General features: G+C 28.2%; 5 protein-coding genes across 7 annotated transcripts; 1 reads left to right on the top strand and 4 right to left on the bottom strand.

Moving 5' to 3' along the window:
- Window positions 1-3,958: 3,958 nt before the first annotated feature.
- On the bottom strand, window positions 3,959-5,251 carry LOC136086875 (uncharacterized). Its single transcript, XM_065809371.1, has 3 exons — window positions 5,133-5,251; window positions 4,333-4,995; window positions 3,959-4,271 (listed from the first exon to the last, which is right to left on the bottom strand). Exons 1-3 carry the CDS (start codon window positions 5,249-5,251, stop codon window positions 3,959-3,961), a joined length of 1,095 nt encoding a protein of 364 aa, XP_065665443.1.
- Window positions 5,252-5,993: 742 nt separating this feature from the next.
- On the bottom strand, window positions 5,994-6,791 carry LOC136086874 (uncharacterized). Its single transcript, XM_065809370.1, has one exon. The coding sequence runs from the start codon at window positions 6,789-6,791 to the stop codon at window positions 5,994-5,996; it is 798 nt and encodes a 265-aa protein (XP_065665442.1).
- Window positions 6,792-22,203: 15,412 nt separating this feature from the next.
- Window positions 22,204-25,967, top strand: LOC136087458 (uncharacterized). Of its 2 annotated transcripts, XM_065810252.1 has the most exons (4): window positions 22,204-22,421; window positions 22,513-22,715; window positions 22,792-23,297; window positions 23,380-25,967. In XM_065810252.1, the coding sequence occupies exons 1-3, from the start codon at window positions 22,240-22,242 to the stop codon at window positions 22,803-22,805; spliced, it is 399 nt and encodes a 132-aa protein (XP_065666324.1). In that variant the 5' UTR covers window positions 22,204-22,239; the 3' UTR covers window positions 22,806-23,297; window positions 23,380-25,967. The 2 variants fall into 2 exon arrangements, with proteins under 2 accessions (XP_065666324.1, XP_065666323.1); XM_065810251.1 differs by lacking the exons at window positions 22,204-22,421; window positions 22,513-22,715 and having other exon boundaries at window positions 23,024-23,297.
- Window positions 25,968-32,594: 6,627 nt separating this feature from the next.
- Window positions 32,595-34,790, bottom strand: LOC136087199 (uncharacterized). The gene is made up of 2 exons (XM_065809690.1): window positions 34,204-34,790; window positions 32,595-33,940 (listed from the first exon to the last, which is right to left on the bottom strand). The coding sequence occupies exons 1-2, from the start codon at window positions 34,405-34,407 to the stop codon at window positions 33,401-33,403; spliced, it is 744 nt and encodes a 247-aa protein (XP_065665762.1). The 5' UTR covers window positions 34,408-34,790; the 3' UTR covers window positions 32,595-33,400.
- A 4,440-nt stretch (window positions 34,791-39,230) lies between these two features.
- LOC100207598 (ZP domain-containing protein) lies at window positions 39,231-69,117 on the bottom strand. Of its 2 annotated transcripts, none has more exons than XM_065810250.1 (6): window positions 68,985-69,117; window positions 62,539-62,938; window positions 62,182-62,426; window positions 55,354-55,636; window positions 49,348-49,641; window positions 39,231-39,429 (listed from the first exon to the last, which is right to left on the bottom strand). In XM_065810250.1, exons 1-6 carry the CDS (start codon window positions 69,010-69,012, stop codon window positions 39,252-39,254), a joined length of 1,428 nt encoding a protein of 475 aa, XP_065666322.1. In that variant the 5' UTR covers window positions 69,013-69,117; the 3' UTR covers window positions 39,231-39,251. The 2 variants fall into 2 exon arrangements, with proteins under 2 accessions (XP_065666322.1, XP_065666321.1); XM_065810249.1 differs by lacking the exon at window positions 68,985-69,117 and adding an exon at window positions 66,937-67,012.
- Window positions 69,118-72,089: the final 2,972 nt, after the last annotated feature.

The raw sequence follows: 72,089 nt of genomic DNA, 5'->3' as shown, positions 1-72,089 counted from the left end.
AATAGTTTTTAAACATTGAAGTATAAATCAAGAAATATAAAGAAAGTTAAAACGTTAAAAGATAAAATTAAATCTTATCAAAGATAAAAACTCTTATATTACCTATTTTTATCGATTAATTTTTTGACATCTTCAAAAGTAATTGGAATTTATCTAGATTAGCAACCATAGAACTAAACTTAAAACAGGTGGTTTCTATTTTTAAAATACAGTAATGGTATTAATAAAGCTCCTTATGAAATATCGGCATTTATGTATCCAGACGATACAAATTTAATCTAAAACCACTCCGATGTAAAAGTATTGTTCGAAACAATGAACACTGAATTAAAAAGCTTTAATCAATGGTTTATAACTAATAAATTATCATTAAATTGTAAAAAAACAAGTTTTTTCTCTTCTATAAAATAAGAAAATTGATTAATCTTCCGTTAAAGTAGCTAAAAATGTCAATCAATACAAATGAAATAAACCAAGTAAGTTATATAAAGTTTTTGGAGGTAATATTTGATGAGAACTTTATTGAAAACCTCATAAGTCTTATAAGTCACCTCATTAGTCACCTCATAAGTCTTATAAGATATAGTCCTCATAAGTCTTATAAGTCACCTTCTGTGTCTTATCTAGGTTGCAAATCATCTCCATTCTATTAGTCTCATTGAAACAAAAATATTTTCTGTTCTAACTGTATAATACAAATTTTAGGCTTTTCTTGATTACAAATCGCGCAAAATGCTTTACTTCAGTCTTGTTCATTGTCATCATTCCTACGCTTATATTATTTAGGCAAACACAAATAAAAATTAAATTAATAAGATTACAGAGCTTACAAATAAAAACTAAATTAGTAAGATTACTGAGCTTACAAAACCTTTGTAAATTAATAAACTGTTTGAAGAGATCAAAAAAAGCCACCCTTGTAATGAAATACACGAATGCCCTAGATATATCAAAACTTAATTCGCATCAAATAATTATATTTATGTATAAGTACAAGAATAACTTGTTGTCAAAGGTATTTTCTGATATTTTTACATCGGCTTCTTTTCAAAAACACAATCTTCAATCAAATAACAACCATAACTATCACTAGAGTCACAAAGGTCAAAATTTTCAATTATGAGCCAAGGCCCGTTATTATGGAATCAATAGAAAAATTAATTCCATAATGACAAGACTTATTTCATAATTGAAAATTTAATCCTTGTAAATCTAGTGATAGTTATGGTTGGTATTTGATGGTAGTTGTTATTTTAAATTGAAAAACATCATAAAAAAATTTGATTTTCATGAAAAGATTATAGCCATACCTCCGTATCTTCTTTGAGCCCCTGTCTTTTTATATATATATTCTTTGTGTAACGTAAAAGTTTCATTGTAGTTTTATTATTTATTTTATATAAATGGTATTTAAGTTTCTTTTTAAAAGTTCAAAATATTCACTAATTTGTAATTTTCTTATTATTACCAGGTCACACCCTAAAAATTTGGTAGCTAATGCTGAAAAATTCATCAAAATTCTTTTAACCAATAGTTATGTATGTTGTAAGGTTCTCATAACACCAAAAGTTGAAATTATAGTTTGAAATCCAACAGAGAATTTTTAATTTTAGATATATTGCGCAGAAAGTTAAACTTGACTGTTATTTAATGATAAATGTTACCTCTTAAAAATGAAGCATTTTACAAGTTTTTAATTATCAAAGTGATAGTTAATCACACTAAATTTTGTATTGGTACTTACGAAGAGTCTATCTAGAATTTCAATCGGTTTTTTAGAGTTAAGAGAATTTACTCATCGACTCCCTATCAATTACTTATTATTTACATATGTGCAAAATTTTTTCATTTTGCATCATGCCTACGTTTGCCAAAAACCATGAAGGCTGTAGAAAATCTGTTTGTTTAATCTGTATGAAAAAAGCAGACAGTAATTGAAAGAATCCAACCAAAATAAAATTCGCAAGATTATCTCAAAAACTGTGAAATTCAATAATGATCGTGTGCCTAAGGAATTTGCACGACTTGTTGATTCAAGATCAATTAGCTAAGTGATAAAAATTTTCCAGGCCTGTTCAATTTTAACACCATTGTTGTAAAAACCATCATAAGGCAAACAGCACAGTGTGATTTTTTGATATTGATTGCAAAATTTCCAAAAACAAATGGAAAAGAGAATTCAATAAAAGCCAAGCTAGTCCACAAGCTCATGCAGTTGATTAACCCAGTAAAGCTAGTTGAAATTAACTCTCATCAAAAACTTGCTGACTGTGGCATGGCATTTAAAGACTACTTTACCATAAGCTCCGTAAAGTATGCTGTTAGCTTAGAAGATTGCCAAGTGGTTTATTGCTAGGATTTGCATCAGCTCAAGAAAATAATCGTATTATCAAAAGAACTTGGAAGCTAGGCTATTCTAAAGCTTGGAATAGACGATGGTGGCTCTTTCTTGAAAGTGAGTTTAATCTTAATTGACTCAAAGCTCAATGAATCTGAGCCACATAATCCTCTTCAAAATACAGTCAAACTTTGGTCACAGGGGGGCAACAAAAGCCCAGGGGTTAAGAAGCAACTGATTGTGGCGTTTGCAGAAAATACACCAGATGACTTATTGATGCGGAAAAAAATTGCTCTCTCAGCTCCTTGGTTATCTTGTGTGACACGAAGTTTACAAAGATAATTTGTGGACTTCAATCTCATAGTAGCAAACACCCATGTTGTTAGTGTGAAATTGAGTCTTCAAAACTCACTGCATATGGAAAACTTCTCACCTTTGGAAGCATTAGACAGCAATATTTGAGTTTTGCCTAATATGAAGGTAATTCAAATAATGCCGATGCTTTCTTCAATGCTATTCATTCTCATTTGCTTTCTTTTTCGTAAAAGTACTTCCTCCCATGGTACTTCGTTTACTTCTTGGTATGGTCAATCACATTGTGAAAAGCCCAGTACAAAAATGGCTGAAGATCGTAGATTGGCTTCAAGCCATTCACATCCCTCTTCAACCTTACCATGGTGGTCGTATAATGGCAATGATTGCATGAAGTTGCTCAAAAAAGTGAATGAGCCGAAATTCCTTGCTAAAGCTGAAGGTCGCTCAGAAACCCAAGATTTCTGCAGTGTTTTGAATTCATTCAAGGAAGTTGTTTCAGCTTGTTTTTGCTGTTCCCTTTCACCTGATTATGTTTAAAATTAAAGATTTTAAATCCTGTTTCTTGAAGCTCAAGATTTCTGTCACTCCAAAGGTTCATGCTGTTTTTTATCATGTTCAACAGTTTATGAAGGTGAAAAAAATTAGCCTGGGGCAGTACACGGAGCAAGCCACCGAAGCTTTAATAATCATTGCGAAAATACAAATAAGATGCTTCTCATTCCAAATTTGTATTTATGATCATCAGCTCCTAAACTGCGTTGTTAATTACAACAGCGAAAAAGTGTGAACCAACTGTGCGGAGCTGGACCGAGATGCCGAAAATTCGGCTAAGAAGAATCTGAGAAATATTGTGTTGCTTTTAAGCAGGAGATCCAGGCTCAAAGAGCTTCGGATATATTTTTGCGTCACGGTAATGAAGGAGGCGTGAACTTCCTGGTTCACTATTTAAGATTCATATTTTTATGGTTGTTTTATTAACGTATGAGTGCGAATACATTATTTACAAATATCATCCTTTTTACATAAAATTCAAAACCACAAAATATTATATTAATAACCTTAAATACATACAATTACGTTGGCGTAATTTTCCAATAATTCACGAAGATCGCATCATTACAAATACATTATGGTTTATTATATTAAGATAGAACCGCTAATTGTTTGCAAGTATCTTGGAAGACGTAATTCACAACACTTTACCCCGATTAAAGCTGAGACTTTGGCTTTAATCAGCCATCTCATCTTCCATGATGCAACTGATTTTTTGTCTTGCATCTAATGTCGCCGGGCTGGGTACTTTTTTTAGGTTTCCGCTTTTTCTCCAATTTCCACGTTCTTTTTAGATTTATTTATTCTCTCTGCCTCATAATTAATTTTCAGGTTACACACCAATTGAATTGGTCGTTCAATCACATAACCGTTTCCCAATCGTATTTTTAAACCACACGTAACTCCATCTTTTTCTTTGATTTTGCTTTCAACTTGTCCAATTTTGAGAAGTGCTTTGTTTTTCATATCTTTAACAAGCACTACGCCTTCAACAACTGGCAGTTTTACGTTACTTTCCTTATTTGTTGTCGTTCTTCCATTGCATGTTACATATTCGCTCATCCACCTTTTTCTCAGATGGGTCTTATAGTTTTTCATAAACTTGGCTCTCCGTATTGCACATTTACCTTTTAGTTATTAAATCAATATCTTCTTCGAGCAATATTACAGGTTTTCCCCTCATTAATACGTTTGGTGTCAATACTTGATTGTCAAACTGGTCACCTTGGTAACAAAGTGGCCTATTGTTCATAGAGCATTCAAAATCCAACAATACTTTCTCCAATTCATTGAAACTAAGCATCCCTTTACCAATAGTTTTAGATAAGCTTTTCTTCATTATTCCAATCAATTTTTCAAATAAACCTCCCCACCAAGGAGCTATAGCAAGATAATTTGCAAGATTCTCATCGTTCTTAAGTGTAAGTAACCACTTCCCTATTGCCAAAAATGTTTTCGCATTGTCACTGATTATCATCAGAGGTGGTCCTTTCCTAGCAACAAACTTTTTTAAAATCCTCTGAAGTTCTACTGATGATAGGTCATGACAAAGTTTAAGATGGATGGCTCTTGTGCTTGCGCATGTAAACAGTGCAACGTAACATTTTCTTATCGAATTTTTTGGTACTTTATACTTTAACGGTTCGGCAAAGTTAACAACGCTAACCGCAAATGGTTCAACATTGTCAGTTCTAAAGTGCGGTAATATTGCTTTTGTTGGTGGTAACAGAGGCTTCACTCTGTATCTCTTACACAAATTGTAACCACAAATAACTTTTTTTACGCCCACTCTTAATTTTGTATCCACAATCTTTATCTTATGCTACCCATGGTATCTCCTACTCCTCCATGTAAGGTTTTGGTGTGATGATGCTCAATAATTCGTAGAGTTAATAAGAATCCTTTTGGTATAAATATTGGGTTATACCCAGTGACACTTTCATAACACCTCCAAAGATGATTTTCATCCTGCTTAAGTTCCACATCGGCTTTTAGCGCAACAGATCCTTGCAGATGTTTAATATTGACCGTTTCCACTTCTATCATCTCTTCTGTTTTTATTGGTCCAACTATTTTTTCTTTATTGCGATAATTGTAAATGAATCTTTTTATAAACGACCTTATTCTTAAAATCTTCCAATAATTATATTTATTCCACAATTCTTCAAAAGTGCGACTTTCCTTTATTTCTTCTGTTACTATACAGACTCTCTCTCTTACAGCAATACTTTCACATAATGTGCTATATAAATTATCAAATATTCCCAATTGGTTTGGCAAATTTTTTTTTGACTCAATTATATTGGACAATTGAACCACAAGCTTGACAACTTCTCCGGACTCACTCCTCTTGTTCGACGATCGCTAGGGTTTTTTTTTGTCGGGAAATAAAACCATTTTACTTATTCATTTAATAAGATCTGCTGAACTCGGTTTCTTACAAACTGTGACCAGTTGCCTCTTTCCTTTAATCAGTAAAGTACAGCAGCGTTGTCAAACCAATTAAAAACTTTATTAATATTTTTCTGACATGGTTCTGACAGGTATGTGCTGCTACTTGCTCAAGTTTTGGAATACTTAGATCCTTTAGTGCAATCTGTGCTTTTGCTACAAGTAAGTTGCTTGTTTTTGAATTTTGGTGGCTCGTTACAACATAGATGCATGCACATACTGCCAATTTACTTGCATCTGAAAATCCGTGGAGCTCTAGTTCAATAACTCTTCCGGACACAACACTCCGAGGAATCAAAAGAGTTCTTTTGTTGCTTATTGCCTTGATCCAAGATTGCTATCCTTCCAAAAGTTCCTTCGGTATTTGGTAATCCCATTCAATTTTTAATAAGCATAGTTGACTATACAACATTTTTCCAGTGATTAACACAGGTGCACTAAATCCCAATTCGTCAAAAACACTGTTGATTGCGGATAGAATTTTTCTTTTCGTTAAAATTTCTTTATTTCCAATATTGATGCAAGTAGTGAATTCAATTGACAATTGATCAGTTTCCTTGTTCCAGAAATGTCCAAGCATTTTTGTTGATTTGTCTTCAACATTATTCTCCAATTTTCTTACGTTACTATGCCATTTGTGCAATTGAAAACCAGGTTCATTGAAGATTTGTGTTGATTCATATTTAAACCTGGTAAGCTCTTTTTCCGTTTCTCTATCCGCTTTCAGATCATCAACAAAAGTATCTTCTTCCAAGGCAACCACTGTTTTTGGATAAATATCTTTGTATTTTGATATATGTTTTTTAATGGTAGCGCCGAGAATGTAAGGACTTGAACTGGAACCAAAAATTGCTCTTGTAAATCGTAGTTCCATTAACTTCATTTTCTTTAAGTCTTCATACCAAATTAATCGTTGTGTGTCTCTATCCACGTGTTGAATTCGAATTTGTAGAAATGCTTTTTTAATGCCAGCTAAAACTGCGCAAAGTCTGTTCTTCCGATTTTGTGTTAGAATGTCAAATATTAGGGGTTGTAGCAATGGTCCAACTTCCAGACAATCATCCAATGAAGGTGATTGAGCATCTTTTCTTGCTAAACAATCATAAATAACTCGCATTTTTGGTTTACTCAGCATTATCCTTGATTACAGCTTGATGAGGAATGTAGTGAACAATTTCTCCCGTAGGTTTTTCTGGCACTGTTTCCAGTATTCCCTCGCTGATCTGTTTTTTCATTATACTGTTACGCCATCATTATTTCATTATACTTCTCTAGTTTGTTAAGTTTTTCCAATTGATTTCAGTTTAACAACATCTTTTTTCCAAGACATTCTAGTTTCATAACACCCTTCATTTGTTCGGTCTAACTTTTCGCTAAAGCCTTGGTGTAACATTGATTCATTGTTTAAGTCTGACAATCCAAGTACTTCAAGACTACACATTTGCTCGAACTCATCACAACCAGTGATGAGTTCATCACCATCTCCATCATTGCTAAGTTTCATTCTCCTTAGTCTCGCAAATTGTTTTTTTACTGCTTTGATCATCGGATTTGGTAAGAAGGTCAGAATTTCCTTTTCTGCATTGATGCATTCAATCTTGATGCAAAATTCCGGTATTGTTATTGATTCTAGCATAACATTATATATTTCCAAACGCTTGTTTACCGTTTCATAGAGTTGTTTGATGGTTTTATGTTCCCTTCGTGTAGGTTTCAACTTCAGTTTTGTAATCGATTTTGCACATCAAGGGGCGAATTAAGTGATTGCGGATTGAAAATTCCGTAAAAGTTTCTGGTCTTTAAGTTTTGTTTTTCTTGAAAACCATTTTTGCGCGTTTTTTTAGGAACTATTCATAAAAGTTTTACAAATTTAAAGACCAGAATTTTTTCATAATTACCATTATTGTGTTGTTTGAATGCAATGATTCGGTTTTCATATGTAAACTTATGAAAACCTAATCACTTTACGCTTTGACTGTACGCTTTGACTGTACTTTTTATCGTATTTTATTTGTTCAGTGTTGAAACCAGAGTTCAATGGATTACTTTCTATGTGTCTTTGTAACTTTTCGACGAGTTGCTCTAGTCCCCATTCTCCTATCCATCATTGTTTTGTGTGAGTATTTCACGAATCGGTCCAAGTTTATCCATCAATGAATACACAAATGATCGAGCAGCTTGTAGTTTGTTCATCGTTCTTATGTTCACACTGTTCTTACAAGTTCATTATAAACACCGTGAATTTCTTTGATTTTGTGCGTTTTGTGTAAAGCTGTCATTCTTTCAAGATCTTTAATCAACGCTTTGTGAATCCAAATATCTTTTCCATAAGTGTCTTGTAATATACGCTTTGCTTCTTAGTATCCTTCCAACGAGTGTGGTAAACTAAGTATGTCCTCTCTAGGTTTTCCTTCGACGAGATACAACTTAGCTAGCAATGTTTGTTGCGATATAGATAGCGATTAGGCCACGAGAATCGCTAGCTATAAAAGCTAAAAATAGCTAGCAAAAATTTGCAAACTATTTTTAAATACTAAAGTAGAACCCCGTTAACTTGGACCCTGAATAAGATGACGTATCTGCTTTTTGCCGAGTAAAGCCTAGATTAAGTCGTACCCTAATTTAGTTGGACCATTTGCTAATTCGTTCTTTTTTTTGAGATCCCTTCGGCAAAAAAACTTCGTTTAACTAAGACTTTTGTATTATATTGCATAATAGTGCATATAACAACATAACTTCCAATACTTTAATAAAAAATCAAAACTTTGGACGCTCGATAATAAAATGCTTTTACTTTAAATATAATTAAACATAATTAAACGTTTTTACTGACAGCTTCAATTTCGTTAAGCTTTATATTAATGACTATTATATTAAAAATTCAAAATCATCAAATAAAATTCAAAACTTAGAACGTTCGAAAACTAAATACCTTTGAGTCAAATGTAATTTAACAAACTAAATATTTTCACTAATATCATCCATTTGGTTAATGATTAAAAACTGTAGTAAAAACCAGGCAAAACTACAGTTTTTCAAATTTCATTTTTATGAAAATTTTGGTTTAAAGAGTATAAAAGATAATAATAATAAATATTTAAAAAATAGATGTGATTATTTATACATACTGAATGAATATTTAGTTTAGTCAATGAAATCAAACCTTGTATGTTGCTCAACAACCAACAATCAAAAAGTTTGATAAAATTACTCAACAGGAGGCATTAATTTAAAACCAAAACTAGGGATATACTAGAATTTCGTTCCGGCCGGAATTTGTGATTTTTAAGTCATTCCAGTTCCGGCCGGAATTACGATATTTCATGCCGGAGTGCCGGAATTTATTTTTTACTTTTTTTTAAAGACGTGCCACAGACTGTTTAAATGAAATCAAAAATTCATTGTCCAACAGGCAATAAAGAACTATTGGTAAACCGAGGTAAAAAATACAAAATTCTTAACAAACACAATTTAATTTTATTTGCAATTATGTAATCAATTGTGCAAAAATGTCTAGAAGTTTAGGAATAATGTGGTGCAAAATAAGTTGCTAATCAGTGGACAACAAGTTAGCTTTCAGTTGGGCAACAAATTAGCCTTTTTTTCATTAAAATTGTTACCTTCCTCTGCGAATAGCTTCATTTTATGTAATTAATTGTGCAAAGATTTCTTGAAGTTTAGGAATAATTTGGTGCAAAAAGAATTGCTATTCAATGGGCAACAAAATAGCAATTCAGTTGGACAACAAATTAGCTTTTTTTTCATTAAAATTGTTACTTCCTCTGCGAATAGCTTCATTTTAAATGTTACTTAAATTTTAAATAATTAAAAAGTATAGGATGCCTAAAACAGCAAACATTTCAATTTTAACCTAAATGGAAAAATAGAAAACAAAGAAATAATTTTAAATATGAATATTATGCAGGTTAAAATTTGATAAATAAAATTATAAGAAACAAATAAAAAACAACATATTAGATTTAAATGAAACAAGAATCAAATTAATGAAATAGGTTATATATATATATATATATATATATATATATATATATATATATATATATATATATATATATATATATATATATCAATCTTGAAGGAGAAAAATTGCGCAAATATAATTCTCGTTTTGGCCGCAATTACGGCAGAAATTTTATTCAAAATTCCGGCAAATCCGGTTCCTGTCGGATCCGGTACACCCATGATCAAAACATTTTTGCAATAAGATAAAACTTTACGTTAATAAAACGGAAATACAAAACGAATTGCTCAATAAAAAGTTAGTATTCCTGTTTGAGGGTAATAAAAACCAGGTTAAAAAATACTTTTATTTTTTACCATCAAGTTAGAGAACTTTCCTTTGATTTTCATGCCCATGTTTTTATCTTTATTAGCATAAAATTCTTTATTATAATCATATGTAAAAATAGGAGGGTAGAAAAGTAAACTAGCTCCACCATTCCTGTGTTCTATTTCAAACCATTTTCAAACCATTCAAACCATTTTCAAAATCAAAGCTTTACATTTTGCAAAAGAACTTGGTTGTGACATCTTTTATGGACAAAAACTTCCAAGGTTTGTTATTGGGAAATCAAACAAACCCCATTGCTTTCAAAGAGTTAGAAGTATTTCATTACCGTGCGCAAAAAAAGAGCTGAATGAACTATTTGCAGAGTGGGTCAGAAAAAACGACAAAAAGTTTGCATTAGAAGACCGTAAGGTAGCATTGGTTATTGATATTTGCACCACCCATTCGAAAATTGAAAGTCATAAATCAGTCACACTCTACTTTTTTTCCCCCAAACACAACTTCATTTTTGTAACCGATGGATTAAGGAATCATTCGATCGTTGAAGTGCAAGTACTGAACTAATTTAATTTACAAAATCATCAATGCTATTGATAACAGAAAAACTTCTCCATACTCCATACTTGATACTATGAAAATGCTTATTCATTCTTGGAATAAAGGATCAGGATCCACTACTGTTAACTGTTTCCGCAAAGCATGCTTTAAGGAAGGAGTAGAAGTACCAGACAAAGATGAAAAATACTTCCCTGCATTAAAAAGTTCAATTGATCAGTTACGTCAGCGTGATGAGGATCTTGTTGCAGAAGATTTTACTTACGAAGATTTGTCAACAATTAATGATGACGTTTTGGTTATGGGAGGAGTGATGATAGATGAAGAAATTGTTCATTGAGGTAGTTTAAAAAGAAATGCAAGAAAAAGAAGGAAATGGAAAATGTCTCACGAAATGGTGACAAAGCTAATGGCTGGAGAAGTTCATAAAGCAACTTGTTAATTTTTTGATGTTGACTCAGAGTGATGAAATTGGAAGAGTAGCTTTGAATGATTCAAACCTGTTTGAAAAACAATTGTGCGAGCCAATGAAACAAACATCAATTTCGGACTTTTTTTTGTTTATAGTATATATTACATAAACAAAAATATATATTAAACATAAAATTATAATATTCTATTTACATGTACCTAATATTTATGTATCAAAAAACATTCGATAAGACTCAAAATCTCGATAAGTTTGACATTTTCAAAAAGTCCCACTTAACGACTTTGCCTAGTTCGGACATTTGTCGGATCAAGTCGGACAATATATACATACCCATTCAGGGAGAGGAATTAAACTGTTTATTTTATCATTACTTATATTATAATTATATATACTTGCTACGGTTGCAGACGGCTTTGTTAATCAACTATACACCACAGGCCTTGATATTTCGTAATAATAGATTTTTATCTACACCACCCGAACTATTTTCATTTTTTTATTGTGGTTATACCTTTTTTTAATTTTTGCAATTTAAGTAGTTTTATTTATAACAACCGTGTCGTAGTTATCAAACAGACTTTTCGTTATGTTATAGCTGGCTAAAATAGTATAACAATAATAATAACGCTGCTAAAAAGCTGTGATGTTTATTATTTGTGGTGTATGTTGTTTATTGTCACATAATAGCTATCTCGTTGTCACATAGTAGCTATTGTCGTTATGTAATAGCTAGCATCAAAGCTACAATATGTACCTATCGATATATCACAACTATCGATAGCTATCGGTATATCGTAAAAACATTGCTATCTAAAATTCTATGATACATAGGCATCGATTAGTTTTAGACTAGTTGTCATGTTGTTATTGGCTACATATCTACGATCTGTAACTATTGGTATATCGTATCGCTGCAAAATGAATCTTTAGCTATTGGTACCATACCGCTGCAATGTGAAACCATCGATTAGCTACAGATTTGTCTTTATTTTGTAGCTAGCTACAGTGCTACGATATGTACCTAACAATATATCTGCAGTTGCAAAGCTGAAATTTTTAGATAACGATATGTCGTAGTAAAACTGCAATGTTACAAGTTTAAATAATATCCAAAATATATTCGATCCAATACTAAAAGTCAAGTTTTTAAGACATAAAAGACAAAATGTAGCAATAGTGAGAAAAATAAAAATCCCTCAAAAATCGCATTAATTTAGCTATTCGCTAGCTCATATTGCAACAGGTAACTTGTAACATTTGTGTGTTAATTTATTAATTATTTCATTATTAATAGAATTGTTGATTGAGCTTGTTCAGTAATGTTTCAAATTAATAATCATTTGATGTTTAATTGACAGCAAACATCCACTTTCTAATTACTTAAACGATCTTTATTTATTGCAGTATCTAGTAATTAACATTTTAACAGCAGACTTCTTTTTGAAGGAAGTTTTTAACGGCTAAATTATTCAGTGAATTTTTAAGAAACTTTTAATTTTTAAAATGTTTTAATACTTCTTTGCAAATGCTTTCGCTAATTACTTAATTACTAAATCTGAACTAGTAAAGCTGAACAATTAAACATTGAATAAAAGCAGTTGCTTTTTTTTTATTTACCCGGCCTATAACCAAAGATACGAAGTCCTTTATATTTTTACAGACTTTAGACTCCTGTAATATCAAGTTAAATGTTACAGTGCTCCGTGACGTCAAGTAGTTTGTAATTTAAGTGCGTTTATATTTGATAATTGTTGTCAATATGTTTGTAGAGTTTTGTATGTAATTGCTAATGTTAAGGTGAATTGTTGATATGTTTATGTGGGTTGTAATTGTAATATTTGAGGTATACGATTTTGTATAAATTGTGATTATAATTATGTAAGAGACGAGTAAAGAAAAGAAAACATCTTGAATTAATTTTATATTTCTGAGACAAAACTACAACTTCGGGATCAAAAAATAGGGACTTCGAACTTTTTAGATATATATTTTTTTGATTCATTTAACTAGAGCTTTTAGGTATGTCTCGGAAATGTAGACTATATAAAGTTTCAGGTATACTGTAAAAAACTATAGCTTATATTTGATTTTATTTCTTTTTTCATAAAATAACTTTTAGGCTCAAGGTATTTCTTTTAATATACTTTATATAACATACTTATTAACTTAAAGCTTACATGCCGTTGTGTTGAAGTGGTTGAGCGCTTGCCTGGTATGCAAAAAGTTCCAAGTTGGTATTGTGGTTTATCCTCCTCCGGCTAATTGCCATATAGAGGCCACATACCCGGGCCAGCGACAAATTCAGCTCATTAAAGAGTATCATCACCCGCTTCGCTGACCAAGAGTAAGTGAGTTTTGGAAGAACAAAGAAAGTTAAGGTGAAAGTCAGAAAAAGTCAAGTTAGAAAGATAGCATAGAGAAAGCGGACAGATATTGCACGATATGTTAGAATATGCAATTAAAAGTTCTAAGTTCGTTTACGACGCTCAACTTGTTTCTTTGCGTACCCGCCTTCTTTTATTTTATACCCTTCCCAAAATAACATAACTAGTTAAATAACCCACAAAAAATAATTATTAAAATTGCTATTATAATAAATCAACCAAAATGTTGTAATGCGTTTTATTTAATTTAAATGATAAGTTTTAGTGACTCTAAAAATATTACGAATTTTATTCTGACTACGTGCTCAGACACATTTTGACGTGCTCAGACACAGCACAGACTTTAATTGCTACAATTGTAAAATTATATTTTCTAACTGTGTTTAAAAAGAATTTTAAAACTATTTTATCAGTAAAACTGTACCTGTTCGTGTTAACAATATCATTAGGAAAACATGTTAGAAAAATGCTTTTATTTACTTTACCATTATTGCAGACATCAAACCATGTAAATATTTGTGCTTAAGCTAACGTTGTTCCGGTTTTTTACCTGCTAAAGCGAAGCGTTATGATACGAAATTCTTCTAAGGAATAACCTGGACAATGACAACCTTAATCTTAGCATAATTCGACATCTGGCTATCAAAGTACACCAAAGGTTTTGTGAACCGCATATGCAGTGATTTGCCTCATATTATTTAAAAGCAATGTCTGCTTTAGGAGATATATGGCACAAACACGATGCACACTTTTGAATAATTTATATACCAAAAAAGTTACCATAGACAGCGTTATTTAATGCGTTCGTGCTTTTACTGGTTTAAAGTTACGCACCTGTTAAACAAATATAATGTAATAAACTTTTAAAAGCTACTTAGGGTTAGTTAGAAAACGTTCAAATACTGATATAAAACTTGAAAAATCCGGTCTCCCAACAACTTTTACGACAATTAGGGCTCCGGACGGGTAAAAACAGGAACTCCTGGACTCCGAACTCCGACTTCGCAACCTACACCTAACGTTTTCTTAAACAAAAAGAGTTGGTAGACCTGTTTTATATTGATAAACGATTCAAACAAACGCTCGACATTGGAAAAAAGACTGCCAGAAATTATGTAAAGTCTTTCAAACCTTGAGAGGTTGGCGAATGGAATTTAAAGGTGATCAAAAAAGCGCTGAAATGTTTTATTTTATCTAATATATGATACTTTTAGTAAAATTTTTTTATCTAGGATTGATGATAAGATTATCAAAGTATTTTTTTAAAGTTTTAAATCATTTGATGCCGGTCAATTGGTCTTGATCCTACCATTTTGTATACACGTATTGTAACTGTTGCCGTATTTTGCAATAAAACTCAGATCTTCTGGAAACTCAGATCTTTTTATCATCATCCAGCTGATTGTCATGAAAAGACCACATATCGAAAATCTGGTTCAATGAAAATGCAGAAAAACAGGTTTAACATAAATGCATTTTAACATGCTTTAGCGGACAATAAGTTAACAAATTTTGAAACACAGAAGGTTCTAGTGTCCAAGAAAGATTTTTTTTTATTTAACATTGGTTCTAAGAAATATTTTTTGATAGGCTAAAGTTACAATCCAAATCATTTAACTAAAGCTGATCAAGTTTAATGCAAATCGAGTAAACTGTAAATAATTATTATAGCTGTTGCGGTATTTTATATTTTCTGTATTGTTTTGTGCCCAAAACTAAGAAAGCGATTCCTTTTTTAGGATTCAAAGACTAAGTTTGAACTTTTTCCTGTAAAAACACAAATACTAAAAAATGTCCAGTTTTGATCATCTCTCTAAGAAATTTCAACTGAACGAGACATTGATCTTTTAGCTGACGAAAGAATATTTCTGACGGCTGTTCATAAAAATAACAACAATTGTTATAAATACAAATTACAATAATAATACTTTTATTGTAAAACATTATTATGTCTGACAGGATGTTAATTAACTTTAATTTTCCTTCTTAATTTTTGTGAACGAATAAAATAATTTATTTGATGTACAATTATAATTTATTCTAGTTCTGACTACAAGTAATCCTAAATAATGAAAATCAAGCGAGCATATTCAAATACGGAAGAACTGAAAATTGCAACTCTGTTTGTAAGTATATTTATTGTATTATGTAGCAATATGTCATCAAAACATCATGTTTCACATTAGCTCCTAACTTAAGAAATACGTTTTAAAACAGTAAGACTAAACAACTATGTCATTTTGTTTTTAATTCAATGCATTTTTTTTTTTAACAATTTGGTACCGAATAAAGCTGATAGCTTTATGTCCAAGAAATAAATAATTAATTTACATTTATTATAATTTTTAGTGTCACATTCAAACAGCAGCCTCGATATGCGTCGTTAGACCTACGAATGATATGTTTTCTAGCAATGGCACTTTGGAATATATACGTGAACGTTCTTTAAATCATGCGCACAAAAAAGATATAAGTGAACATACAGCCTCGATTAAAAGTTTTACACAGAAGTTTAAACAAACCATGACCATTTAGAAATGTTTGCATAATAGTTCGGAGGCAAAAGATACTTTTAACAAATAGTTTTTTGATAAATTGGAGGTAACCACCAAGATATTTTTAAGCAGATATGATGTTTTTCAAATATGTTACTGCGTTGTTAAATTAGTCACCATAACTCTTGTCGCTCAATTTTATGTATAAAAGAGTTTGCTTATTATTCATCTCCAGAACACTTGCCCTACAAACAAGATTGAACATTATTATTTATTAATTATTACATAACATGCCAATTTCCTTTTAATTACTTTTTCTCTTTTTGTATTTTTGTTTTTTTAATCAAAGTTCAATAGACTGCAAATGTAAAATATATAATTAAAAGTGAATGTATAAAATGCAAATATTTTATCTGAAACGTGAAAAATATTTGTTCAGAATGTTTAAAAAAAGAAGCTAAAACTAGATTAATTTTTTTTTTTAAATAAAGTTTAAAAAAGTATGAATTGTTTTCCGCTTAAATCGCAAAGTTATTTTTTAAAGTAGTAACCACAAAAAAAAAATTAGTAATAAGGAAATACGATACTACAACGATCCTTTTCAACTATGGTTAAATTAGTTTTATCAAATTCGTTTTAAAATTACCAACTTTTATATAGTTTGTAGGCTAGTATAAAGCATCATTAGCAACAACCCTAGGTAACACGATTAATGTTTTTGTTTTTTTGTAATATATGGCCTACTATTGCATTTTTTATACACAAACCCACATTTTTGAATACTTGCATAATGCCAGTTACTACCTTGTCATCGGAATTTCGTCAAAAAGATATGAAACGTTTAAAAAACATACTTAAAACAGTATCAAAATTAAAAATAGAAACGAATAGTTAAAAACCTTAAATTTGGATGGATTAATGATGTTTTTTTAACTTCATTACAAAAATTTATTAAGTTGAATAAAATCTTTATGTTTTTACTTTTTTTGTTTTCTCAAAATTGATTTTAACGACGCCTTAGCTTGATTTAAAACATGGTATCTTAAGATTGGTTTAATTATTTTTTCCTCAAATTTTCAGGAGTTATTCAAAATAGATGAAGGGATTGCATGTTTGCATTTTTCCGATTTCCATTGATTTTTTTGTTATTTTAATGTTTTGCCATAGTTTTATGACGTAAAAAACTAAAACTCTCAAATAAAAAGGCAAAACGCAGTAGATTTTCTTAAATTTTAATTCATTACCTCAATTTCATAAGTTAGTATTTAATATCCATATTTCATAGCTTCAACATTAATACAACTCGAAAAATTGTGTTTTAAGTGTAAATGAAAATTGCGTGTATTTGTAAAAGTTTATTAGTGGTCAAGTAAAACTTCAGAAAATATTTACTTTAATAAATTTGATATATTTTTTGTGAAAAAAAATATATCAAATTTATTAAAGTAAATATTTTTCATCTCACTAATAAGCATAATGGGGCATCAATCAACAATTTCTTTTTTGAAATTTTTTTAAAAAAGTTTTTTTTTTATCAAAACTAAAAAATAATGATAAAAATAATAATTTAAAACTATTTATATTTAAAAAAAATGTTTTTAATATTTCTTCACATATGTTTTTAATATTTCTTCCACAAATAGTTGTAAATAGGTTTCAGACAAAGCTCCGTTAATCTTAACGGAGAGACGAAAATACTTAATTAATAAAATTAATAAAAGCTGTTTAGCTATCTTCAAAATAATGTCAATATAAACTCACGAGAATATGCAAACTTGCTTTACTATAACCTAGCAACTAACTTTAAACATCATAATTTTATTGACTATCTATTCAACAAATATTAAATATTATTGTAAATAGTATTGGTCTTCATAAATCATGAATATTGAAAAAAAGATGGCAGCAAGTTCATTAAAGAACGTTGTATCGCAAGACTTTTACATATTTTGGTAAATATTTTATTTATTTTGATAGATATCGTAACTATTGGCTAGTCAAGTAGAGAAAGTACATTTCAGTGAACTTCTTAAATTATTAGTAGCTAAAAACATCTTAAGTTGCGTTAATAAAAATGGTAAAAAATCTTTTGAAGTCTACGTAGCTCCAGTAGAATTTACTAGACTTGACTAAAATAATAATTTTCATAAAAACATACTACAATATGCAGAAATCAAAGTTTTGAGTAAAAAAATTATTAATCTTGAAAGAATGAAAGCTTGAAAGATAAGTTAGTTTTTTGATTTAAATCGAGGATTTAAAAGAGTTGAGCTGTCAAATAAAAGATAAACTATTGAAATTATACTTCAATACAATGATAAGTCAACTGTGACAAAGTTATTACTTTTTTAGTAAGTTTATCTGTTAATGTCTTCCTTCAAAAGGATGTTATCAATAAAAAAAAGTTTAAAAAAAAAGTGCATTTGACAATAGCTGTCAAAAATCTGAAATACAAATCATTAAAGACTGTTTATCTGATGAGTTATCTATAGTTAGAAACCAATTTAAACAAAATCATTACATTTTCATGAATATTATTAAAACCAATGTTTTAACTTGTATTTTACCCAGTAAGCACAGGACGATTTTAAAACGTTTAAAAAACTTATTAAAACGAATATTAACGTTTTAAAAACAATCTATGCTTACTGGGTCAGCAGCAAATCATACAGTTTTAAAATCCAACTAGTTTCCATAAGAAAAGGAAAACATTCTGAGTTTATAAAAAACAAAAATTAAGGGAACATATGTAAACACCCGGTTATAAACTTCTCTATAAATTCAACATTTAAAAAAAAATTAGAAACGAAAAAAAATGTAATGACTGCAGTAATCTCAATGTGGATTTTTGTAGTTAATCTGATTTGGGTAAATTAGGAGCAAAATACCCAAATAATCCCATTTTTACCTTCCTAGATATACACTTAATCTGTAATAGGTTTACGAATATTACAACATTCAGAAATAAACTCTTTGATGTACTTGCTATTGATAAAACTAGATTCGGCAACTCATTCAAATTAAACCAATTTTCATATAGTGAATATAGAACTCCTTATCGTCTTGATATCTCAAAAAAAAATTGTAGGTATACTTATATATATAAATGTAAATATTTTATCAAGAAAGTTAAATAAAATAACACATAAAATTATTGTATTTGAAATTCAATTAAACTGAATAAAAAAAAGGTTTTTACGACTTATAAACCTCTATATCAGAGTTGTGACTGTTTCTTTTATCACTATAGAGAGACGGTTGATCTCTATTTGCAGACCGATGCTGACTTCAGTGACGGATCCTGGAATTTTTGGTGTTTGAGCTAACTTCCAGACACGGAGAAACTCCAAACATTTGTGTGTTTATACTTATGTTGAATAATAAGGCTTTGCAAATAGTGACGACGATTGGAGGCTGGGAACAAAAAAGCCCTTTAACTTCATAGCCCCCCACCCTAACCCAAACTTAAGAGGGCAACAAGTTGATAAAATATAATTTGTACTATTCTCAACTAGACTTATATTTATTAATAAATTTTAAATTTTTATAAATTTCATTTTTCTCCCAAACTTCTATATTAGTTATAAGAAAACTTAAAAATTGAGACTAAGATGAGTGAAATCGGACAAGAATTACCCCCTGCAACAATTTTTAACCAAGCTAGGTATTTTTTCAGAATTTTCCATATTTTAAATTTTGTTATTTCAAATATTGATTTGTAGTATTCTTTTCGAAATTATTATTTCTAGTTTATTAATATGTTAATTTAAACGAGTTGAATAGGTAAATTTATTACATAATATTAACATACATAAAGCAAAAATACTACTAAATAATGTTATAATGTGCCCAGGTGTTAAATATTGGCATACTTTTTCTTGATTGAAGGCGGACACGTATCATACCATCTCTTTTTATTTCACCGCAAACCGAGGCAGATGTTTCTGCCTCGGTTTGCGATGAAATAAAAAGAGAGTATGATACTCTTTACACAACGTTCTACACCTTGCATGGAACTCGGTAACTTTTCCAAAAGATTACTTAGTTGAATGCAATTCTCTTTTGCTTCTTTCAGTTCCTCATCAGTTAGCTGCATTTTTAGTGGTTGCTCTGTCCGCTGTGTATTACATCAATCAATCAACTCCCATGTATTTTTTAACATAAATTTGAGAATAAGAACTTTATTTAGTATTCATACTTTTTCTCGGATTCGTGGCATCTCATCTGATATGATTACCAGAAAAATATTTTCTTAATGACCAAAGAATACATTTGTTTCAATAAGTTTGTCTACTACCTTCGTAATGCATCTGGCCGAAACCGTGATTTGACTATTATACTACATAGATGCCTGCTGCCAAGAAAAATGGAAGACCTCTTCTGGATGATGAACCACATAGGGGCATAAACGGGCGTAATGTATGTTGCTGTAGTTACTAAATTTGATGAAGGACTGGTAGTAGAAATATATAATCTGAGAATCCTGTTGGCAGTAGTGAGCCATCTAGAAAAAGCCAATTTTTCAGGGCTGGGCTTTTCCAGATTGACAGAACAAGTGCAACTTAGTGCAGCTTGGCAGATGCCAAATAAGGTAAAGTAAAATAGTTAACATATATATATATATATATATATATATATATATATATATATATATATATATATATATATATATATATATATATATATATATATATATATATATATATATGTGTGTGTGTGTGTGTGTGTGTGCGTGTGTGTGTGTGTGTGTGTGTGTGTGTGTGTGTGTGTGTGTGTGTATGTGTGTGTGTGTGTGTGTGTGTGTGTGTGTGTGTGTGTGTGTGTGCCAAGGCATAAAGTTGTAAAGTTTGCTTCAAACTAAAAACTGAGTGTTTTTATCATAGCACCATCACTAGGAAGATTTAAATCAAGATTCAGGATCTTTTACCCATGCCACATTAAAGTTGGAATTTTATATCTTCTCCTCAATGATATGTTTTCACTTCTACTAACAAGCCTCATTAACTCCAAAAACCAGTTTAACGTTGTGTCCTGGACATATATGTTAGGCTCGTATTAAGCAATAATTTGAATCAAATCAAAAAAGTGATTCAAAACTCAATTTAAAAAACCGCCATTTATTTGAATCAAATCAAGCTAATTTCATTATAAAATATTTATTGATAGCTTATAATGAAACATGACAATTAATTAACAAAATGTTTAGATTCGTTATCTTATACTAAATATATCTACAATTTTTCAGTTTCATCTAATTATATTTTAGTGTTTGAAAGTTATGAGCTTATCAGAGCTGATCAAACTTGCTCATAAGAATACTAAAAAAAATATTAAAAAATATTACAAGGTATTTTATTAATTATTATAAATAGTTATAAAAGGAAAAAAACTTTTATAAGTTCGAATTTCAATTCAGGAATATATAAGTGAGTATATTTAAAATTCAATTTGATGTTTAAATTGCCAATTTGCATGTGCCTAGCATACATACATACATATTGAAATATATATATATATATATATATATATATATATATATATATATATATATATATATATATATATATATATATATATATATATATATATATATATATATATATATATATAATAAAGTCATATACTATTACTCTAACAAAATAATTTCTCAATTATCTTACATTTTATTTCCTATTTTGTTTATTAATAATTACATCACACCTTTTGTATAATCTTTTGTGAAATTTTATGATAATTGTTTATTTTATAAAATCTAACTATGGCAGTTATTGTAAAAACTATTATATTTTTAATGGAGCTGAAAAAATTGTTTATATACAGAAATTGTAACTAATTTTTTATAACTGATGATGTCAATTGATATTGATGAAACATGTTGTTAAAAAGTTTTAAAAAAACTGTTGTTCATTTGAAAATATATATATATATATATATATATATATATATATATATATATATATATATATATATATATATATATATATTAGGGTGTCCCAAAAAAAAACTTTTTTTGTGCGCTTTTAAAAACTTGCCTCATATGTAAAAAGACGAAATATATAAAAAATGTTGATCTGAGACAAGTGTAAGAGCTTGGTGTAAAAATTGAAATTTTTAAAAAATGTCAATTTTTGTCATGTTTTTTAAGTTTTTATTATTTTAATTGTACATGATGTGATATAAAAAAGAAATTTATTCAAAAGTAGGATTTTTTAAATATAATTTTTTAAAGTAGTCATCTTTTACTTTTATTCAATTGTTTATTTAACTTTTTTTCTTGATTATTGGTATTACTGGTATTTTATTATTCATTGCTATTTTTTACTCATAAAATTTTGATTACTTTAATATACATGTGATTTAAAACTGTTTCAAAGTTTTTAGTTTCATAATTAAATATATTGTTAAAAATGGGTCAGAAAGTAAAAAAATCCAGCAAAAAAGGACCAGGGGAAAAAGAAAGGTACACTGTTCAAAGCAGTTTAAGACGATCTCTATATCTGTTAAAATATCCCATAAATGAGCTTCCAGTCAACCAGCTGCCCAGTGTCAGAAATATCCTGCAATACTTTCATTTTTTACAATCTTCTAGGTAATTTTAATATCTAGTTTTTTTCTAATTTATTTACTTAACCTACCGTTCATAAATATAATTACATATCAGTTAATTCTCTTTTATATAGGAGCACCAGATTTCAGTCCAGCAAAGAAACTATTGCTTGTCCAACAAAAACAGGAACCAGAAGTCTAGTTTTCCAGTATAGAGCATGCGAAAGATTAATCAATAGATGCGTAACTTCAACTGTCACTGACATCTGGATAAAAGCTGGTTTTACGTCCAACAGTGGAAGAGAAAATAATAAGAGCATTATTAGTGATCTGTTAGGTAAATTTTACACACACAAAAATTATTATAGGCTTATCTTGTCTTTTATTAACTTCAGCTATGTAATATTTTTCAGTGAAAGGATCCTAAAACTCACAGAGAAATATAACAAAATGAAAGGATGGAGTAAACTAAACTGGAGTTCAAGTAAAGGGATCTGGACTCAAAAGCAAGTAGATTTCCAGGTGGAGGTTAATACCTTGTTTGATATATCTGTTCCTACAATAATTGACATTATAATAAAAGATCAGCGAAGAACCGAAGATGCAAAGAAAGAAGATATAGCCTTCTACGAAGACCAGAGATCTAAAAGGAATATGACCATGACTGCACAGCATGATGAAGAATTTGAAAATAAGTCTCTGCGAAGAAAGCAGAGATACGAATGAGTTAGGCAATTGAATGATCAGAATAACACAAAGGCTCAAAAAGAAAAAAGGACTTTGCAAACATTTGACAGATAGCAGAAATCAACAGACGAGAAAAGTACTGACAAAGCTTTTGATGGACAAATTGAATTTGAAGATGATGTTAGCCCATTTACTATACACAGAAAAAGATACAGAACTATTGAAAATCTTGGTAAATATTATTCACCTAAGTGATTAAGTTTATTTTTTTTTATTATCTCTATTATTTTAAATGTACAATTTAATTGATTAAGGAGAAACACTACGACAGGATCTTGTTGATGTTTTAAAAGGGAAAAAACTCATAGTCCATTTTGTTGGGAAACTTGTTAGACAGCTGGAAGAAGAGAATGATCTGACAGCTGACTGTGAGAGAATTGCAGTTATTGTAACTAGCCCATATTTAGAATGTAGAGATGATTTTTTGCTTGGCATAGTGCAGTCAAAAATTCAACTGGGTCAGAGCAGGCAATTTTAATCCTAAATCTCTTGGAATACTATGATATTGTCGACAATATCATTGGTGTTTGCTGCGACACAATCCAACACTGGAAGATTTGCGGGAGCAGTTACAATCCTATCAACTATCCTGAATACAAGTCTTGTCTGGTGCATGTGTTGTCACCATATTATTGAAGTACATATTAAACATTTTATGACTGCTCTGACTGGCGACGAGATCAAGTCTCCGAGAAGAGAAATTTATGTACGCTTACAGAAGGCTTGGTCAACAATTGTTGACAAGATAGACACATCATCAGACAATCTGGTTAAGTTTAACTGGACTTCTTTATAGATTGGATCACCTGTCTATAATATGGCCAAGGCAGCATTAAAGTCTGGGGAAACTGCAATTCAAGAAAATATTTTCAAAAGAGGAGACTACAAAAATCTTTGTCAGTTATGTGTTTATTACCTTGTTGGTCATGTTCCTGCAATAAAATTTCATCAGCCAGGAGCTTGCCATGCGGCAAGGTTTATGGCAGATGCAATTTATTTGCTTACATTAAAAATGACAAAGAACATCTCAAACATCATGAATGATAAGGAGAAGAAGATAGTTAAAACAACTTCTTTATTTATATCTTTAACATACTGTCCTTGGTTTTTCAAAAGCTCTCTTAGTATGACAGCACCAGTTAATGATTTAGCAGCATTCAAAGATGTGCTTGATTTAAGTAAAGAATATTCCGAGTTTTCTCAATCAATACTGAAAAGCATGCAAAATCATACCTGGTATTTAAGTCAGCAACTTGTTGTAATGGCTTTAGCTGATGATGATGTTGAAAAAGATGAGAAGAAGAATATACTCCAAAAACTGTTACAGTTTCCTGTTTCTGAAAATTCATGAAGGGTAAACCTAAAATGCCTGTAATCACATTGTCTACAATACTATCAAATTTAGTTGGTGGTCAGAGCTGGATTTTGTTTTGCCTAGCCAAGGTTACCCATGACCAGGTTAAGTTAGCTGCACAACTGTTTTAGGCAACTTTAAGTTTTTTGTTAAAAATATGGTAGTCACCAATGATTGTGCAGAAAGAAATATAAAACTGATCCAAGACTTTATTATGTCATACCGAAATGAAGATATGAAGCAGAATGTTTTGTTGGTTGCAAAAAACCACAGAAAAACGTTGAATAAAAATCTGACTAAAACCCAGCTAAATCAGATTTGAAGTGCTTGTGATATTTGTTCAACATTTCTTTCCACAATTCTTCAACTCATGCAACATATATTTCACATAATTTTTAATATGATAAATGCTTAACATAATTTTTTTTCTAATATTTACAAGTTTTATCGTAAAAATAGCAACAAAAAAATCAAAAATCAAAAATTTGAAGTTTTACACCAAGCACTTATAACTGCGTACTTCTATATATTATATATTTCTTCTTCTTTGTGAATTTACAAAGAAGAAAGGAAATGAATGAAATTTTATAATAATATAAGAACGATCAATTGTTTTTGTAAAGCATATATTGTATAACATGTTTCTAACATGTTATACATATTAGAAACATGTTTTTTCTGTCTTTTTTTTATCGCTAATAAAACAAAACTTTTTACTATCTCTGGAATGAAGAACAAAAAAAAAGTTATATCAAAAATTATCATCAAAACATAAAAACTTATATTGCTCGAAAAAGGACGTGCAAGACCATGGAGGCGATTGACCTGCGTAGCTTGCCAAGCCCATTTTAAACTGGCTATTCACAGCTCCTTTATTCATTAGCCCCAGCGGAAACCTGCATAGTTATCAGCTCTGGATTTGATTATTGGTAGAACACCAATTAATTATAAAAGTCATATTGGACCATTTATTTTTTTACGTTAATGATTATTTTCTGCTTTCTTTAATGAATGGCGCAGTTGTCAAACTCAAAAATGTTGCAATGTTAAACTCAATGTCTGACAGACTATCAGTTAACTACTTTATCATTACCAAAATATGATACCTGGTGAAGCATATGAACAAGCTAAACTGCCATTTGCACCCTTTATACACAAATGCTATTTTATGGTTTGAAACTTTGAAATTTTCGGAATTTAACAGTGTGTTTAATTATTTGGAAATGATTGTATGGCAGTAAAAATTTGTTAGCTATAAACAAGATGAGGATCAATTGAATCCCCAAGGTCTGAAAGAATTTGTCTTCATATTAAAGAGAATGGTTAAAAAAAATGTTTAGGCTGAGTTTTTTTGATTAAAAGAAAATAATAGACGTGTATCAAGAAAAATTAACTTGTCAAGTGTATGACGTCGTTGTAGAACTTTGATAGGAAATCAAGAAATATTTATAATTTTTTTATTCTTTATAAATTAATAAACAATTTGTTTAGTTATTTTTATTTATAGTGTTTGTGTAGATTTTTTGCAATAAATTGATTATAAATGGGGAGCGGCGATGTATCGTTTAACATCGTTAAATACGTCAATGCATCGTATTCAACACATCGTGTTCGATGCATCGAAACACGTATTGTTAAACATGCAGCAAATGACCATCATCGTTAAACAATCTATCGATAGACTGAATCGTTAAACAATGCATCGAAAGAATATAAATAAAATATAAAACAGCTAAGTTCAAAACTTAAATTTTATTTGGTTATTGTTATTTGCGCTACAATAATGGCAAAAAAAATTTCCAAGGAAAAAAAAATCAATTTTTTTTCGGAAAATCGAATCAAACTATAAAATTGTTCACATCATTAATTTTCTTTATCTGTCTTAAGTTTTTTTTATATAAACAAGTTTTCCAACTTTAGATGCTGACAGATTTGTTCTCCTGTCACCACAGATGTTTCCAGCTGTGGAAAATACTCGTTCAGAGCTGGAGGAAGCTGCTGGAATTGCTAATGTTCTACTGGCAAAGCGGGCAAGTTCGTAGTACTTATGTGATTTTTTTATCTAATAACAAAGTATATACCCATTATCGTCAATCGGTGTTGTTGTTAAATAGCTTTATATCTCCGCCTTGATCTCCGTTATCAAAGAGGCCTTCCTTCCTTCCGTGTTATCAACCATTTTTCTAAAAGTTTGAACCTTCAAACTTTTGCAAGACCTTTTTACGTATTCAGTTGTTATGTTTTCTTAAGGCTGTGTTTGTGTCTGTACCATTGTGTCTTGTATGTCATCAATGAGGGATTGTAATGTGTTGAATGAGGGTGTGTTCCATAGCTTCTTTCAAGGATATTATGGTCATGTTGTACCTTTGGCCAATTCCATGTAATGTTGATCCTTTGTAACGTGGATTCGTTATGCTTGCAATTGTGTATTCTAAAACTGTTGTTCCACATTCGGGGAACCTGTCATTCATTTTTAGCAAGTAATAATCAGGGACCTCTTTCATCATGAGATTGGGTGGATCATATGACATTGACTGCAATTTATCTTCCAGATCAAAGAGTATTGGAATGTGATGGACTACTGAGACCTTTTTCTCTGAACTTGCGAGGTTGGATAATTTTTCAAATTTTTTCAATATTCCAACCATTGTCCTGAATTGCTCAATCTCCTCTTCATCTGGTATTTTATTGACTAGCTTTTGTGAAACATATTTTTCTGCTACAATTATATTAGCAGGTAGTAGCTTATTGATTGATTGCAATTAATTGAGCTCACTGCTCCATCTGGTTGAGAAACTTTGAACTAGTTTTGTAATTGTGCTATCTGGAATTTTCAATGCTTCGGCAATTAGTAAATCCTTACACTTCTGAGGATAATTGAAAAAGCCAACCAGTCCTGCCATCTTATCACTCAAATCTCTCCACAACTCAAATTTCGAGGTAGCACTTTGTACTATCAAAATTATCTTATAATCAACGCACCAAAACACATCATTTATAACGCAACCCTTTCCGGCTTTCTTCATACTTGCTCCACCGTCGCATGTTATTGTTGTGCGCACATTTGGTCCTAATTTTAGGTCTTTGGTGAAGTTATTCAATCTTTTTGCAATTTCTTCAGATGAATTTTTGCCTGAAAAGTGTTTTTAGTTGACCAAAAAACGCTTCATTTGAAAATTCGAATCAATGTAGTGCGCAATCATAGCAACATATTCTGCGTTGGTAGTCTTGTTGGTCAACAGATCAGACGTGATTGATATTTGATCCAGATGAGGTTTATCGTCATTAAATGCTTTATTAACTGCTGCCTTCATTGCATTGTATAAATCCAAAACTATGGTACGTGAAACTGCCCTTGAAGAAATTGACTTATACTGCCTTTTGTACATATTTTCACAAAATGTTTAAAGTAATCGTCGTCAACTACATCAAAAGGCAAAATGGCACTTGTTATCCACTGCATCATTGCAGTTACAATTTCCCTCTGTTTATCGTCATTTCTAGACGATTGACTTTTAGTAAATACTCTTTATCGCTTTGTTGGAGTTTTGTTGCCATACATTTGCTCTTTTGTTGACCTTTTTCTGGCTGGGGTCCTGACAGTGGCTGCTCTTGATAGCCCAGCACTAGAAGAGGAGTCAAGTATAAAGTCATTATCAGAGTCAAAGCATGCGTCAACATTGAAAGTTGTAGTTTTTGATATTGCTTTTGCCCTGGTGTTCCTTGCTACTAGTGTTTCAAAACTAGTCTTGTGCTTTGTCTTAAGATGGCCTCTCATCCCTATTGTGCTGCCACTAGGCACCTTGTAGTCCTCACCACATTCAATGCAGCTAGTTCTGATTTCATTGATTTTGGTGAAATAATTCCAAATTAAAGAAACTTTTGGCATCTGCAAAGGAAATAAAAAATTAAATTTAGCTACATCGTACATCGTTTATCGTTATTAAAATAAAATAATAAATAATAATAATTTATAGAAATAATAATTAAAAAAAAATAAATTTAAAAAAATAATAAAAGAAATGTATATATAATAATAATCAATATTATAACAATATTATAACATAATAGATATATATATATATATATATATATATATATATATATATATATATATATATATATATATATATATATAAATATATATATATATATATATATACATATATATATATATATATATATATATATATATATATATATATATATATATATATATATATTAGGGTCCCAAAAAAAAAACACCTCTCAGTTTTTTCCCATTCTCTTAGGTTCAAATAGATTAAAATTACTAAAAAAACACTTTTTGTTCCAGTAAAAGTAATAGCTGTAAATTTTTATTTTTCGAAAATAAGTCCAATTTTCAAAAAAAAGACGTTATTCTCTGGCGACCAGTATGAGGTTCTTTATTGTGTTGCCCAATAAGCTGTCTCTAACAAAGTTCTGGGCCAATAGGATAATCTTTTCTGCGCAGCCATTGGCACATTCAATTAGCTTCAAAAACCTTTTAAATATGTAAAATGTCTCACAGTCGTTTCGCTATATCCGCCATTTCAACTCCCCAAATTGAATCTCAGCTATCCTACCACCTCATTAAGCTTCTACTAGCTCAGTAAGCTCCTTCAAGCATGAATCACAACCTAATGAAACTCCGCTTTGTAAGCTCCGCTGACTTGCTAACAACTGGCGGCTTTGGTTTCCCCACATGAAACTGCTCAGACATGTTAAAATATCATATTTTTAATCTTTTTCTTATCTTGATTCATCACCTAGGATACATTCTTATTCATCCTATAAGAAAGCAGGTATGAAACATTTACCAAATACCTTAGGAATGAATTATTATTAATATTTTTAAAAACTCTGAAATATACTTTCCCTCCGCCCCCTCCCCTCCTTCTGAAAACAAAAAAGCGATTGATAATATAATTTAACTACTAATGGAAGGGTCCAGATTGAGTAAAATGAAATAGTGGTACATCTCCCAAGAATTAAAAGACAACTAGTTCACATAGCTTCTTGTAATCCCCGTGTTAAACATCTCTGTGGTCAGTGACCTCTTGAGGAACTTCAGGGCCTTCTTTTTAATGTTGTTTAAAAAAAAACTTGTTACTCATTCTAATCAAACCTGGTGTGCTCCGTCTTCTCCACCTCGTTCTGAGTGACCAGCCTTTATATAATCTTACATATAGTGCTTTCCTGTGCCATTTTATTTTTTCATCAATAAGATCTTTCACAAAATGAGAAATGTGTACCTCCAAAATATGTTGCCTGCAGATAAATCAGAACAGGGAAGGTTGTGAAGATGGTAAAAACTTCGTAAAAAAACTTCAGTGTTGGAGTGTTGAAAGCAGTGGTGTAAAGAATTTTAAAGTTGTCATTTATAAAATTGTATATCTGCGATTTATAAAATTGTATATCAGCTGCCCATGACAGCTGGTTGATTGAGTACTTTATAGGAAACAGTAGCTTTCTGGTATTGGTGTCTTTCTATTTTTTTCTATATTTGTGTCTATTTTGACAGGACAACCAATGATAGCAACAAAACTGACCTTTTTTAATGACCAAAGATAACTTAAATCCGCATGTGACATGTTTTTTTTTATAAGAGAATTATACGTTTATAAACATATAAGGCTCAGGTTATGTTCAAAAATTAGGCGCATGATAAGCATTTTGTTGTGTGTTACTTTAAATCATTTTTACGAGCAGAATATTGAAATTTTTATTGGTGTTTATTTGATGCATGAAAACCATTTAATGAGGCTATTGCTTTGCAAAACAAAAATATTTTTTCTTGACCACAACGTCTTCGAGAATGAACACAGTTTTGTAAACTTAAGAATTATTATGAGCTTTTTAAAATATTTTAGATAAACGTAACCAAGCCTGTTACAAAAACCCAATATTCATATAAAATAAGAGCATGCATTCATATTATTCACCTTACTTTTCAACAATAAATGTTTAAAAAAATAAAAAAATGAGAAAAATGTCCTAAGAAATTAAATAACATTGACAACAAAACAACATACATGTTCAAAAGATTTAATTTTTTTAAATTTTACAAAAACCACTTTTTGACAACTGATTTTGTTTTTTTGATTTTTAATAGCCTCAGTTTGATTTTTAATTGCCTCAGTTTGATTTTTAATAGCCTCAGTTTGATTATTAATAGCCTCAGTGGACTTCAGAGAATAGCAAAAACTTGAGTCCTCAAAAAGGAAAAATAGAACCTATTTCCGGTACACACTTTTGGTGAGCTATTCCTGTTACACCCTTTTGGTAAAGCTCTAAATTACGCATATTTTTGAGCGCAAATCTAATAATACTGGAATTCTTAAAGGTGTTTACTTGATGCATGAAAACTATTTGATGAAGTTGGTTTTTTTTATTTTAATATATATATATATATATATATATATATATATATATATATATATATATATATATATATATATATATATATATATTATAACTGCTTGACTACTTTTTCAGTGTGTTTCGGATCGTTGTCTTGCTGAAAAACCCATTTTATTGGCATATTCCATTCAGCATGAGGTAACATAACATCTTTCAGGATATTTTTATACATGAAACGTTCCATTATTCCATCGTTTCGATGTATTGGACCTAGACCGTTAGCAGAAACCCCCAGACTATTACATTGCTTCATCATGCCTTCACGGTTTTATTACGTAAATCGAGGCGTTTTCCGACCGGTCGACGTACACGGCAAATGCCATCGCTCCCAATGATGTTGAACTTCGATTCATCACTGAACAGGACAATTCGCCATTTCTGCACATTCCAGTCAATATGAGATGTAACAAAGAGAAGTCTTTTCTTCTGGTTTTTTAGTAAAAGCAGCGGTTTCTTTGCAGGGCGTCGAGAAAACAATCCGGCCTTAACAGCACGTCGTCTGATTGTTCCGTCCGATACAGGCAGCTCTAATTGCTTTTGTATCTCGACAGATGATATCCAAATATAAATTTCAAGAGTTTAAAAAATCAACATGTTATTTGACAAAGGAATATTAAACTCATCAAGGGTTTTTAATGCTTTAAAAAATTTATGCTTTGCGGAAGATTTGTGCATAGTATTTTTAATTTTATCAAAATAAACTTTTGATAAAATTAAAATTACTGTGCACTGTCTATCAAGCAAAGAAAAGAATCAAGAAATAGAGGGTTGATCTTAGACAACACGAAAAATATCAGATAAAGTGCTAGGTCCATTGACTTATCTTTTTGTTGGTTTTGTTGAATAAGTTAGACAAGTATTAAATTTTTTATTTGTCATTTTTCACATGTCTAGTTTATGAGCAGAAAAGTTTATGAACAGAAAAGCTTAGACATCATTATTACTTAATTTGGTTTAAATACATAACTTCTTCCCAGATTTGCAGTAGTGTTATGAAGTTGTAATTGTTGTTCACGACTACTTGATCTTAACTTTTTCTAATAATTTCACGCAACTTTTTTCTTAAGTAACATTCTTTTGTAGCTACTGTAGATATAAAACCACTCCTTTTGCTGTTGTCGTTGCATAATTAATTGTTGTCGTTGCATAATGAATTGTTATCGTTGCATAATATAATTTTTTGCACTTAATTATTACAGTTAGCATTTTATTCGTTATTACTAAGGGTTTGCGTCTCGAAACTTTTCTTATTACGATACGATACGATAAGATATCGGAATGTGCGTATCGTAAGTTTTTTTATATTAAGTTTTTTTATATTTTTAATATCGTAAGTATGTAAGTATCGTAAGTATGTAATATCGTAAGTATGTAAGTTTTTTATATTTTTAATATCGTAACTAAAAAATTTGCTCGATATAGTTTCAATATTTATCGATTCATTACGATATTTATTGTTCAATTACCATAAATATCGTAACTCATTTCGTAACTCAAACGATAACAATACTTATCGGTTCATTACAATATTACTTTTTCCAACTAAAAAAATAATGTTTTTAAAAATCTAAATAACTTTAATAAATTTACTGACAAGTGCACTATTTAATGTAAAAAAAGAAATAAACAAAACTTTTTTTATTTAAGACTTAAGCTGAAGCTAAAAACAACTAAAAACAAAAAATAACAATGTTTTACTTGATAAATTGTTGACTTGACATGTTTAACATGTTAAGGTTTGTGCTTGTGACTTATTATATGAAAAATATTAAAATTTAATCTCAAAGACAAGGTTTATTGAAATCACTAAATCACTATATGGCAAATTTTATAAACTCTAAGCAGTGAAATAGACCAATGACGCCACTTAGGCAATGAACCAACTTAAGTTAGTCATCCATTTCAACTGCTGATGTAAGAGTTGAAGTAGAAGATCCCTGATTTGAAGCAGCTGAATTCTCAGAGCCATTGGTAAAAGCCTCTTCAAACAATTCTTCTTTTTCATCCTGACTGGTTAGAAACCATCTTTTGATCGGAATCTTAGGGTAGTTTTGCTGATTGTACAACAATTTTTCGACTTGTTCAGGCTGCAATTTTGTTCTTTTATAAGCGACAATTCCACCGGCACTAAAGGCTCTTTCTGAAGATGCTGAGGAAGCAGGTACACATAGCCATTTTTTAGCAGCTTGAGCACGGAGAGGAAAATTGTACATATTTGCTCTCCAAAATTCCAGCACTTCCACACCAACAACCCCTAGGAGTTTTTGAAATATGTCTCATTCAGTGACAATGTCTGACTTTGCAGGTGGAGCCAGACCAGAATAGGAAGTCATAAGTGCAGGAGCTTCTTCCATTCCAATATTATAGAAAGGATCATCTTCTAAAACATGACCTTGGATTTCAGCATGTAACCGTTCATTAAATAATCTTGTTGTAGCAATCCACTCCTGATAAGCATTGGATTGAGTAATCAGTGCCTCATACATTGGATTGAGTAATCAGTGGATTTGATGATGTGCACCATCAAATCCACCCAGTTTTTTTAGAGCTCTACCCTTGTACAAGGGGTTAAGCAAGTTGGCAACAGAGTAAAAAATGTTTTGACAACCAGTGTCCGGAAAACGAATATCCGAGTTTTCCACCAGTTTTTGGTGAAACATTTGTGCTGTTGGTGATGCCCCACCAGCCTTGATGAAATCCAGGCATTTCTGCCTCAGTGTGTAAATGTTTGAGATAACGAGGTGAATGCTTACTTCTTTGTCAGCAGAGAAATATTCTGAAATCTCAGCGACTCTCCTCAGAATAGGCAAAATTTCATCATAAAGATTGAACTCATCTTCTGAAGGAATGAATGGAGCTAGTTTGGTGTCATTTTTTCCAGGAATGTCTCTAATGGAGCTGAGGATACGACGCATTTTTACAATGCTTTCCAACATCATAAAAGTTGAATTCTTGTGTGTTTTCACGAGAGTGATGATTTTCACAAATTTCAACTTATCCTTGCCAACAACATCACTGTCATCAAGCAACAGCTTTAGCTAAAAATTAAAATAGAATTATAAGAAAAATAACATAAAAGGAGATTAGTACTATTTACTATTATTAAAAACTGATATTAACTATGTTATATGTTTTTACTTTTTAAGTGTTAACATTTTATCAGTTATTAATGGTAGCTATCATTAGAAAAATTTTGTCTCACAAAGTGTACTGAGAAGTTTATATTGCGCTTGTATTGTATTAAACTATAAACTAAATTGCTATAAAAGCTAAAAAGGATGCTAAACTAAAAACTAGTTACCGCTTTTTTAATTCTTTGCTCAGACAAAGATGACTTGTGACATCTTAAACTTAATTCAGTTGCTCTTTGGATTGCTTCGTGAAGATCCAAACTGTCAAAACCTTTTGTTTCTTTGACAGTTGCTTCAACTTCCAAATTCAAAAAATGATCAGCACACAAAAGAGATGCATCTACAAAATTGCACTTGTTAATTGCCGCCTTCATATTAGCGGCTGAATCATGGACACACCACAACGGACGAAACTCGATTATTTGCTTTTTTTTAACAAAAAGTTATCTAAATAACTCAAACCGTTAACTTAATTTACAGAACTTTTAACCTAATAAAAATAAAATACTAAAACATACTTATCCAGACGAAGAGCAATGGCTTCAGCTGTATGTTGTCCGGAAAACGGAAAAACTCCAATCACAAACATCTTTAACCGGAAGTCTTCACTCACATAGTGCAATGCACTGGCTTGGTACGCATCATTGTTTCTGCTTTGCCAGAGGTCAGTTGAGATTGGAAATCCAGCGGTCTTAGGCAACTCCTCCTTTAGAATGTCATCCACACAGATTTTCACATTTTTGTACAACAATGGCAACTTAAAAATAAAATAAAAAATTAGTTATAATTGGTATTTCTTGTTACATATCAATTTGGTTACCTACTAAGAAAACCAAAAAAAAATTGGTGTGGATTGGTCTTAAAAAATTAGCTTTTTAAAAATTTTAGTTCTCTTGGAACTCACATTGAATTGACTCCCCACCCCAAAATAAAATTTATTTAAAACAATTACATAATTAATGTTTTGCATACTTGAACCGGGAGTATGTTGTTGCAGCCTTCACATTCATTTTTGGGTTCCAGTAGTGAACAAAATCTTTAAAAGCTTCATGTTCAACTAAAGAGAATGGCAAATTTAAACGGCCAAAAACTTGACAATTTTAATGTCTCCTCTTAGCTGTTCACGGTCTTGCGGCTTGTATTTAACCCAATGCTTTAGATTTTGGATCTTTTCTGCTGATGGTCCAGAAAGTCTTCCTTGTTTAACTTTACTGCCAAAACACTTATGGTGTCTTATCATCTCGGACCTGCTCATAAGCCTCGTCTTCATTGTATGTCTAAAAATTAATATGAAACCTGTTAAAATACCTAATATTGAAACATTCATCAGCATTTATTGAAAGTTATTGATATTTATCGTTAAATCTTGTTAATTCTTGGTATTGTAATAGTAATAATTACTAACACATATGAAAATAAAAGTTAATAATTAAATTAAAGAAGTAAAAACGTTTCTAAACTTTATTGCACCTATTCTAACTCATCATTTTTTTCCAGGGCTGGAAACTGAACAGGATGCTTCCTTGTCAAATGTGATCTCATGCCAGATGTGTTTCTGTCCGTCAACTTGCAAATTGAAAAACAATACTTGCATTTTGCAGTAACAAATCCTCTTCATCAGGTGTAGTACTGACCTCTTCATCAAAGTGATTCCAAATTTCGGTCATTGGCCTTGGCATTCTTCAAAATGTTATTCAATACAAAATCATAGCTACAAAAATAGCTTTTTTAAACGCATTTATAGCAATGCAAGTTTAGCATCAGTTAATGACCAATTATCAATGCTTCATTGGCACCATATTGATCATTTTCAGGATGCCAACATAGCTTATAGCAATTTTCTTAAAGCATTCTATGATATTTATGACGCAAATTTTCCTAAAATTGAAATAAACCAAAAGCTTAAAAAAAAACATCCCCATGGATAACCGATGTACTAAGAAAATCTTCCACCATTAAACAAAAATTATATATTAAGTACATGAAATCCAAATCATTTGAAAATAAAACCATTTACAAAAATTATGCTAGAGAGTTCAAAAGACAAAGAAAAAATTAAAAAAAAAATAATAATATCTTGACTTACTTGAAAAAAAAAAAAAACTCAAAGCTTGGTAAGTTTTAAGTGAAATGACTTGTAACTCTAAAACTAAATCAGGCGCTTTGCTTAACGGTATTAAAGTTAATGATAAAATTTTATATGCTTCAAGCGATATTACAGTTGAATTAAATAAGCATTTTATTTTAGCTGGGCCAAACTTAGCAAAAACTATTCCATATACTGGTATTGAATTTTTACCTCAAAAAACAACATATCTTAATTGCATTGAAATATCCTATATAGAATTTCAAGCTGCTTTCAAAACGATTAAACCAAATAAAGCAATAGAATTCGACGGTATCAACGGAAATTTTTAATTAAATTCATACAATATTCTATTTAAAATCTTTTCGTCTTGCGTTAGCCAAGGTGATTTCCCTGATCAACTTAAAATTGCCAAAGTAACGTTAAATAAAAAAACGGTACGTAAAATTGCCAAAGTAAACATACTTTGATAGTTATTGCAAACAACTATCAAAATTATTAACATATATATATATATATGTTAATAATATCCACTGAGGTCTTCATATATATATATATATATATATATATATATATATATATATATATATATATATATATATATATATATATATATATAATATATATATATATATATATTTGATAATAATAACAATAATCTTCAAAAACTCCATAACTATGACAATTATTTATCATTCAAATTTGTTCGAATAAATAAACATTTGAGAAAATAAAATAGATTTGTTTTTGTACTGATTTATGGGATATAAGACATATAAACGATCGGTATGTAACATGGTTTGATAAAAAATAGAGCATGTAAAAATATTTTAATACTTGATGATCGCTTAAAGAATGATTTGAGAATAGTAACTTGATTCAATTGTCACGTGATTTCAATTAAAAAGTACTACAATTGTTGTAATTAAAAATTGATTTACCTACAAACGATTAAAACATCAATATAATTAGGAAATCATCATGACCTGATATATCAAGTTAAAACAACAAAATTGTTTTCCGCAAATGTTTCTTTTATATATACGAAATTTGTCATTTCTTAAAGTAGGACTTTCTTAAAGCACAGGACTTTGTTAAGTCACACCACGGTATGTTTTTAATTAAAAAACTAAACAGTTGGGTTGTTATCCTCACCGCCTGAGCCGTTTTTAACAATTTAATCTAAAAAATGTCATTCAAAATTAGGCGATTCTTAATTTTTATCAATATTTTAATCAATAAATTAAGAAAATATATTGCAAAATAACTTAACTTAACATTTAGTTATATCTAATATAAAATATTGTAAAATATCTAATATAAAACAACTTAACATTTAGTTATATCTAATACAAAATATTGTAAAATATCGAAACCAAACAATATTTTATCGGAAAGTATCGAATCATATCGAAACTCAAAAAATATCGTTATACATTTTTTAGCGAAAAATTTTAGCGATATTTATCGCTAAAAGCGATACTGATATCGTGCATATCGAAACCCAAACGATATTTTATCGGAATCATATCGAAACATATCGGATTATAGCAATTGATATCGAAACCCATTATCGTAAAAATATCAGTTAGTTTTGATATTTCGATAACGATACGCAGATGCTTAGTTATTACACAACAGTGTTTGTGATTATCTACGATGTGTTTAGAATTACGTAGGGTATTTCCAAACACACCATAGTGGTTTTATTTCTGCCCTAATTTTTTACTTTAAAATAAAATTTAAAAAAATTGCTTTTGAGAGTTTTTGACTGAATAGTTAAACTAATAATAAAAATAAATATGATCAATTTCAAAAATAAATATGATCAATTTCAAAAATAAATATGATCAATTTCAAAAATAAATATGATCAATTTCAAAAATAAATATGATCAATTTCAAAAATAAATATGATCAATTTCAAAAATAAATATGATCAATTTCAAAAATAAATATGATCAATTTCAAAAATAAATATGATCAATTTCAAAAATAAATATGATCAATTTCAAAAATAAATATGATCAATTTCAAAAATAAATATGATCAATTTCAAAAATAAATATGATCAATTTCAAAAATAAATATGATCAATTTCAAAAATAAATATGATCAATTTCAAAAATAAATATGATCAATTTCAAAAATAAATATGATCAATTTCAAAAATAAATATGATCAATTTCAAAAATAAATATGATCAATTTCAAAAATAAATATGATCAATTTCAAAAATAAATATGATCAATTTCAAAAATAAATATGATCAATTTCAAAAATAAATATGATCAATTTCAAAAATAAATATGATCAATTTCAAAAATAAATATGATCAATTTCAAAAATAAATATGATCAATTTCAAAAATAAATATGATCAATTTCAAAAATAAATATGATCAATTTCAAAAGTAAATATGATCAATTTCAAAAATAAATATGATCAATTTCAAAAATAAATATGATCAATTTCAAAAATAAATATGATCAACTTCAAAAATAAATATGATCAATTTCAAAAATAAATATGATCAATTTCAAAAATAAATATGATCAATTTCAAAAATAAATATGATCAATTTCAAAAATAAATATGATCAATTTCAAAAATAAATATGATCAATTTCAAAAATAAATATGATCAATTTCAAAAATAAATATGATCAATTTCAAAAATAAATATGATCAATTTCAAAAATAAATATGATCAATTTCAAAAATAAATATGATCAATTTCAAAAATAAATATGATCAATTTCAAAAATAAATATGATCAATTTCAAAAATAAATATGATCAATTTCAAAAATAAATATGATCAATTTCAAAAATAAATATGATCAATTTCAAAAATAAATATGATCAATTTCAAATAACTGGGGTCTCTAATTTGCATTCCTAGCTGTTCGCCAATATCCCACTCTCCCCTACGTTAGTAATAAGTTTGACTATAAATTAATTAAAACGAAACCAAATTAAATTGAATATTGATTAAATAATTATTATCAAATAAATGAAATTAAATAAATTTTACAAAACAATTTTTATACAAAAACACAGGCTTCGTTATTTTTCATTAAGGTATATAGTTTTTAGTAACTTTTAAGTTAATTAAAACAACTTTTAAACTATTTATTCTAAACAACTTTTTTTACATTTGTTATCATTTAAATCCTTTGCGTCACAAGCTGATACGTAACAGCTAATAAACATTCTGCTTGAATTTTCAAAAATAAATGGTTTAACGCTAAACCTTATTTTGCTTGCGTCAGCAGTTTTGTAAAACTTGAGGCTTTTATCTTTAGAGCACCTTCAAAAGATCAAAAACATTTTAAATCTTCAAAAGTAAAATAAATAATTCTTTATATAAAGTTTTGATAAAATAAAATCATATAATTCATTATAGTAAATCAAGTAATAATCTAAATATAAATAAAACACAAACAACAAATAATTGTAATAGTAAAAAATTAATAAAGAAAAATTAATAAAAATTATTAATAAAGAAAAGTTAATTTTTTAAAATTAACCTATCAAAAAAATGTTTCTTAAAAAAGTGCTTTTATACTGGCTTTTGGACATTAAAAAAAAAAATTTCGTAATGTTAAAGTTATTTTATCAATTTTAATTAAATTCATTCTCAAATAAATATTCTAAATTTTAAAATTTTTTATAAAAAGTAGTAAAAATTTCATAACTACCTCAATCAAAATAATGTGCAAAATATTATAAAAGTTTAAAAAACTTTTTAGACTAGTGGAAAGGTGACTATGATGGCATAGCGCCTATGATGACATACCGGTCATATTTCCATAAAAATTGGTTTTGGTGAAAAAGTGATTCGACCTGCATGACTATAATGACATTACATTAATTTTAATGAAAATACGTCCCTTGTGCACAAATATTGTTTTTGTAATCAACAAAAATCGATTTTGAGATGCGCTGTTGTATACATTATATACATTATATGCATATATATACATTAAACAATTAATCAATATGACAGTTACTCTCGTGGAAATAAAAAAGATGATCAAGAATATGTTGGACGAATTTGAGAAAAAAACGGAAGCGATGCTTAAAAGACAAGAAGTAAATTTCGTAAATATAATTAACGCAAATTTAAAAATAACAAACGAACGTTTAGATAAAGTTGAAAAGCTATATAATGACAATACAAGTATTTTTAAATTATTATCAAAAGATGTTGAAGAGTTGAAAATAAGCTTAAACTTCCATGAAGAAATTTTTGAAAACAAAATAAAGACCGCCATTACAGTCGTGGATAAAAAAAAAGAAACAAACGACAAAATAAAAGGTAAGAGTGAATTTGTATATGTAAAAAATAAATTAAGAGAAATAGAGGACCGAGCAATAAGAAATAATCTAAGGATAGACGGAACAGAGGAAGCTGAAAACGAAACCTGGGAAGTGAGCGAGGCAAAGGTTCTAAATTTGTTTGAAGAGCAACTTGGCTTGGTAAATATAAAAATTGAGCGAGCGCATCGCACTGGTAACACGGTCACTAAAAACCCGAGGACTATAGTTCTCAAATTATTGGACTTCAGAGATAAAATCGCAATCCTCAAAAAATCTTCAAGTTTAAAAGGAAAAAATTTATATATTAACGGAAACAAACCTTATTCGAAAAGATTTGCGTGAAAAAATGAATGTGGAAAGAGAGTCGGGGAAATTTGCATACATATCGTACGATAAATTAATCGTACGTGATTGGAAAGAAAAGGAAAGTATTTTATGTCTTTAATATACTATTTTCTTATGAGTATTTATTTACCTTTTTTTTGCTTATTTAAATTTTTTACTTTTTTCTTTTTTTTTATCAAAAATGGCGAATAATGTGATTGACCAATTAGATTTTGAAAAATTAAATTATGATCCTTTTGAAGATAATCTTTTGAACAATCTTTCTGATGACAACTTAAATATTTTTTTAGAAACTCAAATGAGTTTAATAAAAACACCATATTTTGATCCTTATGAATTTAAAATCAAAAAAGACTTAAACTCATTTTCTATATTACACTTAAACATAAGAAGCATGCGGCAAAATTTTGAAAAATTTAAAGAATTTTTATTTATTATAAATTACTCGTTCGACGTCATATCTCTGTCAGAGACTTGGCATGATTCAGAAAGTCCTCTAGAGTTGAATTCGAATTATAGTTTGGCAAATTACAAACTAATTAGCCAACCACGAGGAAGCAATAAAAAAGGCAAAACAAAACAATTTTTTTTATCCAAAACAATTCGGATTTCAGAAAAATCTTTCAACTGAACATGCGATTATTGAATTAGTCGATCAAATAAATAATGGTTTTAATGAAAATAAATTTACCTTAGGTATATTTATTGATCTAACTAAAGCTTTTGACACTGTTGATCATTCCATCTTGTTAGAAAAATTAAAGTATTATGGGGTAACTAATAAGGACTTCAATTGGATTAAAAGTTACCTTACTGATAGAACACAATATGTTCATAAAAAAGAATACGGAATTCTTAAAGTCCCCTGTGGAGTACCCTAAGGATCAATACTAGGCCCTCTCTTATTCTTAGTTTATATAAACGACTTAAGTAATGCATCAGTGAAATTAAACCCAATTATGTTTGCTGATGATACAAATCTCTTTCTTTCCAACTATAGTATCAAGCCACGTTATGCTGACATGAACTTTGAATTAAATAAGATAAATGATTGGTTTCAAACAAATAAACTCTCATTAAACGTTAAAAAAACAAAGTATACATTATTTTATAAAAAGTCGCAAGAAGTAAACCTTCCCCTCAAACTACCAGATCTTTTTTTAAATAATAAAGAAATAAAACAGGAAGACTCTTTAAAGTTCTTAAGAATACTTGTGGACAAGCATTTATCTTGGCTTCCCCATATTAAATATTTACAATCAAAAGTTAGTAAAGCCATCGGCATGATGTACCGAGTTCGTCCTTATATTAATATTATATGTCTTAAATTAATTTACTTCTCTTTAATTCATTGTTTTATCAGTTATGCCAATATTACATGGGGCAGCACGCAAACTACTAAACTTAAAAAAATACTTTGTGTTCAAAAACATGCGTGTAGAATTATATACGGAAAAAAAAGAAGGGAGCACACGAAACCCTTAATGCTTGACATGAAAATGATGAATATTTATGAAATAAATATTTATCAACACCTAATTTTTATGTATAAGTTTACAAATAACCTAACTTTAGTAAATTTTAATTGTAAGTTTAAAAAAAATATAAATGAAAAGTATTTCCTTAGAACAAACCAATCAAATTTCTTTAAATTGCCTAACAAACTAAACAAGTTTACAGAGTGTTCAATAGCATTTCGCGGACCAAAAATATGAAACTATTTTAAAAAAAAAGAAGCTAAAAAAGATAATATGGTAAAATCATTAAACTCATTTAAGTTGCTAGCAAAAAAACACATTTTTATTTCGGAGGAATTACAAGAACTCCGTTAAGTTTTATCAATATAGCTTTACTTTTTTATTCTTTGAAAAATTAATTGTACATATCTTCTGTAGTTATTTATGCAATGGTGTATATATTTTAAATCCTTGAGTATTTAAATTTAAAGTTTTTACATCTTACTTTTATCTGCAGTTGATTTGAACATTTTGACGACATTTTATTTTTTCAAGGGGCTCTATGAAAAGATTGTGGTGGTATTATATCACCCATATCTTCTTTGAGTCCCGGTCTGTTTTTTAAATTGTCTTATTTGTTTATATATTTTATTACGTGATAATCTTGTGTAACTTATTTTATTAAACAGCAAAATACATTCTAAACTAAAAAAAAAAAAAAAAAATGTTATAGTTTTATTCCTTTCATATATTTAAGATTGTGATTTTATTATTAACTGTGCAGAAAGGCAATTTTCATGCATTTTATATCCAAGTTTGGTACATTTAGTGGAATACTTACTTTAAATTTATCTATTGAACAAGGTCGACACAGCTTGTTTTAATGAAAATGATGACTTCTTCCCATGATGGCATATTAACGAGTTGGGTGAGTTGGGTACATAAAGCGCAATATATCCTATGCGCATGTGCGAAACTTTACAATGCTGCTTTGTAGCATGAAATGGTAAATTAGGATGGTTCCGAGTAATTTCTGGCATTACTGAGGAAAGACTCTAAGGTTAAATAAATCATCAAGTTACCCTGGATCCTAATCAACCCTATCCTCCCCTATGCCATCATAGGAGTAGTGTTTGCCTATGATGGCATACTTGTGCTTTTTTTTTTAAAATAGAAATAACTTATAAAAAAAAAACTGATGAAAACTCCGAGGGTTATTATTGTTCCACATGTAACAAGGAATGTATCCATATCAAAACTTTTATTATTGGTCTTCAGGATACTGAATAATGGAGCTTCAAAGTTAAGTATGTCATCATAGGCGCCTTTCCGCATTTCCATTAAAAATTTCATCAGTAGCCTCAAAAGTTTTTTTACATACTTGCGGCTAACTTAAAGTGTATCAGTGCAGTTGGCAGCTAATTTGTAAACTTAAACAGTTGAAAAAAATAAAGGATTTATTAAAACCTCTGCGCTGTTCAAAATGCTAAAGAGACTTTAGATTATTGCAAAAAACGAAAAAAGCTTTGTCTAGAAAAAACTATTGCTATTGACGTGATGAAAATAAAGTTTTCAAAATTTAAAGATGGAATATCAAACGAAATTTTAGGTACAAGAGGGATTTTTTTTTCTTCTTACGGACTTACGTGTCAAATCAATTAAATCATGATTAGCTGCAAAACTAATTCTGTATGATAATGCGCTTGATTCTCTCTGCAATTCAAAAATTCAAGAAACCATAAACAGTAGTTCAAGCAAAAATCATTTCAAATAACAATAGAAATTTCTACTATAAATGGATGAGTGATCCAAAGATGGTGACAACAAGTAAAAAAGCTCGTGTTGAGAGAAACCAATTTAAAGCAATCAAATCCAATCATTTAATCTTGTCTTGATAAGAAGCCAACACTCTCTGCTTTTTTAGAGGGGGAATTCGAGCTTAAAAAGGATCTCACTTCTGCTACCACATGAGGCTCTCAGTGGCTGGAAAATTTTAACTCAGATAAAACTCAATTTTTTCAGCTAATTGTTTTCGCAACAGTCTAGATCTTCTTATATTTATGAATTGTAATGTAATCAATGAGTCATCTAGGATTAACTCTATGTATATCAAATCCAAAATTAACATCTAATAAGTTTGCATCTCTTTATTTTGCTTGTCACTTTCTTACTCTGGATGCTGTTCTTTATCTCTGTAAATCTCAAATCCATTTTTGTATGGAATTTCTTGCCGTATCTGAAGCGGATCTTCAAATAATGCATTTTCTCTATTAGACAAGGTGCAAAAACGCATTGTAAACATAGTTTAACTTGCTCTTGAAGTAAAATTCAACCTACATTGTAGTAATATTGCTTATTTTTCTCTTTTTTATAATTACTATAACGGGCGCTGTTCTAATAAGCTAGTTTCTCTTGTGTCATTTTTGTTAAGGGTTTCGTTATAAGATCATTACGACCTTTACGAAAAAAATGTTGGGTGTTTTAAACGCCTGGCGGGGATCTTAAAATTTAACCTATAAAATTTTTTATTTTTTTAAATAATATATGTTGGATTAAATATATAAATTACATAAAAGGAGCATGTTGAAAAAATTAAGTTACGCCTCCGAGTTATAAAATACGCCACCGAGTTATAAAATAGGTTTTTGTAAAGAAAATTTTTTTAAACCAATTTCAGAAGAGTCTGTAGAATAATTTCGTAATTTTTTCAACATGCTACTTTTATGTAATTGTATTCATATATTATTTAAAAAAGTAAAAAATCATATACTATTTAAAAGAATAAAAAATTTTATAGGATAAATCTTAAGGTTCAGGCATTTAAAACAGCCAACAATAAAACAACAAGCGTTTAAAACACCCAATAATAAAAACAAGGCTAGGCGTAAAAAACACCCAACATTTTTGCCAAAAATCGAACTAGCGGGGACCCTAAAAATTATATATATATACTTTTTTTTGCTCAAACTTATTTTCTTATAAATGGTCAATTTATAAATTGATTCGCGAGTTCAATTTCAAAAAGTGATAAAATATGAAACACCCAACTGTCTACTTACTTAAAGAAAATATGCTATTTAATAAAAATTAATTTGGCTTACGAAAAAACCACTCAACTGAAACAGTATTTCAACTACTCATTTTAAAATTGAGGGCAGCAATTGATAGCGATATTTTCATCATTAAAGTTATGCTACACTTAAAAAGAGGATTTGAAACAATATATAGAAAAATTTTAATTAAAAAATTAAAGTGCTACAAAGTGGATTGAGTAGTATTTCAAATAATTATAAGTTACTTAACAGGAAGAACTCAAAAAGTAAGAACCATCTGAGCAGTTATCATCTGAGCTATCTTGTGTGGTAGGTGTGCCATATGGATCAGTCTCGGTTTCCTACTATCTACAATATACGTGAAGGCAGTGCTACCGTATATGTAAACTATTATCTCTTTGCAGATGAAAAGCTACCCTATATTGAAGGTAAGAGTTATAAAGAACTGATGATAAAGTTAAATGATGAATTGGAAGTTCTTAGTGTCTGGTTTCTTGAAAATGGATTGAAACTAAATGCGAGTATGTATGAGTGTATGAGTATGTTGGTTACAAGTTCCAAGGTAAAATATATAAATATCACTAAAAAATTTCTTGACATAGAGTAAACTGGGGTAAGAGTAAATGGTTTAGCTTCAATTTCAAATTTTTTTTTAAAGAAAAAATATTTTATGTTTATTTTTTTTTTTGTTTTAAAGAGAATTTTTTACATTATATAAGTATATAAAAATTAAAAAAAAATATTTTGAAAACCTTTAAAAAAATCGATTTTTAAGAAGAAAAAAAAAACGTTTATTTTTCCCCTTATAATAGGGGAAAAGTAAACTAGTTCATTTTAAATAAGAAAATTTTAAGATATTAAGAAAATCAAAACTAAATAAGGATATTAAAAAAATCAAGCAAAATTAATTAAAAACAAAATGAAAACTAATCTTATTAATTTTTAATTACTGAAGAGTTTTTTTTGCATGAAAAAATGCCGCGAACCTGCAGAAGCAGGTTCGCGGCATTTTGAATTTTGCGTTTTTTTAATTGCTTTGACTTTTTGGCCTCATCGTCTTGCTTTAGTTTCTTGAGCACTTCAGATGTACTTAGACACTGGCCTTCAAACTCTCGGAATGCTGACTCGTTTGGGTTTTTATTGCGTGTCAATATGGAGGTGCTCTAAAAGATTGTTCAAATTGCCTTCAAGTCTTTCCATGAAGTGTTGTAACATTTGATACGTTTGAGCAGAAGCAATGTATGAGCAATTTGTAACTTTTTAGATAAATAGCAAAATTTTTTAGACAAATAGCAAAAGGCTGCCATATTTATTTACGCTTCAAATAATTAATAACTATTAATTATTTAAAACGTAAATATTATAAACCTCATCTTAATACATATGTGTGAGCAATTAGCATGTTTACTCTTCCCCCGAAAAACATTTATATTGGTTTTTTTTGCTCATAACTTTTTTCCGGAACTAGCAAACTCAATTTTGAAAAGAGAATCTTGATCGTTATAAAATTTTCTTCAAACAGCCTATTTTTTTTAGGAAAATTTAGTTTAAGTTTATGGAGTTATGAAGTTGATTTTTAAAAAAAAAAATTTTTTACGAGGGTGAGAATTTTGAGGTTTGCTAAACACCTTTTGATAAAGCACAAAATTCTCTTCAAAATGGTGCCTCGCATTTTTAAAAATTTTTTACTTTAGCTTTCAATAAATGCAAAAGAAACAAAATTGCTAAACTATTCACTTTTAGTTTTCGTTAACTCCTACCCCAGTTTACTCTATATGTCTAGCCTGAAAATGAAGTAGATAAGTTTAGTGAATGTGTAAAATACCTGTTTATTTTTAGCCTGCTTATTGCTATCTATCAGGGTGCAAGACGTATAAAATACGTCTTGCGCCCACATCAAGGATGTTGTATCAAAAGCAACGAAGTAACGATTATTTAACAAGAAATGTAAATAATTAATACTTAAAAAACAAGAAAAAGAAAAGTGGACAAAGTTTTATCTTTTGCAAAGGGATAAAATTGTTCAACAAATTGCTAAATGAGTTTAAATCGCGTGGCAGGAAGGAATTCAAGAACTTAGTTGTGAATCTTTTTAAAGAAAAAGGATATTTATAATAAAGACATTAAGAGTTACCCAGTGGGCACAAGATGTAAAAAAGACGTCTTTTTAACGTCTTTTGAACGTATTGGACGTCTTTTGAACGTTCAAAAGACGTCTTATTTAGGTCCTGTGCCCACTGGGTATGAACCAATTTTTACACGGATTTTAAATAGTAGTAAATAGACTAATTATTAAAAAAACTGTAACTCATAAAGCAACCGCTTTTTTTCCAAATTTGGACAGATTGCAAATTTATTTTTGATAACCTTGATTCAGGTTATCTAAAAGTTTGAGTCAATGCGACAAAGCATCTTTCTGCAGTTCTACAACTACGAATTTTGATTTATTAAATGAATATAAAGAAAAGATTCAACTTTCAGGCATTTTTTAGCAATGGTAATATTTGATTAATTAGAGAGGTTTTTAACAAATCAAACTTTCCACTAAATAAACATTTGGTTAAAGTAGACATTAATAGAGTTAGATTTTTAAAGCTCTGTATAAAAATGTTGAATATTCTATAGAGAAACAAACAAAACATTAATTTTTATTGAAAAGATATTTGTTAGCCGTTTGTTTTAAAATAATGCGGCGAAAACTTATTTTTTGGGGAGATTTTGTAGAAAATACTAAAATGGAAATAACTTTTTTGACTTGTAAAATCTTGTAAAAGTCGTATTATATGGATAAGTGTAAGTTTTTAATTATTTAAAACATTATTATGCAAAGTCAAACCTTTGATGAAGGAAAATTAAACCTTTGTAAGATATAATTGTAAATATGAAACCTAATACTAAGAAATCGCAATATGTAATTGAAAAATTGTAAATTATAACTGCAAATGAACTATGTGAGTTTGCAGGTTATCATAAAAACGTCTTCTTTGGCATTAAGTTAATAGAAAATATGAAATTTCTGTTTTATATCTATATATATATATATAGATATAGACCTATACTAACTATATCTATATATATATATATATATATATATATATATATATATATATATATATATATATATATATATATATATATATATATATATATATATATATATATATATATATACAATGCCGGTTTTAGCACTATCAGCGCCCTGGGCGAGATTTCTACGGCGCCCCTAGCTCAATTTAACCCCATTCAAAAAAAAGGCAAAAGGTAAAACAACCAATTAGTTTCGCCCCTTTATATTCGGCGCCCTGGGCCATCGCCCAACCAGGCCCTACCATAACGCCGCCACTGTATATATATATATATATATATATATATATATATATATATATATATATATATATATATATATATATATAATATATATATATATATATATATATATAGGTTTTAAATATATCTAGCTTGTGCTTAACTAGAAATTGAAACGATCAGTAATTTAATTTTAGTCTCACAATAGTTTATAAATGAATAACAAATAGTTGTGTAAATAAATAATAAACAGTTTTATTCGTTATATTTAATTATCTAGGTTCACATTTCAACTCATTTTTTAAATTATTAGTTCAAATCATGTTTGAATTTATGAGTTTAGGTCATAAAAACCACTTTTAAAATTGACACCCGAACGGTGTAGTTACCACTACACCGCCAAGGTAAAAATTGTCTAAGAAGCTATATAAATAATTACTATTATAATAATTGTGTAATTTCAATTATATCATACATATCTAAATTACAACTTTCAGATTTAATTGCAATGGTGCAATTACATCTGGAAAAAATGTAATTGAAAAAATCTAACTCACTAATATTAATTATTAAACTTAACATTGCTAGTTGCGGAAATATTGCAAAAGTGCCATCTGACAAATGCAATCTGGCATAAATGCAATCTATGCTATATATATATACATAATTAAAACTGACACTGCGTAGGTTTGAACTAGCCCTTATGCCAGAGAATACCAATTAATATTTATAACTTCATCTTACCCCCTTTCAATAAAAGTAAATTTTTCTTTATTATTGCTTCTATAGAACGGACTTCCAAAACATTCATCTAAATACAAAGCCAGGTTGAACACCTCGCCCAATATACTAACTTGAAAGTACATATCAGCATTTGAATCAAAAGTGACTGAATCAAGCTTTTTTTCATTGAATGTTGCGTCTTTATACTGATCAATTGTTACATTATAGTTTCCAAACGCCATACTTCGAAAATTTTTGGCGGGTTTCATAGAGATTTTAGCAATTGATACTGAAGCTTCATACTTGTTGCTGTACCTAAAATTAAATAAAAGGAAAATACAAAAATGATAAAATTGTTTTGGTCTTTAGACATATAATTACGTTTAATTTCTTTCTTTATTCCGCACTAACCCTGTCTCACATTTTTTAGATAGAACTTGCACGTCCAGTCTATATGACAGGCCGTGCAAAATGATTTTCTATAAATACAAATATTCTCTAGAATATTTTATAATAATGTAAAAACTTGTTTTTTTTAAACATAAAGAGTCAGTTTGTAAAAAAGAAACAAAACTTTTGTTTTATACAGTGTTTAGAAGCTCGTTAATAATTTTACAACTAATAGTAATAACAGTATATATTTCATAGATAGGAGGTAATCCACTGTTATTAAGGGTGGTAGCCCTCTTATCAAGGATCAACATGGTTAAAAATCTAGAATTGAAAAACGATGTTGATGATTTAAAAGCTAAGATGACCTAGGCACTTGAGGAGATGAAACACAGATTGAGGTACTGTCTTAAGACATCATAAAACTTAGAATTGAAAATGCAAAACTAGTTGATAGACTAGAAAAGCTTAAAACCAACCTTTTTCAAACATCTGTACCAAGTAAAAAGTTATTATCAGAGGTTGCGCCAGATGCAGCTCGATCCATTAATGTATATGAAGCCAAAATTTTAAATGCAATTAGTAAAGAGACGCAGGACAAAACAAAGAAAAAAAGAAATTTAATCATATTTGGGATTCCGGAATCAACCAAAACAATGGAAATAGACCAAATAATGACGACAAGAAGGAAATGAAAAGAGTGTTTGAATGTTTGAACCTTAACAATAGCAAGATCACAAAGGTTCACAAGGTAAAATCAGTGAATAAACCAAGTCCAATGATTAATGAATTAGAAAACACAAAATACCAGACAACGGTGTTAAAAACAGCAAAAAAAAACTAAAAGATAGCATTTGTCACCAATGCACAGTGCATATTAATCCTGATTTGACACACGTTCAACGAATTGTACAAAAGCAAGTTGTGGATGAACGAAACCGTTTAAATGCTGCACGAATCAACATTTCAACTTTGTACATTATCCGAAATGGAGCAGTAGCTATGATTAAAATATCAGCTGTAGGTACGGCAGTGACAACAACTTTAACAGGCTACCAATCGACATTAGCAACTCCAACAAATTCAAACGCTTCGTCTGCAACAGCTGGAGCAAGTAAAAAAATCACAAATGCATAAGCCTATCCATTCACCAACATCATGTTTAAATTTCTGGAATACCAACGCCACTTCTTTAAACAACAAGACACCAATTTGAAACTCGAATACAGGTGGATAATCCAGAAATAACTATGATAACTGAGACATAATTTAATAAGTCATTAACAATAAATATAGACAATTAAATATGCTACAAAAAAAAAGATCAATAGGGAGGGACTGCAATCTAAGTAAAAGAATCTATCATAACCACAGGTGACTGTTACATGAACGCATACAAAATTAGTCATCATCAATGGAGTGTCATGATAAACAGCACCATTATAAGTGAAATCTATTACGACAAATCATACGCCAACAGGAAAGGTGATTCTACAAGAATGAATGCAGCCCTAGAGCGTATAGACTGGGATAAGGAGTTTTAAGAATTTAACACTCATTTGCTGAAAATCTGCAAATGAGTGTTATGGAAACTTCTCATAAAAATATAACAGCATGTGTCAGCAATTTATTTTGCCCTAACAAAACAAAATAAAAATTATCATAAAGGGTATCCACGTATATTGGCTGAAGTTAGATAACTTATACGTCTTAAAAAGACACAATGAAGTCGTCTAAGAGCAACAAGTCATAAAAATATTGAATTATCAAGACTTGATAGATTTTTATTAAAAATTTTTCGTACTTGCTCACTAATTTCTTTACGGCTTTTTTCACATTCTTTTTTGTCACTTTGTATTCATTTGAAGAGGCCCAAGAACAGATCCTCGGGGATCTGTTCTTGGGCCTCTTTTGCTATTGCTATTCATCAACGACATACCAGGAACATTACAATGTATATGCAAACTTTACTCTGACAACAGCAAGCAAATGAAAGAAATAAAAAAACATTCCGGATACGATCAATTTGCAAAAGGGTATCAACCCTTTACGATCAATTTGCAAAAGGGTATCAATAAGTTAGTCGAATATATAGGTATATGGAGAAGTGCAAGGTTATGCACATTGGTAAAAAGAACCCTACAACCAACTATACGATGACAGAAAATGGTGTTGAACACAAACTAAGCAAAACAACAGTAGAAAGTGACCTTGGTGTGTTGATCTTTTCAGACATCAAATGACATCGTCAAGTTAACGCAAGCAAAAAGCAGCAGCAAAAGCGCAGAATGTACTCAAAGTCATTAAGCGTACCTTCACTCATCTAAATACAGAAATGATTTTTACTCTGTACACAGTGCTAGTTAGGCCTCACCTTGAATTTGCAATCCCTGTATAGAATCCTAATTTGAAAGGCGACATTGAAACAGTAGAAAAGTTTTAACGTCGCGCAACCAAACTAGAAAAAAATCTCAAACATATGTGTTATGAGGAGATTAGACGTTTGCGGGGCGAAATGATACAAAAGTACAAATTATTGAGTAATATAGATCTAACTACATGGCGTAAACTACAACAATTTTCACCGTCATTACGAGCAAATGGACCAGAATCAGCAATAAGAGGTTTTAATCTAAGAATTGAAAAAGAAAATGTCAAGCATTCTTTATATCGACAATTGTTTAGTACCGTATTGCGAATGAATGAAATGCCTTACCGATTCACGTAATGAATGCTCAATCTTTAAACTGTTCTAAAGCAAGACTTGATAGATATTTATTATATACTTTATGAAATTTATTTAACTCTAATTTTTTTATATATAGTTTTGATTTTTAATAAATTGTAAGTTATTATAAATAAAATAAAGAGTAGAGTAGGCTGTCATATTATGACAACCTACACTACAGCACTATGACAGTGTCATAATGCGTATATAACCATATATGTGTTTTGCGATTTAACTTGCTACAGCATCTATATAATTATTACTATTACTACAATTACCTCAATAAGCAAATTAACAATATATTAATAACTTATTGATAAAACTTATTAGATATCAATTAAAAAAACTAAACATGTTGTTGAAAAAGACTTAATAAACATTCTGTCTAAAATGAACACATACCATGACTTTGGCTTATCATCAAAAAATCTTTTCTGACGTTAGGAAAATATTATTCTGCATGAAATTCAGAATTAGGAAAAAGACGAAGTAAAAAATGCACGTCCTTATTAGATATCAATTAAAAAAGCATGTCTTGCCAAGAAGTTAGTCGAATATATTGCAAAGCATAAACCAGTTCTAAGTAGCTAATACAAAGCTGGTACACTCATTTGTCAAATATCTCTCTGAAACCTCCTCAATGAAGTATTTAGCTTCATTTGTTAGTACAGGTTCATCCTCAGCATAACTAATTTATTCTTACGTCTTTTTCCTAGTCACCCTGCCACTGACTGCACCTGAAAGCAGAGCTCTCTTTAGCTTCAGAAAGATTCACATCATAAATGAATGTTTTAATCGTGGTCAATTTTTTTATTGGATTGTCCAACTACTGATTCTAGGAACGTTGTAAATCAAGCAAATCAATCTTAACGCTTTTTAAAAGTAAAAAAAATATCACTAGTTAAAATAAAAACATTTTCACCTGTTGATTGTTACAAACAAAAAATTATCTTTCAATTCTGTCACTTTCTAGCTCACGAAGAAAAAAGTAACCAAAAGCGACAGAAAAATATGCTTTCAGACAGCTATCAACCCTTCAGTAATTTACACAATAGTTTTTTCGGCACTACGGGTAACATATTGAATTCATTTAGGCTTATGCTCTGATTTCATAAATTTAAATTGTTTTAAGAATAACTTTTTGAATTCTTGAGCAAATCGGTTGGTGTCTTTTAGTCTAATACTCTGTCTAAAACCCGCTGAGTAAAAGAGAATATTTTATTAAATGATATACTAAGAATTTATTCCGAATATATAATTGGTCCTGTAGTTTAGAAAACATTTTGGCGAAGTCGATAGCGTATTTAAAATACGTTTATCGACTTCGCCAAAGTTGATAAACGACGTTAAAACGTATTTTTAACAACTTACTTGTGAGTTTAAAGACTTTACAAAGTACAGTTTGTAAAGCTGCACTTTGTGTACAAACACCAAAAAATGCTGAATCCGAAAAATTTGTGAAAGCTGTACAAGTAGTAAAAATTCTGGATCCGTCACTGATAAATATATATTATATATATATATATATATATATATATATATATATATATATATATATATATATATATATATATATATATATATATATATATTTATCAGTGACATTTATCATATACATATATATATATATATATATATATATATATATATATATATATATATATATATATATATATTTATCAGTGACATTTATCATATACATATACATATATATATATATACATATATATATATATATATATATACATATATATATATATATATATATATATATATATATATATATATATATATATATATCTATATATATATATATATATATATATATATAAATATATATATATATATGTATATGATAAATGTCACTGATATATATATATATATATATATATATATATATATATATATATATAAATATATATATATGTATATATATCACTGTCATGTCACGTATATATATATATATATATATATATATATATATATATATATATATATCACCGATATATATATCGTCACGATAAATATATATATCACGTCACGATAAATATATATATATATATATATATATATATATATATATATATATATATATATATCACTGTCACGTCACTGATAAATATGTATATATATATATATATATATATATATATCTATATATATATATATATATATATATATATATATATATGCACCATATATCTTCTTTCCTAAACTAGAATGAGAATCTAGAAGTGCAATTAGTTGTTCATGAACAGTATTAGTAATAGATAAAATTGCCACCTAATCATTCAAACTGTCAAGTTTGAATGATTAGGTGGCAAACTGAGTACTATTTAGTTGAATTGAAAATTAACCAACCCTTTTCACTTCTGATAGAATAGTGATTCTCATGAAAATCCTCGGCTTGATCAGTGGATCAAGCCGAGGATTTTCATGCAGTCATGACATGTTTCACTTAATTTGAAATTGAAACTGAAACTGAAGTTGAATTTGAAAGTAATGTTACTAAAGTTTCCTTTCTTTTTTTTACTCTCTAGGATAGTAGATGATACCTGCTGCATCTTACTGGATTTAATGATGTCTTCAATATAGGATTAAAGAAAAGAGTCATACTTTGACTACGGAAATGAAACTACTATGCTTAAGGTTGGCATTCTCCAAAAATTAGTCAGTTTTGTTTCCAAGTGACCTGTTGGACAACCCCTGTTTACCAATTAAATTAATAATTTCTATAACACGTTGCAAGACAATGTTTATTTTTTTTATTTTTCTGTAAACTGTGTTGGTTGAGGTGATCAATAACTCGAATATATATATATATATATATATATATACATATATATATACTTATAAAAGTATATATCATATGCTAATTGTATATTATCTATAACTATAATATATATTACCTACAGCTGTATGTTTTTAACATGATACTAGTGCGTTGAATTGGGTATGCTTCAATTGTTTCTAATAATACGTTTTTAAATAAAAATGCTCCTGATGTAAGCTTCTCTTTTGTAGTTCCGCAAAGATGTAGAGGAGTCTTGAAAAACACATGTGTACTGTTTTCAATTGCTCTGCAACTTCGATCAATTAAATGAAAGCTTTCAATTTCGTGCCAACTTGGTAAGGGTTTTTTAATAGCGAGGGTCATGGTTTTTGGGTGACATTCGACGCTATAATTAATATCTAAAAAAATGCAGTAATGATAACCATATTTTAAGGTAAATAAAGTTTTAAAAAAAGTAACTTGAGTTTCATACTTAATGTCAAAACATGGCGTAGCTAGTCAATGTTTCAGATTTGTTATAAAATCTACAGTACTTTCTTGAGCTTTTAAAAAAAAATTTTAGGCTTCTGATAAGATTAATTTAAAGCAAATGCGTAAACGAACTTCAAAGGTTATGCAATAATCTATATCTAGTGTCTATGTTAGTTTTTTAACTATCCTTAGGATAAATCCTTAGGATAGTTAAAAAACTAACATAGACACTAGTTATAGATAAGAAAAATGCAACTATCTTTATAAGAGTAGTTGAATTTTTCGAAATTTTGAACTTTTTGCTGTTTTGGTTTTAAAATTCGAACTTTTTGGTTTTAAAATTCGAAATTTCGAGTTTTAAATCCATAACAGCAAAATTTTCAGTAACGGTGTTTCATATTAGACACGTTTGCTTCCATAGGATTATTTAAACAAATAATCCTATTTAAAATAGGCAGGATTATTTAATGCTTTAAGTTCTAAATTTTTTGATATTTTTTTGTTGTACTCCAGTAGAAAACAGAGAATCGGAATTTTGTTATTTTTTAGACAATGGGAAGTTGTTTGTTACTCTTGTAATATATCTATAAGAGTTAATTTAAAAAAAGTTATATAAAGAATGCGATAGTCCAAAATTGAATTTAAGCATGGACATAATATTTTTGTAGATGTTGATTTGGTAAACATTTAGTGCATTCAAAGTTTTTAGTAAGGGTCCAGCGTGGATAAATTTATCTTTATTATAAACTAATTTTAATGCGTGTTATTGAATTATATAAAGAGTATTCAATTTCACATGAAATACCCATGCCCATGTAATATTAGCGTACGTAAGAAAACTTTAGGTGTAAGAAAAATAAAGAAGCTTCAGATTATGTCGGGACAACATAGGTTTGACTTTGTAGAAAGTCCTAATATTTTTTGAAATTTAGGTGTTTATTGTACTTATATGGGCTTTCCAATTTATACTTTTGTCAATAAGTATGCCAAGACATTTAGTTATTTCTACTCTTTCGATAGTATAGTTGATACATATGCATATTTTTTTTGGAATGAAACAACATCTATATTTTTTCTGTATTTAGTTATAACTTATTTAACTTCAACCAGATATTTAATCTTTTAAACTCGTTGTTTATACATTCGTAAAGATTTTTGATTGAGTTCGATTTTGAAAAAATATCAGAGCATCAAAAAATTAATACTGAGAAGTTATAGAACCAGATTCAAAATATAATTGATAAAGCAGTCAATATATATATATATATGTATATATATATATATATATATATATATATATATATATATATATATATATATATATATATATATATATATATATATATATATATATATATATATATATATATATATATATATATATATATATATATATATATATATATATATACATATATATACTATATATATATATATATATATATATATATATATATATATATATATATATATATATATATATATGTATGTATACATATATATATATATATATATATATATATATTTATATATATATATATATGTATATATATATATATATATATATATATATATATATGTATATATATATATGTATATATATGTATATATGTATATATATATATATATATGTATATGTATATATATATATATATATATATATATACATACATATATATATATATATATATATATATATATAAATATAAATATAAATATAAATATACATATATATATATATATATATATATATATATATATATATATATATATATATATATATATATATAAATGCAATAACATTAGTATCAAACAGTATTCTGATTTAGTTTCTGATCCACAGACCTGGTTCTGTATTATTTGTAATCCTCAACCTAGTTCAATTAAAAAACTAATTCCCCTGATCTCAATTATTTGTTTAAATGTCTAAACAAAGTAAACAATTGTGTCTTAGATTGTAAGTACCGCAATGTTGATGATTTTAATGCCTTAGATCTAAACCTTAACCCATTAAATTTCTTACACTTAAATATTTCCACACTTTCTTTTCATATATATGAGTTAAAATCTTTAATTAGTTTCTTAAAATTTCCTCCCTGTGTTATTGCTGTGTCTGAGACAAGGCTGAAACAACATGTATCACCCATAAGTAATGTAGAAATTAAAAATTATGTGATAGAACATACTCCAACGGTGTCCAGCTGTGGCGGTGCCCTACTTTACATTAATTCTACTTCTATATATAAAAAGAGAGACGACCATTAATCTTCTTAATAATGAAAACTTACCTGATTTATCATTTTTCATTAAAAATATGTGTTCGAATGCTTTTTTTCCTTACATTTCATTGCCAACGAGAGTCAATGTAAGCTCAAAAACACTTATTGATAACATTTTCATTAATTTTCACTCTAACAGCATTATATCAGGTAACCTAATAATTTCCATCTCAGATCATTTAGCACAATTTGTACAAATCCCAAGTTTTCACTCCAAATATACTACAGAAAAGATATACAGAAGGTTTTTTTAAAGGTTCAACAATGATGCTTTTCTAGATGATGTTAAGAGTATACCTTGGTCCCAATTAATAAAAGAAGAAGATGACCCTAATCAATCTGTTAAATTATTCATGCAAAATTTTGAAAATATTCTTAACATACATGCGCCATTAAAATCTCTTACAAAAAGACAAATTAAATCTAAAAGTAAGCCATGGATAACTCAAGGCATTTTGAAGTCAATTAAAATAAAAGATAATCTGCGCAAAATTTCTCAATCATTCGTCAACTATAATAAAAGAAAAAACTTTTAATTTATTTAAAGCATACAGAAATAAAATTAGTAATTTATTAAAAATTACTGATTTTATTTCTGTATGCTTTAAATGAATTAAAAAAATAAATTAAATGCTTTAAAGTAAAAAAAAACTTTTATTCAAATTTCTTTCAACACAATTTACACAATATGAAAATACATGGAAAAGAATTAGATAAATAATTGATATTAACAACAGTTTCACACAAAAGCAGTCTATTAAACTTATGATCAATAACAACTTATTTATCGATAATAAAACTATAATTCATTTAATGATTATTTTTTAAATATATCAGTGAATATTTCCGAAAAAATTGAACCTTCAATTGATAAATTTAACGATTTTCTTAAAATCCCAAATTTTAACTCATTTTTCCTTTCACCTGTAACAAAAGAAGAAATTGAAACAATTATTTCCGTGATGAATGATAGGAAAAGCCTTGACCCTAATAGTCTTCCGACTTGAACCATCTTATTACAGACATAATTTTTTGTTATCCAACATCGGAAAAATATTTGAAAAAACTATGCACAAAAGACTTTACAGCTTTTTTGATACCTTTAATTGCTTTCATAAATTACAATACGGATTTAGACGTAATCATTCTACTACACATGCGCTAGTTGATTTTACAGAAACTTTAAGAAATGCCCTTGATAAAAATAAGTTTGTTTGTGGTGTTTTCCTTGACCTGCAAAAAGCATTCGATACAGTAAATCACGATGTTCTTCTTTCCAAATTACAATGCTATGGTGTACGTGGAATTCCACTTAAATGGTTTAAATCCTACTTAAATAACAGACTTCAATATGTTACAGTTAAGGAAACATCTTCATTAACCAAAACTATAATTTCGGGAGTCCCAAAAGGGTCAATATTGGGGCCTCTGCTTTTCCTTGTATACATCAACACTAACAATCAACTAAACACCTGCATTAATAATGTTTTAACATACCATTTCACCGATGACACTAACCTGTTAATTGTTGAAGATTCGCTTGAAAAAAAGCAGTTAAAAAATAATGAGGCCATATTTTCTGTTATTAATTGGCTTAGAGCAAATAAAATTTCACTAAACGCTACAAAAACTAAAATAATTGTCTTTAAAACCAAAAACCAAAAACACAAGGAACAATGCACTTTTAACATTAATGGAAAAATATTAACTTCGTCAAAAACTGTTAAGTACCTTGGAGTTTGACTGGATGAGAGTCTTTCTTTTAAGTACCATCAAACTTACTTACAGACTAAGCTACGCCGATCAGTTGGAATGTTAGCCAAGATCAGACATTTCATAAATTTTGAAACACTTATGAGTATTTATCATACCATATTTGGATCGCACCATAGGTATGCGTGTCAGATTTGGGGTAAAAAAAAAGGTCGCTTAAACCAATTAGTTTCACTTCAAAACAAAGCCCTTAAAGTTATTAACTTTTAAAATTTTCTATTTGACAATGTTTCTCTGCTGTATAAATTATCTAAAATTCTAAGGCTGAACGACAATATTACTTAATTAAATTGTTTATTTGTATGGGATTATCTTCATGATAAACTTCCAATTTCCTTCAAGAACTTTTTCCTTCAAATATGTAACAAACATTCTCACTTTCTAAGACCCTCTTCATGCAACAATTTTTTTATAGAACATACTAGGACAATAAAATTTGGCAGCGAATCAATTAAACATCAGTGCACCAATGCTTGGAACTATCTCGCTCATTCTTTTAAAACTGAAAACTCAATTTCTCGATATAATTTTCTCAATAAATTAAAAAAACACGATTTGGATAACTTTTTTTTTTTAATTTTTTTTATTTTAGGTGCCCCAAGAAGTCCCAACGGTCTTGTCACAGAGCACCGCGGAAGTGCATTTAACCAGGAAGTTCACGCCTCCTTCCTTACCGTGACGCGAAAATTTGTCCAGAGCTCGTTTCGAACCTAGATCTCCTGCTTATAAAGCAAGCGCTACTTATAAAGCAAGCGCAAATAACTACTAGAATATATCACAGTTAACCGTCTTATTAAAAATACTCTCTCTTGTATATTTTGTTTATTTTATTTTATTTTTTTAAATTTTTTTTAAGAATCTTTACATTTATGTACAGCTTTTTTATCGTCCTTGTACAATTATTGAATGTGTATGTGCGTATGCATGTGTGGGTATATGTATGCGTGTGTGGATATATGTATGTGTACAAATGTGTGTATATGTGTATGTATGTGTGTTGTGTGTTAATATATGTGTGAATGTGTATGTATAGGTATGTATGTGCGTATGCAGATAAGTATAGATATATAATTAAATATACCATTGTTTTTATTATCATTGTTATTATTATATTACCATTAATTTTATTTATATCATTATTTTTATTAATACCATTATTTTTATTGTTATTAATACCATTTTTATTATTATAACTATTATTAATGTTATTATTATTGTTAACGTTATGATTTTTAGAGTTGTTATTATTTTATTCTTATGTTATTATTCATTATTATTAGGTGTTTACGCATCATTAGTAATTATACTATTTGTAAACATCCTTGAATTGTAAAATCATGTAAATTTAGAATATATTGATTGATTGATATATATATATATATATATATATATATATATATATATATATATATATACATTTGTTCATTTTTGACGATTATTTTAGAGGCATGCCAGTCTATTTATGCGCTAAATTTCTTGTTGTACGTACCAAGCTAAATTTCTTGTTGTACGTAAATTTATAATAAGTTACAAAACATCAAAAACAGCATCGTACTAACTAATTTTTCTTTTTTGTGATATTTCGGTCTAATTTGTACAGACCATTGAATATCCCATGGCATTCTTTGCAATGCTTAGTTGCTCCACAAGCATGCCAATCGCCACTCATGCTATTAGTTTGGTGTTTTTTGTTTGCCCAATATAATATAAAATTTTGCAAAGAAGCATAAAACACCAAACTAATAGCATGAGTGGCAATTAGCATGCTTCTGGAGCAACTGAGCATTGCAAAGAATGCCATGGGATATTCGACTGGCTGCACCCAAAATCTTTATCTATAAATAACAAATATCATGAAAGGAAAATAAGGGAACCGCTTCAAAATAACTATGCGCAAACATCTCAGAGGGTTAAACAATACCCGGTACTGCTTAACATAGACAACGGGGTAAAAGTTGCTTCAAATATTTGGAGACCACTATTTAAAAAGTCATAAAAAAATAAAACAACTTTTATTGACGTCGTCTTTGTAATGGCTTCTTTTATGAATTTTAAAAGTTTATTTTGTAACGGTTTTTAAGTTGTTATTTTATGTCTGATGATGGTCTATACAAATTAGACCGAAATATCACAAAAAAGAAAAACTAGTTAGTACGATGCTGTTTTTGATGTTTTATAACTTAATTACTAAGTTAGAATATATCAACCTGTTTATAATGCTTTAAGCTTGACGCTACCTAACTTTGTTTTAGTAAATACAACTTTAATGGAATGCTACGAGTAATACCAATGATAACTTCCAAATGCATTTTAAAAATGACTTAAAAGCATAATAAAGACAAAAAACTTACATTTATCTAAACTAACATTTCGACTATTAAGTTTACTGGTTATAATTATTTAAAACAAAATTTTAATACCTTGGTTTTCAGATTCACTAAGCACAGATTTAGCGTGAGGTGAAGAGTCTTTATTTATATCTAACATGTTTTTGTTATTATTGCATTGGGTTTCATGACAATCAACAGAAGTTTTACTGCACACGCCTACATTGCAAAATAAAAATACTGAGCTGTAGTTGACAAATCGGAAAGTGTTTATACTAAAACGGTTTATTTTTTTATTAGTTCCGTCGTAGAATAAGATTGTGGAATCTAACGGGCATCTAAAAGTGATATTGTTAATATAAATAATATTTCATATATTTGTAAAGTTACAAAACAAGTTTAGTTTAGTTATAAGTATAGTGTGCTTGGGGGAAGTAGTAAAATTGTTACCCATTCTGTATATATTTGTATTGAATAACGTTTTGAGGATTGTTGTCTGGTGTTGCATAACAGGTTATGAGTTTAATAATGAAATCCTCTTCGTCGCTGTTTAGCTTAAGCTCTAGGAATATTTTAGGTTGATTGTAAACCAAATCTTCTTGGTTTTTTTGTGATAAAAATGTTGTGTACGAGTCATCGGAATAAATGTTCATTGATAAGTTAAATTTGCCTGTACCACTTGTTTCGATACATTTAAAGTCTTTTTTTTTTGAAACCATTACCCTGTTAACAGTTTGTGAAGATAAAATTCCATTCTTATACAGTTGTTGCCCAACACCAATAACCGTTGAACATTTTGGTAAATCTCGTTGGAAACGTTTTGAATGGATTAGAGAAGTTTGTAAAACAACTATAAAAAAAATTAAAAACGATTTAAAAAAAGTATTAGTAATAAGGCATACATCAGAAACTAATCTAACATCTACTACAGTTAGTGCTTCGGCTCTTCTCTTCAGAAAAAGTACATTATTTCATTAATAATACTAAAAGGGTGGAGGGCTAAATGAGCAATTTTTATTAAATCTAACAAATCCCATAAACGGCATTTGTAGCAAAAAATCACTTTAAAAAATTTTTTTTTACTTAACACTGTGTTTTATCAAAAGAATCATCGGAAATGAATGATTAAATTAATATAACTTCAATTTATACCAAAAATTAATTTACAGGAAATTGCAAATGGCTTTACTACTGTAAATTTTCACACATTTGTGGAATATGCTGACACTATTATAAAAAGAATTCTTTAGAATTGATTACTTCTGCTTCTTTGAAAAAAAAAATTTTAAGGGGGGAATTAATGTAATTATTATTTGAGCTCACTTCTTTTTATAGTTTTTTAGGAGAAACTTATTTTTGTGCCTGCATTTAGAAATCAATTCCGATTTTTTGTTTAATAAGCATTCTTAATTTGCATGAGTTATAATTTCAAATTTTTCTTGTAGGCATAGTATGCGACTTTCTGTAATTTAATTTTTGGTATAAATTGAAGTTTTATTAATTTGATCATTCATTTCTAATGAGTGTTTATTGATGAAACGCAGTGTTAAATGAAAAAATTTTTGTGAAGTGATTTTCTACTACTTTATAATTGCTCTGTTGAGCACTCTATTTTGTAGAATACATTTTAAAATTGTTTAAATATATATATATATATATATATATATATATATATATATATATATATATATATATATATATATATATATAAATTAGTAAAAACACTTATCTAATTTTTTTTGATTACTTCAACACTGTGTTTCACCATCAGTATGGTATATATATATATATATATATATATATATATATATATATATATATATATATATATATATATATATATATACATATATATATATATATATATATATATATATATATATATATATATATATATATATATATATATATATATATATATATATATATACCGTAAAGTTCTTTTCTATCAAAGTTGTTTCTTTGTGTTCGAGAGCTCGGTTTTATTATCTTTATTTTTTTCAAAGTTGCTGAACTTAACCTACTAGACAAAGTGATACAGTTATGTTTTAAAGGCGACAGTAAGGAACTTAGTAAAAAACGGCTAAATATAATCGGAAGTCTGATAAATTGGTAAAATAACAACGGTTAAGTGATCGTAATTAAAAAATATTTATAAAAATCTAAAAGAAAAAGAAAAATAACTTTTTTTTGTTTACTTTTTTGATCCTAAATTGCTAGTAATGAAAATACGTATGTGAAGAAAAAAAAAATGTTTACATACATAAAAATTCACTAATATAAAATTTGCTTGAGAAATTTATATAAATATGTTTTGAATATGTATTGCGTTGACTTTATTGATGTTTTGAATGTTAAATTACGTGTTTTAGATAAAAACACGTATTTTAACACTGAATATTAGAAATAGATTTTTTTAAATTAAATTAACAGACACGTTAGTGCATCTATAAAAATATCTTTACTTGGTTATTTATTTTTATGCATGTGTAGGAGATGTTTAAAATTTGGTAGCCATTTTTAATATTTTATGATATAAAAAACATAGATTTCTTATCATAGAGTTTTTTTTTTTGTTGCTTTTTTTTATAATTTTTAGATCAAACATTAGAAATTAAATAAGTTTGTTAAAAAGTGCTATTATTATCTCAATTATTAGTTGGTATGTTACTTAAAAGAAAAAAGGCGCTTTTTACCGCCACGACCGCGACTATTATAACAAATTTAGTCTTTTTATACAACCTAAATTTATATTTTTTTAAATGAGAAAATGTTTAGCAAAAGCATTTTAGTTGAAGTGAATATATATGTAAAACAAATTTATTAAATCCTTGTCTGGAAAAAAGTACAAAGTAATTTATTTTTTGTCGCGACGTAACGGATATTTCGATGTTTAAATGCATTGTTTAGATGTTCAAATGCGTCAAGGAAGAAGATTTGATTCGAAAAACCTTAATTAAAACACGTGTTTTAAAGATTAATTAATATAACAATTACTGTGTATTTAAAGGTTATAAAATAATGTAAAATATAACTTATTTAACAAATTCTACATAAAAATACAGGAAACGTATAAATATTAAACAATGTATAAATAATAAACAATGTCCGAATCACACAAACGAGTTTGCAAAGATTATAGATAAAGAAAACTGAGTTAAAAGAAATAGAAAACGAACGAAGTTTCAAAACAAACAGAGCAAGAATTGAAATAAAAGGAGCTTTATAAAAATTGATGGTGAAAATTTTAAAAACGCAAAAAAGCCTTATGTTTAAAAAAAGCCTTTTATTTAAATGAAAGGAATGTTATGCCCTGTACGTAGAAGAATTTGGTAGCGAGATAAAATTTTCAAAATTTTGTGCACTTCGTTCAGCTCAAATGCTTACATATTTTGAAACACCTCTTGAAACCAGCTGTTGTCTAATTCCTGAAAATTTTATTAATATATGCAACACTTTATCCTAAAATCCTAATTTTGAACCTTATAATACAAACTGGGTAAAAAAAATGGATACTTTGCAGCCCTCTCAGCCCAGATTGGCTCTCTTTATGCAACATATACAGAGTTTTTGAAAAAGCTTCCTCATTTTCAGATTCACCATTTCATTAAATGTCACCGAGAATCTGTTTATCGCCACCAAATAGGTAATGTTATGGATGGTGAATTATTAATTCACTTTGATTAGCTAAAACTATAGCTGTACTCATCAAGAATAACTTCAAAGTGCTTATTGGAGACAACCTCAAATAAAAATCTTCGCTGTTGCTGTTTATGGTAAAGATTTGAAAAATATGGTTGCTTATTTAACAGATAAAAATGATCACAGCAAATCATGCGTCAGTGTTTTCCTTAAATTAGCTTTAAAGGAATTTATCTGAAACAGTTCAATTTTTATATATTCTATTTTTATCTTTGAGGGATGCAAAACATTTGTAATACATTTTTCAAAGTTTTACGCAACCAATTCAATTATACACAAAGTAACCGCTTTATGGTAAAATTCCTAAAGAATTGTCAAGTGACTTTTAACATTCCAACTTTCGAGTGAAATTTTTTTGCTACAGCCCACGGAAAAGGAGTCATTGATGGAGGTAGGAGCAACTTTAAAAATAACAGCATGGCAAAAGGTTAAAACAAGACAAGTTATTATTCAAAATGCGTGGCAGTTTTATGAAGCTATATGCAAAGATTCGACGGTAAATTTAATATATTTGACTGAAGATGAAATCCATCAACATTATAGTTAGCAAAGCGATACTTTACTACTAGCTGAAAAGATTAAAGATATACGACTTTACCTTTACTCGAAAGTTAAATATGAAACTTTTAGCATGAAAAAAAATCTTCACTATCAGACAAATAACACAGCAAAAATCTTTATTTAGTATAATGATTTGTTTAGTTTATTTAAATATGTCTTTAATATTGCAATTTAATAAAGTGATTTGTTACGTTTTTTTATTAAAAACTTGTTTTATTAAAAACTTATTTTATTAAAAACTTGTTTTATTCAAAACTTGTTTTATTCAAAACTTGTTTTATTCAAAACTTGTTTTATTCAAAACTTTTATTTTTCTAAGGGTAACTATAAACATTGTTTATATATTTTTAAAAACTTTGGCAATGCTAAAATATACCTTAAAAATATATACCTTAAAAATACCTAAAATGTAACGTTATCTGATAGTACAATGTTTTGTCACGACCGCGACTTTTTGCTAGCTACTATTTTATGTAAAACACGAACAAAAAAATTGTATTATAGTTAATATAATATCCTCTAAAAAATAATTAAAAAACTAATTTTTTAATTTGTTTAAAATTTTTTACAAAAAAAAAAAATTACTTAAACAAGTTCTGTTTCGGTTTTGTAGCTGCCACGACCGCGACTGATTTTTTTTTGACATAGCGATACAATTATAGCATAAAATTTACTGTAAATTTTTCAGATAGTAGTACGTGACCTAGTTCACAAAAAAAAAAGTAATGGTTTATTAAGTTCCTTGCTTATATTTTCACCATTTGCAGTAGAAATGTCACGACCGCGACTCTATGGAATGACCCAATTACAATAAAATGAAAATAAAAAAAAATTAATAAATAAACAAATATTATTTTAATATTAATTTCCGTTTATATTGTTTGGCATTTTGAAATTCAAAAAAATGATAAAATCATTTTCTGTAATCAAAAAAATTATTTAAATTTATTGGGTTCACTAAATATTCACAAAAAAAGCCTCAGATTATTGAATACCCTTTCTTTGTAATGGAACAACTCTTTATTGATTTGGAAAGGAATTAGCTGTATTTAAATTTGCATTGAATTGGCTGTTTATTCAACAATCCTTGTAACAACTAATAAAACATGAGAGAAAAAAAAATTTTTGTTTTTAGCTGGACTTAAAAGCTTAACTTAAGTAACATCGCATAAAAGTTTTACAAAATCTTAGAAATGTACGTTTAATTTTTTCAATAAAAAATTCAATCCGCAAATTTCTTCATATATATATATATATATATATATATATATATATATAATATATACATACCTATAATATATATAATACATATATATATAATATATATACATGTAATATATATATATATATATATATATATATATATATATATATATATATATATATATTATATGTATATATATTATATATATATGTATTATATATATTATAGATATGTATATATTATATATATATATATTTATATATATATATATATATATATATATATATATATATATATATATACATATAATATATATATATATATTATATGTATATATATTATATATATATATGTATTTTATATATTATAGGTATGTATATATTATATATATAAATATATATATATATATATTTATACATATAATATATATATATATATATATATATATATATATATATATACTATATATATATATATATATATTATATAAATATATACTATATATATATATATATATATATATATATATATATATATATATATATATATATATATATATATATATATATATATATATATACTATATATATATATATATATATACTATATAAATATATACTATATATATGTATTAATTTGTTATAGATATCTATACATTGTATATATATATATATATATATATATATATATATATATATATATATATATATATATATATATATATATATATATATATATATATATATATATATATATATATATATATATATATATATATAGGGTGGTTCAAAACACCACTTTTTTGAAAAATATCTGCAGCATACACCTTAATGAGTAATATATGACAAAATAGCTTCAAAAGTTTTTTCAATAAAAAATATTTTTAGGGGTGTCTCAAGTCCCTTGAACATTTAATAGGCCCCTAATATTAATAATAATTTTTTGAAAGTATGTCTTGTTGGGTCTCAAATGAAGCAAAATTATGTAAAAATTTAAAAACTAATAACCATTTTATTAAAAAAATTATTTTTAAGTTTACTGGCTATCAATTGAAACTTTTTAATTAAAAATGAAAAAAGTGATCTTTTGCACAATTTTTTTATTATAATTATTTTTACGATGTTTTATTTATGAAATGATTATCATTTTTTAAATTTTTATTTAGGAACCTATGTTAAAGGGTCTTCAGGCACCTCTAAAAAATATATATATTATTCAAAAAACTTTTAAATCCAGTGTTGTTTTATCATATAGAACACATTATATAATCCGAATATCTACACTTAACGTTTATAAATAAAGAAATAAATATGAAGATAACTTTCTATAAATCAGTGACTTAACATTTATTGAAAAAATATTGAAATAATCTTGATTTTATTTGAAAAAATATATATATACACATGAAAAAAAAGATGAATATTCTTACCTAGTAATAAAAAGTTTATAAAATTCATTTTTATGTCTTATTTCAACTGTCATTTAAAATATTTTATTATCAATAATGTGTAACAGTATCGATGTTTTATCACTATTTTGACGAGTCAAATGTCAATTGTGCTATTGAAAGTTTTGTAAACACTGCTATTTACTTATTAAACGAGTAAAGAAAATAGAAATAGGAAATGACATTTCTGTCATAAGATAAAACTTTAAATAACAAAATTTACAGTTTGTAAATTTTGTTATTTAAAGTTTTATCTTTTGTTTCCCACATCTGGAAAATTAAGACAATTTTTTTTTTTTTCTACTAATAGGGTTTTATTAAAATAGAGAGTTTCGGATAAGTGAATAACAGAATAGTTAAAATCTAAAAGTCGTTTTGTATAAAAATTTTTTTTTGTTAAAAACCTTAATAGTTAGAAAGTTAATGACTTAAATAAGCAGATATAGCGCAGTGATTAGATTTCTTGCTCAGAACCACAAAGTGTGTTGTTCGACGTCGGCTCTAGCCTAAAATACGGAATTAGTAGGAAAGGATCCATTAACATTTTAAGTTAAAAACTTTTTCGTGGTGCTCTATGATATAACCGATAGGTCTTTTTGGAGTACTTTAATAACTTGCAAACAACTGTACTGTATTGTAAACTAGTGTTCAATTTGCAAAGACCTTGTTTTGTTTTGAAAATGTTTGTAGACTAAGCAGTAAACCCTTTACCCGTATAGGTTTTAGAGAGATCTTATACTAATGCATGATTATCAGATTAGCAAGACCAATTTTTTGTTGTTAGTTAATCTTTTTTTTTTTGATTAGCGTACCAACATCAATATTTTTCTTGTAAGACTAACTGAATTCACTAATACTATAGGAAATTGAATTAAGATATTATAGATGATAAAAACTAAACTTTCGTTTTTAGAAGAGCGATTGCTTTAGACTATTAAAAAAATAAGACTATTACCTCCATTTTTTTAGTCAAACTTAGTTGTCATTAAAAGTAAAATTCATGAACAAATTTGGCAAAACAAATCTTAGGTATCTATTATTCATTTTTGTATAATCTATACAAATACAAAGATTATAAATAGAGTATTTAAGTAGAAATTGACGCAAAGTTTTAAGACTTATGTAAGTCTTGCTTTTTTTAAATAAATGAATCATTATAGAGAGTTAAGAGTTCATGCATTAGCAGACAATAAAACATGCTCAGAAATTTTGAAAATATTAGGCAAACAAATTTTGACGCAATTTTCTTTGCTGAAATAATAATCAAATTTTTTGCTTGTTGAATCTGTCAACTTTTACAGTCTGGGAACGCAACTTGGTTTTGATAACTAACAACTCAGTAATAAGGATCTCAGAATCCCAGAATGTAAACCTTATTCTTAATTAGTAAATGTTTAAAAATTAAAAGTGGTAGATAGCTGTGAATGTTTCTTGTGTAGCTTAACTAACCTATCGAATTCTATTGGAAATTTGTATGAGTTCTGCTGTTGTTCCAAGATAGCTCCACTAAGTCCTTAAAAAATTATAATATTTTTTCTAAACAAGGTGTAGCGATGGTAGATATGTAAAAAAAAAACTTTTTGACTGAAATTTTGACCAAAAAATTTCTCAAAAAAAAAAATACGTTGTGTCAGCAAAAATCCCTAAATATGTTAAAAACTTCAAATATTAGATTCTAAGTGTCTGTAAATAGTATTTGAACCAAATTTTTACTGCTTTTTTTTTTTTTATTTACATTAGTTTGCGTTTTACAATTATATTGTGATAGTAATAAATAATAATAATAGCAATTACTTTTCACAAAGTTACAATGATAAACTATACAAACAAGGTAATTGAAAGAAGATCACGATGATCTTGTCAACAGAGCCTTAAATAAGCCGTTTTTTTTTAATGCATCAATAAACTTCTTACAATAATGAGATAAAATATATAAAGAATCTTCTTACACTGATGAAAGAAAATAAACTTTATAAGGTATATAAATTTGATTAAAACTTTATAAGGTATATAAAAAATTTGGTTCAGCAAATCATTATTTCTTAGGGTATTTTTATTGATAGGTTTTAAAGAAAAGATATTTTTAAAAACGTTGGAACTAAATTATTTTTCCACAATATATAAAACATAAGATATTGAATATATTTAGTTCATATATATTAAGTAATCTCATTTTGCTGAACAATGGCTTCGAATGAGTAAAACGATCCGCAAAGTTAATAATACGAATTGCTTGCTTCTGATGGTTACAAAGACGCTTCTGATGGTTACAAAGAATCTATTTTTATTAGTACTCTCCCAAGGCAATATTTGCATAATTTAGATAGTTATGGATAAACGAGTAATAAAGTTGGGACAAGCTCTTCTTATATAATTAATCTCTAGTATATCATATAGATAAAGTAGTAAAGGAGGTTCTGAACTAAAATCTAACTTCAAAACATTACTAATCTATAATGGCAGACATTTCTTTTTAAGCATTGAAAAATCTGGTTATTAATAGTAATAAAATACAATTGCACAAAATCAGTCAGCTCTATATAGTTGTTTTTGTTTAGAACCTAGTTCCAATATTAAAAATAGTACTGTGAAAATTTTAAGTCAATAGGTTGAATAAAAGTTTAAAAAATATTGTTTAAATTTAGGAGACTGTAACAAAATCCTATTTCTGAGAAAAATTAAACACAAAATGAAAAAAATACTATACAACTATCAAAAAAAGCGTACAGCAGAACTATATGTTTTCTCATTTGACACTTTTTTTTATAACACATTGAATTTTTTTTTATTATTTCTCTTTTTACTTGATCCAAGTATCTACTTTTTTGATGAATAGAAGATAAAATATCTGTAAATTAAAATCGTTCTTTTTCTATTCAAGAGTATTTAGCTATATAGATTAGACAATATGGGGAGAAACATAATACAAGCACAACCATTAGGGACCCAAACGGGAACCATACGGGATGTCAAGCGGGAACCGTACGGGACTTAGCCGCGGGATCTATATGGGGACCATACGGGCTAAATTTAAAAAAAAAATGAAAAATTTATCGCCTACTTTTTCTTTTCTCCCGTATTGACGCC

This window comes from Hydra vulgaris, chromosome 11 (genome assembly GCF_038396675.1).
Source record: "Hydra vulgaris chromosome 11, alternate assembly HydraT2T_AEP".
NCBI classification, from domain to species: domain Eukaryota; kingdom Metazoa; phylum Cnidaria; class Hydrozoa; order Anthoathecata; family Hydridae; genus Hydra; species Hydra vulgaris.
The sequence above is the reverse complement of the archived record's forward strand: the minus strand, read 5'-3'. Positions and strand labels throughout refer to the sequence as shown.

Coding starts and splice junctions, on each gene's coding strand:
- LOC136086875 (XM_065809371.1), bottom strand. CDS start 5,251: ATGATAGAAGTGGAAACGGTCAATATTAAACATCTGCAAGGATCTGTT. Junction 4,996..5,132: donor TGTTATGAAAGTGTCACTGG/GTATAACCCAAT, acceptor TACAAAATTAAG/AGTGGGCGTAAAAAAAGTTA. Junction 4,272..4,332: donor ATTGATTTAATAACTAAAAG/GTAAATGTGCAA, acceptor TCTGAGAAAAAG/GTGGATGAGCGAATATGTAA.
- LOC136087199 (XM_065809690.1), bottom strand. CDS start 34,407: ATGAAGGCGGCAATTAACAAGTGCAATTTTGTAGATGCATCTCTTTTG. Junction 33,941..34,203: donor AGCAAAGAATTAAAAAAGCG/GTAACTAGTTTT, acceptor TTTAATTTTTAG/CTAAAGCTGTTGCTTGATGA.
- LOC136086874 (XM_065809370.1), bottom strand. CDS start 6,791: ATGCTGAGTAAACCAAAAATGCGAGTTATTTATGATTGTTTAGCAAGA.
- LOC136087458 (XM_065810251.1), top strand. CDS start 23,943: ATGGCCAAGGCAGCATTAAAGTCTGGGGAAACTGCAATTCAAGAAAAT.
- LOC100207598 (XM_065810249.1), bottom strand. CDS start 66,997: ATGTCAAAAAAAAATCAGTCGCGGTCGTGGCAGCTACAAAACCGAAAC. Junction 62,939..66,936: donor CCGAAACAGAACTTGTTTAA/GTAATTTTTTTT, acceptor TTTTTTTTATAG/TTGTTTTACAAACTTCTCTA. Junction 39,430..49,347: donor TTTACTTTTATTGAAAGGGG/GTAAGATGAAGT, acceptor GATCTTTTGAAG/GTGCTCTAAAGATAAAAGCC.